This window comes from Musca vetustissima, unplaced genomic scaffold, assembly GCF_032173495.1.
Source record: "Musca vetustissima isolate MV318-11 ecotype Yass unplaced genomic scaffold, APGP_CSIRO_Mvet_v1 utg8425, whole genome shotgun sequence".
In the NCBI taxonomy this organism is placed as follows: domain Eukaryota; kingdom Metazoa; phylum Arthropoda; class Insecta; order Diptera; family Muscidae; genus Musca; species Musca vetustissima.
The window spans coordinates 126,040-198,128 of NW_026876838.1; the positions used below are offsets into that span (position 1 = coordinate 126,040).

The 72,089-nt window shown below is 34.2% G+C and overlaps 2 protein-coding genes across 2 annotated transcripts in view; both read left to right on the forward strand.

Moving 5' to 3' along the window:
* Positions 1-49, forward strand: part of LOC133321376 (integrator complex subunit 2) — a 3,504-nt gene extending 3,455 nt beyond the window's left edge. The window contains exon 3 of the mRNA XM_061530464.1: positions 1-49. This exon is cut by the window's left edge and continues 2,268 nt beyond it. Coding sequence (XP_061386448.1) covers positions 1-49 — 49 coding nt within the window.
* A 20,561-nt stretch (positions 50-20,610) lies between these two features.
* LOC133321383 (rho GTPase-activating protein 190) lies at positions 20,611-47,253 on the forward strand. Its single transcript, XM_061530471.1, has 19 exons — positions 20,611-20,631; positions 24,643-24,799; positions 24,859-25,991; positions 26,056-26,349; positions 26,420-26,811; positions 26,881-27,463; positions 27,529-27,707; positions 27,768-28,007; positions 28,064-28,132; positions 29,014-29,139; positions 29,259-29,303; positions 32,805-32,962; positions 33,033-33,240; positions 33,304-33,528; positions 33,589-33,647; positions 33,706-34,090; positions 34,161-34,292; positions 46,769-46,913; positions 46,983-47,253. Exons 2-19 carry the CDS (start codon positions 24,650-24,652, stop codon positions 47,179-47,181), a joined length of 4,722 nt encoding a protein of 1,573 aa, XP_061386455.1. The 5' UTR covers positions 20,611-20,631; positions 24,643-24,649; the 3' UTR covers positions 47,182-47,253.
* Positions 47,254-72,089: the final 24,836 nt, after the last annotated feature.

The window sequence follows — 72,089 nt, forward strand, 5'->3', positions numbered from 1 at the left end:
CTTTGAGACACTCATTTCGAAGATAATCAATAAAATCGAGCTGTATTAAACGTGTTTGTAATATTGATTTTTTATGTACTATTTGTCTAAATTTTTAAGTATACATACGTATATAAATATATATTTTTAACCTCAGTTTATTGTTGTTTATTATATCGGGATCTTTAATAATTAGTATCACATTTCCATTCAAATTCGTGAATGTACCATTTAAGCGAAGTTCAAAAAATTGGTTTAATAAATGTGGTATTAGCTTCTGCCTTCGTTTTGCCCCATTACCCAATTTCGGCTGCCTCAGTAAATGATTTTGTTTGATATTGTTAAAAACATCCAAATAAAATTGAAAGATTGGATGATCCCCAAATCTTTTCGCTGAATTAATGACGTATTTGCTGACAAAAATACAATGTTTAAATTCACTAGAATAGTAATACCATTGTGCAATTATACAAGATAGCTTATCTTTTTTCAACAAAGAGAAGAGGCAATGGCATAAAAATTAACAAATGCAACAAGTCTTTCTGTTCATTTGAAAACACGAAAAATGAATGGAATGTCAGGGTTTCTTTTCAAAATCGAGTTGTGTATGTGATTTAAATATAGATCTTACATGACATAACAAGCCACAATATGCATTTTCTTCCCATAGCTTTAAACTTGGAGTCCAGCTTCTCTATTTTATGTTGGTACATATATGAAATTAAACTAATACTGATAATAAGCAGTAAGATTTTGCAAACACAGCCATTTTTGGATCAGTTGTTTTTGTTTATTTTGGCGAAAATAGAAATGTTTTCTTGAATCAGGTGTTTATTTGCTGAATCTTACTATATGTTGTCTGTTTACTTTTCTCTGTAGAACTTACTGAGTAAATGGTACTGGAAAAGTAACCAGACACACCTAATAGCTGTGTCTGTTTACTCCAAAGTCCAGTATGAGAGAGCGAAAAGGGAGAGCTAGTTTGAAAGTTCTACGCTGAGAACTTACTGAATGTTACTGGATAAATCTCCTCCAATAAGGTTTATGCAGCACAATTCGATGTAATTTAATCAGCCGATAATTTTATAATTTGAACAAAATCAAGAAACATTTTTTATTTTATGAATTTTATTCTTTAAAAAGTCTAAAAAAACATTTCAAGCATTTTAACTGAAATTACGAGATACATATTTTGCTAAATCTTACTGGATGTTGTCTGTTTACTTTTCTCTGTACTATCCAGAATCTCTAAATCCTATGCTAAATCGAGATAATTTCAAATACAACCCTGCTTTTGTCCCAAAAAATAATATTTTCTCCTTAAAGTATGCTTTAAAATTGTTAATTTTCAATTTAACAGCCAGATAAAAATATGTCAACTGCTGAAAATTTTATCGCATTCATAGTAAATATTACAATAATTTAGAACGACAAAGGTTTTTATGTATCCTAAAAGAGAACAGTTTCTAACAAAATTATTAAAAAATTATTAAACATTGCCGCAGACATCATGGACGCAGTGAAATGTGTATGTCTACGTAAACAAATAACGGCTGACAAATCAGCATTATTTCATTATAATAATAGTCTAAACAGTTATGATTTGATATCCCGATTTACAAATCAAGTCGATTTAGAAGGAATAGTCTAAACTCGCCTTTACTCTCTGAAATAGAACTCACTGAGTAAATGTTACTGGAAAAGTAACCAGACACAGCTAATGTTTGGTGATTTATTAAGCTAGTCTTTGTCACTTTGTAGTTTTCAAATTCATAGCATACTTTTAGGCAGTAATTATAATTGTAACATCTTGTTATCTATAAACAGTTGAAAGCGGTTATACATAACACCCTAATGGGACCCATGGTATATTAATTAAAAGTAACAAGTGTTGGTTGTAAAACAAACACCAAAACAACCACATGGAAATTTCTCAAAATTGGCCGAATTAAAAAATTTATGCTGAACTAAAACGGCATATACATTAGAACTTTTTTACCGGGTTAACCTACATTTATTTGACATATATGCAAAGGAATTGACAATTGAAACCCACTGGGTTAACGAAATCCGGTTAAATGTAAACGTACTATAATGCCGGTCAGGTCAGACATCAGAATAAATGTAAAATACCAGTCGGGAAAACAAACTCATACTTCCGGATGCCCAATAAAGATGTATGAACTTTTAGACTACAAATGTATATGAAACATACAATTTTATTTCGATATTGCAATGTCCGTCCGTCTGAGAGTGTAGGGGGTATAATAAGTTTCATTACTGATTTAATCGGTTAAATGTCTTACTCGGAGGATTTTTTATGTGTACAAATGTTCTTGCTGGTCCGCAGAGTTCCAAATTCAACTATTCCTGGCTACATGTTCTGGATTTATTTCTTTCGAAAAACTACGGATAGTTTGATACATTTTAGAAACTTCTTTCAATCGCATTTGGAAACGAAGGGAAAATGGCGATTTATTAACAGAAGTTCTACACTGTATGAAGTGGTACTATGATGTAGTATCACAACAACAAACCGAATTTGAAAGATTTTCGATTTGCTGTGCAATAATATGCTGAAATTGTCCCAAAGAAACACAGATTGAAATTAGTAAATAATAAAAGGCATAACAATTAGAATGTTTATTAAAATTGTTTCGGTTTCTCAAACAAATTGTTGGAGTATCATCCATTGAACTTAAAATATGAAAAAAAAAACTAATTTTACTTCGTCAGTGCCTACATTCATACCGAAATGTGTCCCTGTTGCATAATTGTTTGCTTATAAGAACACGACATGCAAGCTTCGTTTTCAAAATACCGAAAATCGGTGCAATTCATTCAATAAATTTTACGTAGTCTATTTACTACATATATAAATCCAACATCCTTCAAATAATCGCATAACGTATTTTTATTTTCTATTGCATTATTCGATATACTGTTAAATACTCGTTAGTAACGAGTTTTTTTACTCCCAATTTAGGTTCGGCTCAATTGTGAAGGACCACAGTCGCCATGTTGCGTGGGGAGTTTTGGTTAAACAAACTCCATCATGAACTTCTGTTCATGTTACTCCAGCAGCCACCAACATATAAATGCAGGTGTCTAGGATAAAGGAATTATTTTACCAATCCCAGAGTTGCATTGCAAGCAAGGTGTATTAATAAGGTGTATGCATCAGATACAACAACAAATATTTTACAAAAACAACATTGCTGTTATAGATATTAAATTGTCATGCTGACAATAAGTTTTTGAAAAAAATAAACAAAAACAATTATTAATTTATTTTTGTCAAGAACTATTCGTTGAGGAATAATTAATGATTTTTTGTATTCTTGGGTTATTGGCGTTTTTAGGTCAATGATAAATAAAGTTTAAGACCTGGTCGCGAATAATTTTAAGTTTTCCACATGCAGCCCATGGCTCCTTGTGGTGTTGTTTATATTGTGAATTACAATCTATTTTTTCTATGGAGTGGCTTCAATCTTGCCTTCTTAATGAAAATTTTATGTCCTTCAATTTCAATCGCCGGTCAAGGACTAAATCATGGAAATTGTGTTAACCGTATAAAATCTTTCTATAGGCGTATTTAACCTACGCTGAGGATTGTGACAAGCACCAACGGGCCGATTCCAATATAGGCTAACAAAATATCCTGGATTTCATAAGTAGTTGGGATTTATGGACATTTCCACGCATAACATAAAATATGTGGGCCAATCGGCGAATGGTGCTATGACTGTAGTTTTCTTTAATTTTTATTATTAAAAAATACCATTTTTGAAATCGAAATGTAATACTGAACATGTGTTTGACAATTTACTTTACAAACAATAAAGAAAAAAGTTTGAAACCATATGATTGTCACTTACACCTTATTAAATACGCCTTGATTGCAAGTAGAGGTTTTGTGATTGACGTATGGTAATAGGGCTCGCTAGATAAACAATAAGAAAATCCATGAAGATAGGGAAAACCGGCGTCTCTTGAGAGTTTTTAAAAGGGAAAGAAAAAGAAAAATCAGAGTTTTTTAAGTAGAATAATCCTCGTCAACTTACTGTGGCCGCAAATTGGAAAATAAAATTCAATTCACTTATTTCAAATTTACGATTATTTATTGGTCATTCTTTTTAACTGAGCTAAAAAATTGTGAACACAATTTTAATTTAAAAGAATTATTACTGGCGCTCCAATTAAAGTAATGGAGGACGTCCGGCCAGATTGTATAACGGTGAGATGTATTCTTGTACTGTGCTGTGGATGCCGCCGCCAAATAGTAATAATGGATAAACCGCCAAATAACATCCTGTACTACCATTCAATTTGCAACCTGGAAGTGGAAAATCAATAATTAATAACGAAAACCCAGATAATACGATAGGATTTATTCTTAAAACTCGCCGATAAGTAGGGTTAATTTGTATTCCATTGGCTAAGACCGCTGCGAAATGGGAGTTAAAAGAGCACTATAAAAAGAAATCTGAAAGTAAAGATAAAAGAAAATATCAATTTAGAAATTAATAAGAAAATAAAAATTACATATACGTTCAAAAAAAAAAAAAAAAACAAAAAACTAACCAACAAAAAACTAAGGGAACTGATGAGGATCAGTGGCGTGATCCGAAACTATATTCTTCCCTGCCTTACCCCTCGGCAAACAATGCCATACATTCCCCACTAATAAATAGTTGTTTTTTTATAAAAACAACAAACTGGGATTCAGCCTGACTATTTTGCAAAAACAAAATACAAATGGTATCCCAAATAAACCGCCAACACTACTGAAGTTGTAGACGCAGGCACGGTTAAACTGTTTGGTTTGTTTCTGTATAGCAACACCAACAAAGTCGTTGTGTGCAATTGAGTGGGAAAGGTGTGGTATTGTTTGTAAATGCCTTGTTAACCTCGAAGTGAGGCTAGTTTATGTCGTTGGTCAGCTAAGTACTTCGCCTTGTTACAAGAGACATTTGGGTATGAAAGGTTTTTTGTATAGAAGCAATAGCTTCTGGGGAGAATATCCCAACAAAAAACTAAGGGAACTGATGAGGATCAGTGGCGTGATCCGAAACTATAGTCTTCCCTGCCTTACCCCTCGGCAAACAATGCCATACATTCCCCACTAATAAATAGTTGTTTTTTTATAAAAACAACAAACTGGGATTCAGCCTGACTATTTTGCAAAAACAAAAAAAAAAAAAAAAAGAATAAAGAAAACTATTAATAGATACCAAGATTCATATTCCATTTTATATTAATTTTAATATAAATTTCGTCTAATTTTGTAAAGATTTTTAACCCCTAGTAAAAGAAAGTGAGCCAGGATTACCCATAATGGCGGTGGCAGTTTCTTTTTTGTTACTGTGAAATATCGTTAATTGTCCACGAAACCACGAAACTGAGTAGATACGAAATAAGGTGGAATCTTTGTAATTAACTTAAAATTGGCCATATGAATTATAAATTGGTTTAAATTGCAAAGGAATCAAATAAAATAAATAAACGAACCACTAAATGAGTTCTTTTAGGCAGGGCTGAGTGAGAGAACCTATCACCAAGTTCTCTTGTCATTGATGTGTCTGGTGTTTGTTTATTTGTGATGTATTCGTTTGTTTGAAATATGTCGAGTTCTTCTCATTTCAATTGTTCGTTCCCTTGGACTAGTGGTGGCAAGGTTGGGATCGATCTGAGATTTTGCGCTCCCTTACCACAGTGCCGCACAAGGAAGACCCGTAACAGACAGGAAATCTAGACAAGTTGTAAAATATTAAAAAAAGTCAGGCATATACTTTCGATAGGCATTATGGAGCAAAAATACCATGGGAGAGTGGAGAACTCTCCATTTTGCAGCCAATATTACAAAAGCCATTTCAATTCTTAACCTCACTCCAGATATAATTGGTCTGTTCCAGAACCTGCAAGAATGTACAATTTTTTACTACGATAACAATTTTCCCTTTATGATATCGAAAAAAATAGTAAAAATTAGTAGATTTTTGCCGAACGGGAAGAGACCAAATATTAAACTTTACTATTTCCTCGTTGTTGAGTCTTGAATATAGTTTAATGATGTGGTTGTGGTGATAGGCAGAATATCCATACAATTATTATTGGTCTGTTCCCGTACTGCAAGAATTTTCTAGTTTTTAATATTCAAAGAAAAACAGTGTTATACGGGAACAGACCATATGTTTTCATTTATTATATGGTCTGTTCCAGAACCTGCAAGATTGTACAATTTTTTACTACGATAACAATTTTTTCTTTATGATATCGAAGAAAATAGTAAAAATTGGTAGATTATTGCACTGCGGGAACAGACCAATGGTGTAATACACTGCGTATCATAACTGTAGACGCACCCTTAATTCAATTGGTATGTTAGATGACAAATAAAATGGACCCATTAAGTTATTGTTCACAATAAAACGATCAAAAACACATATTATTCAACAAAAATAATTAATTTATTCTTTATGGTTTCGCCGAATTCTGCACTTTTAAAATTGCTGGTGTTGCATAACTATAGACGCACTTTTACAAAATTAGAAAAATTTATTTTTTAAAACTTAAATAAAATAACATTTATAAATAATGGGTAGGGCTTCCCTTATTTTGAATAAGTTCAAAAATGTTATCCATCACACTGTTGATCAAAATTATTCGCAAGTCTTCATCGATTGAAAGCCATTCATCGATAATCACTTCTTGGAAATAAAATAATGTTTGGTATTGACTGTTTTCTGTATAGACACGACGAGTCAAGATTCCACACATGTTCTCGATCGGATTCTGGTCGGAAATTTTAATATTTTTCGATTTTAACCATACTTGAGTATGGCCACTTTTATGAACTGGTGCGTTGTCCTGCTAAAAAACGAGTCCTTGATTGTTGCTGCTTTCGCAAAATGGCAATAATTTGTCTTCCAAGACTTGAACGTACTCCCTTGAATGCATCCGACAACATGGAAATGTCAAATAAAGCATTCCGTGGCTATACAATGCTCTCAAGGAACCGCCACCGAAATATCGTATTAAGAAATAACGATATTTCGGTAACCGCCACCTTGGGTGCATTTTAAATTTTAATATTTTTCGATTTTAACCATACTTGAGTATGGCCACTTTTATGAACTGGTGCGTTGTCCTGCTAAAAAACGAGTCCTTGATTGTTGCTGCTTTCGCAAAATGGCAATAATTTGTCTTCCAAGACTTGAACGTACTCCCTTGAATGCATCCGACAACATGGAAATGTCAAATAAAGCATTCCGTGGCTATAAAATGCACCCAAGGTGGCGGTTACCGAAATATCGTTATTTCTTAATACGATATTTCGGTGGCGGTTCCTTGAGAACATTATATAGCCACGGAATGCTTTATTTGACATTTCCATGTTGTCGGATGAATTCAATAGAATACGTTCAAGTCTTGGAAGACAAATTATTGCCATTTTGGGAAAGCAGCAACAATCAAGGACTCGTTTTTTAGCAGGACAACGCACCAGTTCATAAAAGTGGCCATACTCAAGTATGGTTAAAATCGAAAAATATTAAAATTTCCAACCAGAATCCGATCGAGAACATGTGTGGAATCTTGACTCGTCGTGTCTATGCAGAAAACAGCCAATACCAAACATTTTATTTCCAAGAAGTGATTATCGATGAATGGCGGTAAATCGATGAAGACTTGCGAATAATTTTGATCAACAGTGTGATGGATAAAATTTTTGAACTTATTCAAAATAAGGGAGGCCCTACCCATTATTTATAAATGTTATTTTATTTTAATTAAGTTTTAAAAAATAAATTTTTCTAATTTTGTAAAAGTGAGTCTATAGTTATGCAACACCAGCAATTATGAATGTGCAGAATTCGGCGAAACCATAAAGAATAAATTAATTATTTTTGTTGAATAATATGTGTTTTTGATCGTTTTATTGTGAACAATAACTTAATGGGTCCATTTTATTTGTCATCTAACATACCAATTGAATTAAGGGTGTGTCTACAGTTATGATACGCAGTGTATAAAGCTAATTCTCTGGTCATATGGGCATTCTGTAGTTCCAAATTTTTTTTATTGTTTAAAAACTTTTTGAATTTTTTATAATATTTGAATTAACGTTTTTGGGTTAAACGTGAGTGTAAATGACTTCTACCTGCGTATAAAGGTGAGTATTTTTGTGCGGAGCGCAATAAATTAGGTATGAGCATTATGTACTTTTATGAGTATACTCAACGAAATGAATGTATGTATATGAAATATGAATCTTAATTTGCCGAAAATTATTTCGGAAAATTGGAGTGTTTGGTTTGACAGCGCACTATGTCACGATCAAAATTTTATTATCTTAAGAGATATTTTGTTTCTTGTCACGATATTACAATAATTTGAATAACGAAGAAAGAAATTCGCAAAAATGGTTGTATCATCAATACTATAAGTAAAAGCTTTAAATTTGTCGTTTAGGATCGAAATATACCCTCACCGCCAAATAAACGAGTTATATTCTCCGTTCAATATAAAACCACTTGACCATGAATGATATAATTTTAATTGAATAGTATCATAATGTCTCTGGATAGAAGATTATAAGAGTTCCTAAAAGAATCTACTAAATTTCCATTTCTGCAACTTTTTAAACAAAAACCGTTCCTTTACCAAAAAAAAAATAAACATTTAAGCAAGTTTAAGAGAACACAATCCAAAATGGCGTTCTCCTTGTAAAGTTTTTATTCGACAAATTTGGCCGAGAAAAATGTGTAAATGTTTCAAATTGCTTTTTTGACATATCTTTGGCAGAAAAAGAACAATAGCGTCAGAGAAAAAAATATTATTTAAATTGCAAAAAGGTGAAGAATTTACAAAAAATATAGACAATTGTGGAAAAATGAATAAGGAATTCTTTCTTTCAACAATCGATGATTCCAGTAGTGATGAAGACTGGTTGCATGGTGACTCAGATGGATTAATAGAAAGTCTGGTGAAATGTATAAAAGGTAAGCACAACATATATGTAATGTTCAAAGCGGAATTACAAATGTATGAAATTTTATTGAATATGCTGGAAGGTTTTCATCGCCCCAGCGAATTTGTAATACCATGTCGTCAATGAGGGGGAAAATATGTCTTAAAAAGTAAGTAATTTTCAATTAAATTTTAATTATAGGATCAGTGTGATTGCATCATATACTGATGAGGAATGATGAACTTCCGTATTTTCCGAAGTTTTTTATGATATTGAGCGAAACGTTTTTAAACAGTGATCAGTATAAACACCTTCAGGCAGACAAAAGGCTCTCCAGCGATGACGATGAAGCATGCAGTTAGCGAAACTTATCAGTTAGAATGTTACCATTTCGACTGAAAGTCGAGTTATTGTAAGAGTAACATATTTTTGTAATTGGTTTAAGCCCGCAGGCCATAAAATGGCCTTCTGCAGAGAAAAAATCATAATCAAGCGAATATTTCCAAAATAAAGTGTGGATTTTCTGGAGCAATAGGTGAGTTCCTATTGTGGTGCATAAACAAAAAGATATAATATTTGTATATTCTCTCCTGTTATATATCCTTTATAGTTATTTATTTTTACATACTATATTTATGTATAGATTACTATATTCTTGGCGACTCTGCATACCCATGCAATAAAAACATTGTAACGCCATATATAGACAACGGACATCTCACAAATACTAAAAAAATTGTTTAACATGAAATTGAGCTCTGGTCGTGTTAAAATTGAACACACGTTTGGAATATCGAAACAAAGATTTATACAGCTTTATTACTGCAAATTGAGAGGCATTGAAAAATTATGCCATTTTATAAGAGCTTGTTGCGTTCTCCACAACCTTGCAGATACAAACGACATGATATTTGAAGATGTCGTTTGTGAAACTGAAGATAACACTGTCGTCGATTATGGTGTTAATTCGAATAATGCAGTAAGAGATATTTTATGCCAACAATTGCAAGAATTGTAAGCTAGTAAGTAATGTAAAATGATAATCCTTTATATTCTGACATGGTATTATAATAGAAGGTAACATCAAGTGTTGTTGTACAAAATACGATACAACAACCACATGGAAATTTTTTGTTGTAAGTTCTACTAGTGTCAACTCTTTTTTACAGAAAAATGTAAACAAACAAACAAATTATCATCAAATTATTTTTATTTTGAAAATGAAATATTTTCGAATCCTCAAAATAAAAATGGAAAAACATGAATGAAAATCTATCAAATTAATATTTTTATCGCTTCCACATCTTTCCTATAATTGAGCCATTGCCATATATATGTGTAACACATATGGAAATGCTGGGAATATCGAGTTATTCCTTGAAAAAAGATTTGCTTCCTCAAACTTTCCCAGCAGGCAGATTGAGTAAATTGAATACGGGAGCACATTTAATAAAGAACAATTTCAAATTGTATGTGTTCCCAATTTTCCTGTTGGGTGATTTTTAAAAACATAATTTGTCAACTTCATATTGACACTAGTATTACGTTGGAATCAAATCAGCTGGGATTTGCTGTTACCTTTTATAATTGTACCATGGTCTTCATTATTTCCAATGTCTCTAATTTCTGTATACTGAAATTCAAAGTCTATATAAGTTCGGACAGTAAGCACAGGTGAGCATAAAGTTTGCTGTCAAATCATATTTTGAAACTTATACATACATACAAAATTCTATTAGACTGCAAAACGAAAATATTAATAATTTGTCAACATTCAATTCAATTTTTATTGCTATTGTGAAGCACTTGGACTATTTCAAGAGTAGATTCTCAAGTAAATTATCCTACAAATTATGAATTGTGTTGTGTTTTGGTTGCGTTTTTTATTTAAAGGCGAAACTATTAGTTTTCGCCTCGGCAAAAAAATTACGTTAAACTTAAATTTTCTCTAAAAGCGAAGTTCTTTTACATCAGTCTAATTTGCGCCCATGCTCCGACCGAAGAAAAAGATGAACAGACCAAAGACATATTTTACGAGCGCCTAGAAACAGCATATGACCGTTGCCCTGGCCATGACAATAAAATTCTGCTAGGAGATTTTAATGCAAAAATCGGAAGGGAAAATATCTTTGGCCCCACCGTCGGAAAATTCAGCCTTCATGAAGAAATATCCGACAACGGCATGAGGTTGATTGACTTCGCGGCAGCAAAAAACATGGTAGTTAGCAGCACCAGATTCAAGCACCTCGATATACACAAGGCCACCTGGATTTCTCCTGATCAAGTAACGAGAAATCAAGTTGATCATGTTGTGATAGACGGAAGGCATTAATCCAGTGTTTTAGACGTCCGATCGATCCGAGGAGCGAATATCGTTTCGGACCATTACCTTGTGGCAGCCAAGGTACGCACCCGTCTTAATGTTGCAGCAAAGGTGCGATCTAATACAACACGGAAACTCGACGTCGAAAAGCTGCAAACACAACAGGTAGCCGAGGCCTACTCCGCTCAACTTACCCATCTGCTTGAAGAAAGCACTTCTTGTCCCGATAATAGTATAGAAGCACAATGGCAAAGAATTGCCCACTCCCTACAAACTGCAGCAAAAAGAACAATTGGGTACCAAAAACCACCACCAAGAAACCCATGGTACGATCAGGAGTGTCGTAATGCTACAGATGTGAAAAACGCAGCGTATAGGGCAACCCTGCAGACAGTAGCAACACGTAACGTGTTGCTACTGTCTGCAGAAAATAGAAGAAAGAACAAGAAAAACGTGAGCGTGAGCAAATCGAGATGTACAGGAGTCAGAATGAAGTCCGGAAATTTTACCAACGAGTAAAACACCAAACCGAAGGCTTTGGTGCAGGCACATCCTCCTGTAGAGATGAAGAAGGACAGATACAGACAGCATGTTGAGGATCTGGAAGGAGCATTTCGAAAAGCTACTAGTATCAAATAGTGGCGATGAAGAAGATACCCCAGAACCAATAAGAGATGATGGGGTCATAAAAGCAATTAATCGGCTCAAGAACAACAAAGCAGCAGGAGCCGATGGGTTACCAGCCGAACTATTCAAGACTGGTGGCCAGATGCTGGTCAGGAGCATGCGCCATCTGATTAACACAATTTGGCTAGATGAATGCATGCCCAATGATTGGAACCTCTGCATCCTTTGTCCCGTGCACAAAAAAGGAGACAAGACGATATGTGCCAACTATAGAGGAATAAGTCTCCTTCCCATCGCATATAAAGTGCTTTCCAGTGTGCTGTGTGAACGATTGAAGACAATGGTCAATGACATCATCGGACCATACCAATGCGGCTTCAGACCTGGCAAATCCACCATTGACCAGATTTTCACTCTGCGCCAAATCCTGGAAAAGACCCACGAAAAACACATCGACACATACCACCTATTTGTCGACTATAAAGCCGCATTCGACAGCCCTATCCGTTCAGAGGTGTTTAAAGCCATGTCTGCGTTCGGCATTCCTGCAAAATTAATACGGCAATGCAGGATAACTTTAAGTGGCACAAGGTCAGCCGTTAAAGTAGGAAAGGACCTATCGGAGCCCTTCAATACCGAACGAGGATTCAGACAAGGTGACAGTTTGTCGTGTGATCTTTTTAACATCCTACTGGAAAAGGTAATACGAGACGCAAAGGTGAACAGAAATGGCACTCGGTACACCAAACAACATCAGTTACTCGCCTACGCCGATGACATCGATATAATGGGTCGAACATTGCGAGCGGTAACAGCCACCTTTGAACAAATTGAAAAGGAGTCTGTCAAAGTGGGTCTGGCAGTAAACGGCGAGAAGACCAAGCTGATGGTATCAACGCGCAAGACGTCCAGTAGACTCGGACCAACTGTGGAACTTGAGAACTACAGCTTCGAGGTAGTTAAAGACTTTATATACCTTGGTACCGCCATAAATAAAACGAATAATATCAGTTTTGAAATTCGGAGAAGGATTGTGATGGCCAACAGATGCTACTATGGTCTAAGCAAGCAGTTTAGAAGCAAGGCCACCTCTCGCCAGACCAAACTCACACTTTACAGGACGCTGATACTACCCTTGCTATTATATGGATCAGAAGCATGGGTACTTGCGTAAGCAGATGAGGCAGCGCTTGGGGTGTTTGAGAGAAAAATTCTCCGAAAGATCTACGGGCAGATCTGCGTCGACGGTGAATATCGGCGTCGAATGAACCACGAGCTCTACAATTTATACGCGGACATCGACATAGTCAGTCGTATTGAGCTGCAGCGACTACGGTGGCTAGGCCATGTTGTACGGATGAATGAAGATGCCCCAGCTCAAAAGGCATATAAAAATGAGCCTACTGATGGTTCCCGTAGAAGGGGAAGGCCACGAATTAGATGGAAAGACCAAGTAGAAAACAACATCTTGGAACGTGGTCTTCCAAATTGGTGGACTTGCGCACAAGACCGATGCTCTTGGAAATCTTTTTTAAGCTCGGCTTATGGAACAACCGTTCTGTAACAAGCCAGCTAAGTAAGTAAGTACAAAATGTACACCCTCATTTTGTTATCTACTTAATGCAATATGCATTTCTTTCCCTTTGGTTCTAATTAGCGTACAAAACAAGATACAAATGTGGAATAAACAAAAATATATATAGCTATGTGTTCTTAATAATAATAATGAAAATAAGTTAAAATTATGGTGTAAAACAAAATATAAAAAACTCTAATGACATGAATTCAGAATAGTGTTTTATGAACGGGTCAATTCATATACGTGATTGTGAGAGCGAACCACGTTGTTAAAATGGGCGTTCCGTTTTTCTTATGGGTCGTACCATGGTACAATAATACAAGGTAGGGCAGCTTGAGGTGAATAACAAAAATTAACTGTGCACGTGTGGCCTCTTCTGCCAAAAATAAAATAAATATACGCAACATTTGACATTTTTTCAACACAAAACTAAAAACGCGAAAAATGAATGAAAGGTTATGATTACTTCCCAAAATCCAGTAGGGAATATCATCAAATGTTTGTTTCATCCATAACAAAGTACAGTATTTTTCGGTTAATTGGCCCTACGGTTAATTGGTTTCCACGCTTAATTGAACCACATGGTGGGGCAAAAAATATTTCATAGGAAAATACATGTAAATTTTCTCGGATTAAACCCTGTTAATTGATTTTCCCGCTTAATAGGTTCAAAATTCATGTCATCAAAAATTAATTTCCTTTTACTTTTCACCGGTTAATTGCATAATAATAATTGAAAAATAATGTCATTTTTTTACATACATATTTAACATGATTTGTGAAAAAGACTATGTGGCATCTCTACTAATTCAAAAGATATGTTTATGGCAAAGGAAAAACTGCGAAAAAGCGTAATTTGTATTTGACATTGGATTTTTTTTTAAATCATTAGTTGTTCCAGTTATACGTGATTACTGTAATTGAAAAACTATTCAATTAAGCGGGTTCGGATAATTGGTTCCTCGGTTAATTGAACAAAAATTTGTGCAAATTTTGATGTGCAATTAACCGAAAAATACTGTAATTACATCCAGACGAACGTGTTAAAAATAAAATTTCATTTCAATTAAATTTGAATATATTTCAATTTATTTTGTATTTATTTGACATTGTATTCAAAACAATACACACATACACAAAATATGTATTTTGATTTGATGGAACAAGCCACCTTGAGAAAAAATTGTAATCAGTTGGTAGCTGTGTCCTACCTTGTAATAATTATACCATGGGTCGTACCATGATGCAATAAGAAGGTGATGTATCACAACAAAAACTTTGTTTTTGTCTCAATTATCTGTTAACATTTTCCATATAATATTTCAAATGGTTGCCAACACTGCACATCGAATTCAAGTAGAAATTACCCACTTTGACAGTTAATCAAGACATCAGCTGCGCTAAATTGACTACCTATTCATTGTGCCATTGTGCCAAATTAAAAAAATTTTGTAAGATTCGTGTGTTTTATAATTTTCGTGTTTCAATATGTAACCAATTGTTTATTTTGTAACAGATCCCTGATGATGATTGTCGATAACAATCGAAATATTGGAAGAATAAAAAACTAAATAAAACATAAACACAAGTTTTTCATTGACCTTTAGGCAAAACATCATCAAAAACGTTTTCATTCATTTTCATTGTTTTCAATTGACACACAAGTAAATAAGGTCCTTGTGCATTTAGGTAATACGGACTTTCAATAAAGATTGCGATGACCGGTTTACTGATTTTTCCAAGATAAAGAATATCTTATTTCCGTAACATTCATACAAATCATATGATCAGCTGATGTCTGTTGGTATACATACACAATTATTAATTTGCGCCAAAAATATTTGTTTGCAATATAAAAATGAAAAGAAAAGTACAACAATGGAAATGATTTTGCAATATTGTGATCGTTTGGAAAGTAAACAAACAATAATTCTATAAATAATTTTTATTTTCCTTTTTGTATTTGTCAACCGTTAAATGTAAAAACAAACAACATAATTATGTCATGAATATGATTATAATAAGAGTTCTTTCCAATACTCCGAAAGATTTTCCTCTGAGTGCTGTAATGTTCAAGGTAGGCCATAGCAACTTATAAATTACAATTTTTTCATACTGTGGCTAGTTGTGCCAAAGCCATATACAAAATTATACAAGGTAGTCTCATGCAGTCATATGTTTCCAAATTTTCATAAATTTGCGTTTGACAGTATCATGATGCAATAATAAGGTGATGTATCAAAACAAAAACCTTTGTTTTTGTCTCGATTATCTGTCAATTTTTTTATGTAATATTTTAAATGGTTGGCAACACTGCACATCGAATTCACATAGAAATTACCCACTTTGACAGTTAATCAAGACATCAGCTGCGCTAAATGGACTACCTATTCATTGTGCCATGGACAGTATACAGCTTTTAAATGAAAATATCTTCCTTCGAAATGTACGAATATCATGTGTTCAGTGGCAAAAATTGCTAAATAATTTAAATTTATAAATTTTTTGAAGTTTCCTGCCTCGAAAACTTATAAATATGAGTTGTTTAGCTTTAGAAAATATATTTTGTTTAATTTATTCAAAATATGATAATCGACCTACGTAAAATTTTATGGAATTTATTTATTCAAATATTATTTCTCTTCCCGTGAACTTGATCATTTTCTGATAAGAACGCGATTGTCGCCGACGATGCTATACCAGAATTTAAGTGACTGTTTCTTTACTTAGGCGATATAAAATGCTTGCAGGGTAATTATGTCATTATACAAAATGTGTAACTGTGTGTGTAATGTTTTGAAAAATATAACAAAATACATTCGAAAATCGATTTGTTTGAAGATGAATTTTATAACATTTGTAAGAAGAAATGTACGATTTGTGAATGAAACAACGTGTAAAACATATCCCAAACTCGATTTTGAAAAGAAAACCTGGCATTCCATTAATTTCTCGCGTTTTTTGTTAAAATGTTACAAATATGCAAAATGAACATAACGACTTCTTGCATTTGTTTTCATTTATTCTGACATTATTGCCTTATACCTTGTATAATTATAGCATGATTACAACCATGGTATAATTATTACAAGGTAGGCCAGAGCTACCAACTGATTACAATTTTTTCTTAAGGTGGCTTGTTCCATCAAATAAAACTACATATTTTGCGTATGTGTGTACTATGTCAAATAAATTGAAATATATTCAAATTTAATGGAAATGAAAATTAGTTTCTAAAGCGTCCGTCTGGAAGTAATTATTTTGTTATGGATGAAACAACTATTTCATGGTATTCCCTACTGGATTTTGGATAGAAATCATAGCCTTTCATTCATTTTTCGCTTTTTGCGTATATTTATTTTATATTTGACAGAAGAAGCCACCACATACATAGTTGCTTTTTTGTTATTCAATTTAAGCTGCCCTACATTGTATTATTGTATTTAAGAGACCACTAAACAAAATGGCTTTCTCTTTGTAAAATTTTTATTTGAGAAATTTAGCCGATTAAAAATGGTAAAAAGGAATGCAAACTTCTGATTGGCTGTTATGTTGATATGGAAATATTGACATCTAATTTGATATATTTACTAGATTTGCGCTCCCGAACTTTTCAAATTATTTTGTACTCTGAGAGAGATTTTGAAATGTTTCCCTCTTCATTCGTTGTTCCCTCTCTCATTCGTTGTTCAACCCGTAATTATGAAGTAATTACTTAGTTCCATGGTATAATTATTACAAGGTAGGGCACAGCTAACATCTAATTCCAATATTTTCCTGAGGTGTCTTTAAGTGTCAAAACAGTTTTGAATATCAATTTGTTTATATTTGACAAGGTTGACAAATAAAGTCATTTAAAAAATAATTTTAAGAGCTATACGAAGAGCTGAACATAGAATTCAGAAAATGTATGTATGACATGAGTCGACAGAATACTCCATATAATTTAAAGCTTGAAGATTATTTCATGCAAATATTTTTTGAATAAAATTCTTTGAGGAGTATTTACGGCTAACAAATCACCCAGGTTTTTGGTATAAAAATAAAAAATGTAAATAAATGACCATTTTGTATGATATTATTTGATTTCATAGGAACCATATGGTATAAACTATCATCAACAAAACGAAATATTAAATAAAATTTCCGAAGCCGTTTCCAAACTCATTATCCCAGGGAAGAAGGGATTGTGTCCGTTTCAGAAAGGCATATTAATGTCAAATGTATATGCTGACAAATCGATTGAATCAAGACATATCGGAGCATTCTTTTGGAACTATAAGAAGTAAAGGGGGACAATACCCGACAAATATATATAATGTAATATGTAACATTAAAAATCTTATATTTATATTATATAAAGGCGAAATTATACATGTAATGTATTTATTGTAAATCAAATTAGAAATAAACAAATAAAATGTCAAACAAATGAAAATTTGTATTTTTTTGTGATTTAGAGGTTACTAGCCACCAGCTACGAAGTTGATTTTTTAATTCCATGAACCTGCCCTACATTGTATTTATTGTACCATGCTTAGTTCCCCATACAACATTTTCTGAGCGAACACCGACTTTTGTACAATGTTCAATTCGAATCACTCTCTGAATAACCAAGAATTTTGTCCCATCCCTAACAATTGAGAGTATTTATCGAAAATAAATTAATTTTGACAGTTTGAAAATATTTATGAAATTTTCAAACTTTTTCAGTAAAATTGAAAATCATGAATGAAAAGTAAAAAATTGTAGAGTTTTTATACATGCAGCAGGATGTATATTTTGTTTTCTACATAATGCAATATGCATTTCTTTTCCCTTGGTTCTAATTAGCGTACAAAACAAGAAACAAATGTGAGGCAACTCAAAGAAAATATTCTCCAAATTTTTATATGTGACAGTATGTGACATTTGAATTGAGAAAATATAAAAATGTATTGAAAACAACAACATTTTCAGAAAAAATGGAAAACATGAATGAAAAGTAAATAGATATGGGTTCATACTATAGTCAGGAGAAAGAGAATTATTTTTTCTATTTAGATCCCTATGTAATTCACTAAAATATGTTACATTTTTGGTGTAAAACAAGAAACAAAAAGTTTGAAATAAAAAAATCTGATGACATGAATTATGAATAGTGTTGTATGAACGGGTTAATTCATGTACGTAATTCTGAGAGCGAACTACGTTGTTCGAATGCCCGTCAGAACATGGCATAACAATTGAGAGAAAATAATATGTATACAATTTTCAAACTTTTTTAGTAAAATTGAAAATGATAAATGAAAAGTAAAAAAAAATTCTAGTTTTTATATATGCAGAAGGATGTAAATATTGTTATGTACATAATGCGATATGAATTTCTTTCCCTTTGGTTGAAATTAGCGTACAAAACAAGAAACAAATGTGGGGAAACCCAAACAAAAATACATATATTTAAAACAACAATATTTAAAAAAAAAAAAAAATGGAAAACATGAATTAAAAGTCATTAGATATGGGTTCATACTATAGTCGTGAGAAACAGAATTATTTTTTTTCTATTTAGATCCATATGTGATTCACACAAATATGTTAGAATTTTGGTGTAAAACAAAAAACAAAATGTTTGAGATAAAGAACTCTGATGACATGAATTAAGAGTAGTGTTGTATGAACGGGTTAATTCATGTACGTAATTCTGAGATGTTATGACAATTACACAAAAGAACAAATTGTAATCGCAGATACAATGTTGTCATTCCTGTTTAGCATTTTCACTCGGACAAATTTTTCGATTAAAAAGTTTACAAGGAGAACGCCATTTTCTTTTGAGTTCTCTTAAATTTGGTTCAATGTGTTGCCAGTTCTGTGGGTTCAGGAACGGGGTTCAAATAAAAAGTTGCAACGGAAGATGCTGCGACGGAAGATGTATTTTACAATATTGAGAATCAGAAATTTATGATTTGTGAATAAATCAATATCTAAATCATATTTTAACGCTATTTTGAATAGAAAACCTGACATTCAGCATGACTTGTTGCATTTGATTTTAATATTTTCAGACATTATAGCCCACAACGTTGGTGTGTATTTTTTCTTTCTTGACAAAATATAGCCTACCTTGTATAATTGTACCATGATTTTCCTGTACATACATACAGATATACGAATTGAGTTATATTGTTATTGTGCAATGGACATTTTGTTATTGTACGAACATATTGTTATTGTACCATGAAACATACAAGCGCCTTCCTTTAATTATTTTTATTTTATTTATGTATCTTTCGATTTTTGTTTTCTTTTTTAAATAAATTTGAACATACAAAAATTTTAACAGTGTATTTAGCTCGATAAATCTAAAATCGACACGAATGAGGTACAAAACAGAACACAAACATGCGAACAAGGCCCAACACGACCCTGTAATTGTTATCGATTCGCTTTTCTCATCTTAGATCCCTACACAATTAGCTCGTTTGTGTATTGTATTTGTTTTCTTTTGGGCGGTAGTGATAGAGTGATGTCGAGCTCAATTATAAATTAACAAGTATTTTACTATTTAAAATAGTTAGAAAAAAAATCAAAATAAACATTTCAGTGCAGTTAAGAGCCTAGTAAGTGACTTACTTAAGGGAAAATGTGTCAATTTCATGAAATGATGAATTGTGAAAAGAGTTATTTGTAATTCGTGTGTTCGTCTAATCGTGGTGGTTTCAGAGCTGAGCCGAGTCGGGAGTAAAGTGGTTTTGTGAATATGTAGTTTGTCTGGTTAGTTAGATGCTGTCGGCGCTGCCGCCTCTGCTGCTACTTTTCCAAGTAATGTTCATACACAGCAGCACATACCAACAAAACAAATGAAATTAATGAAAGTGTTTGAAATTTTGGATTAATCATTTGTTGTTAAATTCCAAATTAATGGCTTAATTATTCGCCGAGGAGATAGATGACTTTGTACTGTATTTTCAGTTTGTCAATTTGTATCCAATCCAGACAGAAATAAAGAAAAACAACGAACCTTCAAAGTGTGTGCTTCATTGTATTAGTGCGCAAGCACAGGAGAAATGCGACTAGTATTTCAATGCAACTACGCCATTATCCATCCATCCATACGTCCATCCCGGATGGAGAAATGTTACAAGATCTGCATTTGTTTCAATGAGTAATGTAAGATATTTGTGATTATGTGTGTTTGTTGAGGAGTACCACCAGAACATAAATGGAATCCAGATAAATATAAAATTAAATTTTGTATTGAATAATCATTTTTCTATTTCATATTTTTTACCCCCATGCAAGATGAACAAATCTTTTATTTCGTTGAAGATACACATCTCCGAACGAGGGAACAAAACGTCCGCTCTCATTTTTGTTGTATTTGTCTCTTACTTCCGAAAGTCAAACAAAATGAAAATAACTACTACAGGTTTTTCGATAAAAGAAAACAAAATTATTTTTTTACGAATTGTGTTAAGCGGCTTGTAATAGAAGTATAATAATATACTTACATATGTATGTACGTACGTGAGTGTATTATATTGCATAGGTGGCCGACAATTTCTTCATATAACGAACGTAGTATTTGTCCAGCATGAAAAACATTTTGAATGTGTACCTAAACAAATTCATATGTAGGAGTTGGGTATATTGGTTAAAATTGTGAAATTCCGAGTGGTCAAATTTAAAAATCGAAATTATTATGTTTCTGCGTTCTGAAGAAAAAATTTTGCCTTAATTTGAGTTTAGAGTTTTATCCCACGAACATATATGACATTCATTGGGGAAGTCCGTACCGAGATATGGACCTCTGAAGCTCCGGAATATTGGAGAAAGTCTTTCATTCTCGGCCAAAGGCTGGCTATCTAAGAACAATGGAACTTTTAATCACGTAGCCAAATTATCCACCTGCCCATAGGAGGAAATTTCTCCAGATACTGTCCAGGTATAAGAGGGAAAATTTTAATTTAAAAAAAATGTTGATGCATTAGCCGAATTTTCCGCCTGTCCATTGAAAAAAGTTTTAAATCACCGGCCGAAGGCCGTCTATTTTGCATAACTTCGTCCCCGGCCGAAGGCAAGCTATATAAGACAAATTTTTACATAAAGGAATTTTTTAATCGCGTAGCCAAATTTTCCACCTATCCATAGGTGAAAGTCTAAAATTCCCGGGCAAAAGCCGGCTATTGAGAAAAAAATTTGTTTAATTTTTTTTCATATATTTTCGTAATCCAAGAGACTGTTAAACTTAAAAAAAAAAATTGAGATGAGCCCCTACCTAAACACAACTTGTTCCACGAATTTGATCAATAATATAAAATAATCGGAACAGTTCCGAAAGGGAACATTTGAAACCATATTACCAGTCCATACGTGAAGAAATATATTTCCAATACTTTGTAAATGTCCTAGATTTTACTAATGGGTGTCATATGAAATGTACCTAAAATCTTTTCATATGATATTCGTACAATAAGACTTCAACCTGTGTGTAGATTTCGGTATAGACTATATTTACGTCTTTTGATGACTGGACTTCGTCGGACATTTAAAGGCCACCACATAATTTCATTATAAAAATTAATGTTATTGTGCGTCAGCGGTGTTCGTATTACTTTCGACATTACCGAAAGTATGTATTTTGCCTGTTTTACAACAGTTGAATATGAACCCCTTGCTTTGCATTGATCCTTAGAAAAAACATGATTTCAATGGATTTCTAATTTCGCTGTTGCCTCTACACCACCATTACATGACTCTGAACTAAAATAAAAATTGGTTTCTGTCTCATTAAAACTTCGAAATACTGGAAAAAAATGCCAGGGTTAGAAAGAGAAGTCAAGAGGGTACAAATGTCGCGAAATAGAATCTGATCCTGATCATAACTTGTTATAAAAAAAATTGTAAAGTATTATTTTTCCTATAGTGTTTAGTATAACATTATTTTCAAATTATTATTTTCAAAAAAGCTCTTTTAGTTAACATTAGATTCACGGACTGAGTCAAATTGACAAGTAGGTATATACTTATATTTAAAACATTAATATTAATTTTTAAAAACTCACATTGGAGTTTAGTTATACCCTGAAATATATATAAAGGTGCATGCATTTGCATTATTATTGAGAGCCAATTTGACTTTTAGATTTTTTTAACCCTGCTACTATTTCAAATTTAAATATGTCTTTTTTAAAACGTTTTTCTAAGGCTTGTGATTATTTCAATATTGCAAAAATGCATGCAATGAGTAGTTAGGACGTTTAATATATTCCAACAGAACGAAATACTGTGACCATAAAACGTTATGACTGCATTTCCAGATGTGTTCCGGATTTAGCTTTCTTCATAAAAAAATCCTTACATTTTCTGATATGAGTCAAGTTGGCTTAACTTTAGTAGAAGTAGGTATAAACTCGACGTCCGTAATTCTAGTATTATTATTAATAAAAAAAAAATCATTTCCAATTAAAAACGAAATTCAACAATTCCCTGCGATAAATAATATTTCTGTATTATTCTTTATTCGTAAATGTTAATCGGTAAAAACTCTCTAGAATACACAAAGGAATTATATTAATGGGAATAAGGACACATTTGTCTATTGTTTTATATTTGAAATATTACATTTGAAACATGTGGCGGGACGGACAAACGAAAATTGTCCGATGTGTCAATAGTTTGTAATGACCGGTATTCCCTATCCTACACAACACGTTAATTTAGTTTGTAGGAATACACACTCTGTGCAACACATGCTCGACCTCAATGGGTTTCGAAAAATTACACAAAAGGAAAACAATAGCAATAACAAAAGTAGTCGGGATGAACGCAATATTGGAGTCAAGGCATATTGTGATAGACATCAAGAGAGAAAATCAGTGATGTTGTGTTGGTGTCATATTGTTACTTTTTCGTAGCTCAATCTGTTGTTCAGACAAGGTCCGTCGTTGAATATTGCTGCTTTACAATTTCCTTTTACCAACAAACATCATGTTACAACGACGTTGTGTCTATCTAAACTGTTTGTCTAACGTAACTTCTTCCTAGTGCAAATGGCTGTGTGCGTGTGTGCGCGACGTACAACATAATAAGTGAATTGGCATAGCATTTAACAACCAATTTCCTCGCGTATCCTTTTTCCTTTTTTACATTATCTGACATGTCACACATAAACAACTCGATACCCATCCGTTCTCATAACCCATCGTTCTCTTTTGCTCTCTTTGTCCGAATTTGAGATTCTGCTCTCTCGTCACCGAGCTGTGCTCTTTCATCCAACAACCGACAACAACTTACTGCTGCTGTCAGTCATGCTCAAAGGAAGTATTTTTTGTCGTTGCAAGTGGACTGTTCGAGGACAGAATAAGGCAAGGAACATCTTTTTCTGTATGTGTATAATTTTTTTTTATCAGAAATGATGTTTCATTCGATTTCTACAATGAAATTTATTCAGAACTGTTGAATGTTTTTTTTATTATTTTGTTGTTTTTGGAAAATTCCCAAAACTGAACAATTGCAAATAATAATCTCAATATTAATAATACTAATAACAGCGAAGTAAGTTTAATATGGCTTCAGTGCTGCATTCATTTTATTGTGTGTCGTGTGTGGTATGTGAAGAAATTGTTCGTTTTGTGAGTGTTCTTTACTACATCAAGGGTGCAAACTCGTCTGGATGGCTGGATACAAATGTCACATTCACATTTTGCCTGCAAAACTGTTTTTTTCTTCGGTTAATTTATCCCACACAGTTTTGTGTGGTACATACATATTTTAGTAGAGCCTTACGACATTACTTGGAAATAATTAAAACAAAAAACAATTGCTTATTTGACTGCAGTGGTTTGTTCAACCATCGACGTTAGAAAAAATCTTTTAGTGTTTTATTAACACACCCGCACCCGTGTATTTTATGATTTGAACTATGAATGTATCGGTTGAGTATTTTCCGAACACATATACATACAACAAACCGGCCGTCGGTCTTCCGTGAAAAAAAAACGTAATGTTATTAAATGAATATTGTACACAATTTGTCGTTTAGGGTCAGTTGAAAAACTTTGTCCACTTGCCCACTTGCCACTAAGTAGTACCCATCTCGACCGCGATAATTGCAGCGTAATTATGTCAATGTAAATTAATTATGTGTGTTTGTTTTGTTTTTGCAATGCTTGCTTGCAGATAAAAGATGAAAACGTTCAATATATCGGTCATCGGTCTCTCGGGGACTGAGAAGGACCGAGGACAAGTTGGTGTTGGCAAATCGTGTTTATGTAACAGATTTATTAGGCCCATGGCCGACGATTATTTCATTGATCACATATCAGTTTTGAGTCAGGTATGTATGGAGAAGATGTTGTTTAATTTAGGGTGTGATTGATGTGTTCTTTATTTTAGAGCGATTTCAGCGGGAGAGTTGTTAACAATGATCACTTTCTTTATTGGGGAGATGTGCTCAAGACGACCGATGAAGGCTCCGAATACTCCTTTCATATTGTCGAACAGACGGAATTTATGGACGACTCCACATTCCAGCCCTTCAAGGTGGGTAAAATGGAGACCTACTTGAAGAGGTGCACCAGCACAAAAGTATTTTCGGCCGAAAAACTTATGTACATCTGCAAAAATCAATTGGGAATAGAAAAGGAATATGAGCAGAAAATAATGCCTGATGGTAGGCTGGCAATCGATGGTTTTGTTGTGGTGTTTGATGTGAGCCCTGTGCCAAATAGAAATATCGAAAAACAGGTTGAATTTGTACAAAATGCAATTACTTTAATACTGAAAAACAAAAAGCCGTTGGTGCTCGTGACCACCAAAAATGATGATTCCTGTGATCTGTATGTGCGGGAGGCGGAAAAAATTTGCCAACGCAAGGAGTACAAGGGCATGATACAAATGGTGGAGACATCGGCCCACGAATCAATAAATACAGATTTGCCATTCCTTCTGCTGGCCCAAATGATCGACAAAGTGAAAAATCGCATAAAAATCATACCATATCAAGAAGCTGCAAGATCGCGCAAGGAACTTTTGGAAAGTCGTTCTGAAGCAGTTACTCGTCTCATACGCAATCAAATAACGGATTATCATGTGTTATGGACACATGGCTCAAAAATGCTTGCTCAATTCCGCGAATGGACAGAATTCTTGAATATTTTTGGTCATGATGCCGGGCAGAAACTATTCCGGAGACACATGAAAAAGTTGCGTGATGACTACATGAACCAGCGCCTACATCAGTATTTGGATAAGTTTGCCCGCACTCTTGAGTACATGTTGCCGGACATTAATGCCCTTTCCACGAGCGACGATGATATTTGGGAATGTGCCAAGAGCTATATGAGAAATCATGTGGAATTTGATCAGTACTTTTTTGAGTGCCCGCAGGCTTCGTGGCAGGAATTGGTAGACATGGATGAAACCGAAGATGAAGTTCGCATACCTTTCGATATTTTAGAAACATCAGAGGCCGAGACAGTATTTCGTAATTTTCTAAACTCTGTTCAACAGGACAAGAAGAAAATTGGGTATGTATTATAGTTCGTCGTTATAATGTAGTATTTTATTCAATGACTTCAAACCGTTTTTTAGATGGAAACAACAGTTTAAAATGCTATTGGAAGAATCTGGATTCGTTACTCCGGGCAAACAACTATCTGAAGTTCGTGTTCTCTTTATGGGGCGCGAATGTTTTGAAGCCTTGTCTGAACACGACTGTCAGCAAATTTATGATATACACCAGGACGAAATCATTGAAAAGAGCAAGCAAAATTTCATTGAACTTCTTCTGGAACATGCCCAGTTTTTTCAACAATTCAAAAACGTTGATATTATAACACAAGAGGATGTCCGGCAAATTACTGATATCCTACAGGATGACTCCAGGTATTGCATTGAGAAAATTTTCAGAAACCTCTAAATCTCATTGTTATTTCTCTGTCTAATATTAAATCAGGTATAAAATAATGGATCGGCTAGATCAGGAGAGGCGAGTTATTCTATTCCAGCATTTAGGATTTATGCACTGTCCCATACGTGATCATTGCCCATTTTATCACAGTTGCGTTGACAACTTCATTGAAGAGATTTTGGCCGACAAGTCCGGTGGTAGCCATAAAACACTTGGCAGTGGTGGAAGTGGCAGTTGGAAATCTCAGGGATCTGATAAAACACTGAATTTGTTAATTGTGGGATCCGAGCACTTGGCTAGCGATTTACTCAACGACATACGCATGTGCACCGGTTCCAAAGGGGAATATATCTACGAAAATCAAACATATTATCTAAATTATCGCATAGCGAATGGTGATATGGAAGCATTTAAGGCCATTGATGTTTATTCCAGTGGTAAATAATTGTGAACTGTTTGAAGAAGAAGTGAAACTTATATCCTTATAAATGTTAATATTTTTGTAGGTTTGATCTGTGTATACTCAAATCTGCAGTCTTTTGAAACTCTTAAAGACAACCTAGAGCGCACTCTACTCTGCAATTTGGAACTGGAAGACAAATTTGAAAATCTTCCTATTGTGTTGGTGTACCAGCCACACGACTTGAAAGAAAACGAAGTTGAGTACTTACGCAACGAAGGTTTGCGTTTGGCTGAAATGCTTCACTGTGATTTTATTGACCACCAACAAAGCCATCAGAAATATGTCTATGAAATTTTGAATATTGTCATCGATTCCCTACGAGTAGCCGAAATGAAAACACTTGAGACATTTCCACCGAATCAAACAGATCTTCGTATATTGGTGTGCATGTTTTGTGGCGATCAGTATGATATTGAAAACATCATCAATCCATTGATTGATGAATCAACATTCTGCAAGGCACTTGAACATTCCGTGGTGGTGGACGTTTTCATTGGAGACTCCAAGAAAAGGGTTGAATTTATACTATCATCATACCATGGAATAAATCAATATCGCGATGAATTGATACATGGATTCATATTTGTATATTCCACAAAGAGACGTTCATCATTGGCTAATCTAAGGTAAGCGTTTCATGAACATTGAAGTTTAGGCGAATAATTTCATAATTGTTGTTGTACTTTTTCAGCGTTCTGGTTTCGCAAAATGCAAATATACCGTTGCAAATTATAGCTATAACGGAAAGCGGTGGTGCAAATGCATTTTTCAGCAGTGAACTATGTCAATTTCTCATCACAGAAGGGAACGCTTTGGCTGATCGTTATAAGGCCAGTTTTATGACATTTTCTGCCGATCAGTATGTAAAATGTATGTATTTAACACAATATTTGTAGATCATTTTTTTATTCGTGCTTTTTCTGTCTGCAGTTGCTTTTTATAGTCCATTTTTGAAGAATGCTTGGGATAACAAGTATGACGTAGAAAATCTACACGTTGAAGAGTCAATTACTTTGGATTCAGGTGAGGGAACACTTGAAAATTCCGTCAAGTTGCCACGACCCCCACCGCGTCACGAAAGCTATATGCTATCAAGTACCCTAGGTACTGATGGTTCCGGCAGTGAAAATTACGAAATGCTTCCTACACGTTCTCTAAACTCATTAAATGGTATGTCCTTGTCTACAAAAGTATGATTTTTGTTACATAGGTCGTTGTCATTTCAGAAGAAAGAGACATATCTTTAGATGAAATCTATGAAGAAAGCAACGAAAAACCAAAAATGATCCATCAGAGTAAGTGCATGAATACTAACCATTTCATAAGAATTCAGATCTTTATAGTATTTCCTTCATAATAATGATTTGTTTAAGATTTATCTCAGATCTAAACTTGTTGCCATTTATTAGACTATTACTATTTATTGTAATATAATTTTGTCCTAACATACATATAAAGAATTACCATGATTTGTGTATACCGTATACACATATTAAGAGCACTAATTTTTTTGGGGTTAATTTAACTATATGTTCACAACGTCTCTCATATCTTGATATTGTTACTTCAAAATATATGTCTATCAAAAGATAAATAAACTCTTATGAAATTAAGGACATTTAAATTGTGTAAAAGAGACATTAATATGTATTTTTAATACAACATGAGGACTATTATAGCGAACAATCAGCAGCAAATGAACGAATTTGTACTGCAAGAAAACAAAAACTGCGAAGACCTGTACAAATATTAACATAAAGTAATTTTATGTATCATGGGAGGTATTGTGAATATATATTTATAGAATTAGATTCAAGAAGCATAAACGAATCGGTCGGTAATTAACAAATTTTGAATTTTTTGAATATTACATTTATTGTATTCTTATGAAATGGTTATATATACATACTTCGTATTTATACAAATAGTTTATGTAAGTATTTTTTAATACTCCAAAAAGTATGAGATTTTTTTTATTCGCAAACCCTTCATCCAGAATGTTGGGTCTTTGACTTATTCTACTGTGTATTTCCTTACTTTATTTTTTACTATAAATATAATTATTAGTTTATACACGCACACTATCTCATATATAGCTAGTCCAAAAACAATAATATATGATATGATATTCAGGCAGTTTATATATTCATTTTACTAATGTATGATTATCATAAAGGATTCCAGATATTTCCACCTCCAACAACTCCTCCAGAGCCAGCTCCTCCAGATCATCAGCTCATTACATGCTCATATAAGAGTCAATTTGTGTCAGCTTCCGAGTCTAGTTTGGAAGAAATAACATGTAATAACTCGTTATCATTCAATCAAATTGATTTTTAGCAAAATTTGTCACATTATTTAATTTGTTCATTTCTTTGTTCATTTCTATTTTTCAAACTGAATAATTTTTTTCATAAGCAGCGGATGTAAGCGGGTCAAAGGATTCATTGGCAACCCACGATGCAGGTTACTAATTGTGATTTTTAGAATATTTTCAATGCCATTATAACCCTTAATTTTGTTTGTGTTTACATTCTCTTGAGTTGAGTCCCACCTATCGCACGTTTCATAAACTACCCATATCCCCAATGAAAAAGTTTTTTTTCTTTTTCTTTTGTTTATTTATTATAATTTTATGTAATGCACCTTATTTCAAATAGCACTAGATCCTCAAAATTTTGCAAAAGTATTGCTTTAAATAATCGAACCGACATTCGAAAGAATATAGATTTTTTAAGTAGCGGCGCTGAATATTATTTGCTATATTTTAACTAAAATCAACCCATAAATCAATTATTTAGAATGCAACAGTATAAATAAATTATATAAAGAATCCTCGTATTTTAATTCCTGCTTCAACTAATGTAAAAAAAAAACAAAATATTCATGTAGTAAGAATTTGATACTTTTTATTTAAATTGCATATTAATATGTTCCGGTTTGTGTTTAACTCTATTGAAAAAATGATAATTTTCTATAAAAGCAGTTAAATATTTAGCTGTTGTTTTACTTAGAGGCCATTGGTTCGATATAGAAGGGAAGGAAGCGATGGGGACAAAGAATGAATTAAGTGTTAGAGCTTATTATAATGATAAATTTTTGGCAAAGCTACGAAGCATTTGCCATCTACATTGCATAGTAGATGTTCGAATGTTTCCAACACTTCTTTATCCTCACATGAGCGCAAAAGTTCACTCCATTCACATTCCATGTAGAGGTGAGATGCCAGAGACCTGATCCATATCGCAAGTTTGATCTATTTTTTCGCTAGTGATAACACTCTGGTAGATCTTCGTCAGATAGATTGACCTTTGTACTAGATGTAGAAATTCTTTCAATTAAAAATACTCTAATTTTTTTACCCGGATAGTTTCTGGTGAACTACGGAAGGAACATGATTTTTAGGTATGTTAGGTTAGGTTTACACTACCCCTGTAAGTTGCCTGTTGTGCGCTTTAGAGAAGGAAGAGATTTAAGAGAAGTCATCATTGGATTTGATTGTTCTGAACTTTTAGGAATCCTGTTTTTTTTTGTTTTACTACTTTGATAAGAAAAGAAGATCGCCAGAATTTATAACAAGAAAGCGAAACTAAATGAGGAATGAGGACCTTAGATTTATAATCACATAGGCCATTGCAGAATCATGTGTATTTTATCAATATGGGAATGAAACGAGGTGGAATACTATGCAAGGATGAAGATGTGTCGGAAACGACTCTGTTGATTCCGCATGCTTCAAAACAGATGCCACCAAAGGTTTGACCCCTGGTTAGGTTAGAGGATGCGCGTCTGCTGAAAGCAGAACGCTTTACTCGGAGAATATTTGTCCATCGTATTCATCCTAAAAAGAGAAGTTAAGAAAGAGTGAAAGTAAGGAGTTAAAAATAAGTTTAATCACTAACCCAAGACAATTTCTTGGCAAAATTAAAAAAAAAATGGTAACAGCGTCTATATCGGAGAAGTAGGTCAGTGAGGGGTAGAAGTAGATGAAGGGTAGTCCATGTAAAGAAGATATTGGAATCGCTCATGGATTTTTGGCTAGGTTCTCGTTTATGAAATAAATTGAATTGAAGATTTATGATAGCATTCAAGGCTGACTGTGTGCTTCTAGAGGCGCAAAAAATTAGGACAGCTGCGGATCTTTGTACACTTTTTAATTTGAACAGATAGGTTGTTTTTCCATGTGCCTGACACCAGGCAAGACAGTTATTGGTAAGTATGTGGAGAAACATTATATATAGAGTTCTTGCAGGAGAAGTGTGCATTCCTTTTCCACGTTAATTGGTAGTCAAGTATAGTTCCAAGAGAGAGAGAACTACAGAGCTACACGATGCAGTACTGACAGCAAGAATTCTTGAATCTTCCGCTTCTTCGTGACCAGAACTAATTCTACCTTCGCAGGGTTAACTCCAAGGTCATTTTCTCGTACCCACTTTGAATGTAATTTTAGTCTAACTTGCATGATATCAGATATCGTGAACAAACATTTGCCACTTACCAGCACAACAACGTCATCAGCATAGGCCACAACCCTTACTCGAAGTCGGTTAAATTCCACAAGAATTCCATTTACCACCAGGAGCCAAAACCTGCGGTGGGGTACACCTCACCTTCCGTATGGAACCTTCCCCAATGCTTGCATTGATTATTCTGCTTTTCAGCATTTCATCAATCATGCTTAAAGGAAATTCATGTCTTGTCTAGAGCAAAGCGGATTTATTCCAATTTGACGTAGTTAAAAGAAAATCTTACGCTAGTAGCAGCTTCTTAATTTCCACTCTATATAAACAACCATGTCGTGTAGGGCAGTATCGACCGATTTGCCCTTGACGTATGTATGTTGTGATGCGCTAAATGTTGTCAAGTCTAGTGAGTTCCTAATGTCTAAGTCTAGTAACCTTTACATTGCCTTCAATAGGAAGGAAAATAGGCTAATCGTCCTATAGTCAGTAAGCATAGTGTGAGTTGGCTTTCCCGCTTTTGGAATAAAAACCTTTGGAATAAAAACCATACATCTCCGAATGGAGCGACTGTTTAATGGCAGTCGGACATCCTCTAACTTTACCCAATTTTGATTCATTAATTTATAATAGAAACCAGCTTAACCTTGTAGTTTGAAAGGATTTGTTTTGGACGTAATGGAAAGGTGCATTTTTATAATTAGCACATAAATTTGAAGGTATATATTTGGTTTATGAATGTTTTGTAACCTCGTATCCCTTTATCATATAACTATAAATTCGTCGTTGTAAATTGTTAGCTAGCAAGATCTACAAAAAAGTGTGTCCACCATGCAAGAATAAAATTGATTCAATTCTGTAGTTTATTGATTAAATGATTTCCACCACCTCTCTCACTATTTTTGCGTTCGACATACAATCAATTGTTTAATACAAACTTTTCTTTTAGATCTAAAAAAACACCCATAAAATGTACTGAACTCAATAGAAATTATGAAAAATATTTCACAAGTAATTTTAAAATCAAAATGCCAGAGTTGTAAAAATAAAATATGAGATTTATTTAAAACAGTGCTGAATTTAATATAATGTCAAGTTGCATTACATCGCTCATATATTCATTTAATTTGCTAACTAATTTTCAAATATCCCTTAATAGACATTTTTATTATTTTGGATATGTATACTTTTTGCAATATTTATTTGTAAAAAATTTTGCTAAAAATTTCAAAAAAAAAAAAAAAAAAAAATAGATTAGACGAGCGAGAGTTGTGCATGCAGTGTGTAATAGCATCAGTGAATCTTCAAATCCAAGCATTTGTTCTTTATTATTTCTTAAAAAAATTAAAATATAATTATTTTTTGTTTGTACATAAATTGTTCGTTCTGGATGTAGGGTAGTTTTACATTGGAATGACAACTATAATTGTTTTTATACCTCTTTATGTGTCCATGTGTCTGGTAATAAGAATTCTATTAAATATTGTGTTTTTTTTTTTGATTTTAGAATGGTTGGATGAAAAATCAGATGCGCGGCGCAATGCCAATAAAAATTCAATTTGGAATAATTTTGGTGGCTCAACCCACGCATACACAACTGGTCGTAGACACATAGATTCTAATTTGAATAAAATTCGTCCAAAAGGTCCAAGTCAGACCCTAAAGGTAGTACCTAAAATTCATACTAATTATGATTGTTGTGATGTAACAGGATAACATTTTTTTATATTTTCAGCAACCAGGAAAATTAAATATGAAAAATTTTCAATTAGTTAGTGATGCAGTAGCTAAAATGAATTTTGGAGGAAACACTTATTTGCCAATTTGTGAGAGTGGAGATAAGGACGGTAAACGTTATACCCAATTTGATTATTCCCACTTGGATGGTGACGAAGAAGACTCCGAAGAATTGGCTGAGTATGAACAAATTTATGAAAATGAAGGTAGGGATAGTCGAGAAGTTTATAGAATATACATATAATAATTGACTTTTTCACTATTTATAGACTGTACTGAATCTGATAGTTGTGCTAGTTCTATAGAACGAAAAAATCGGCAACAAAATGCCTACTATAAACAAATAAACAAGAAACCACCCGTCAATAAAAAGACAAAAAAGAAGAAAGTTGCTATACCGGTACAAACTCCGCGCGTACCCACAATGTTTGGCTCATACGTAAGCCCACCAGAAATACCATTACATTACCAGAGAATGGTTACTGCCGAGAAAAGTAAGCCACAAGAGCGAATGTCAAGTTCTAAAAAATATAATAAAATGTGTATTCTTTCAGAAAAAAATAGCGACCCTTCTTTAGTTAATGATATGATAAAAACCGATAAATCTCCTGAGGTAAGTGTTTCGTATTATGGCATTGAAAATTCATATAAAATTAAAAATTATTTTACAGTACACAATGGTGCCAGATAATCCTGGCCTTTTCGGTGCTCCAGAAAATCTTAATGAATACAATATGAATGCTAAATGTTTAAAGGAATTTGAAAAGTCCGAAAAACGTCGACTTAAAGAGGAAAGTACAAGACTGCGAAAATTGCAGGAGAAGGAAAAGGAACAAGAGAAGAAACTTAAACGTAAATTAAAACAAAACTCCAAGGGTTTCCCCGACACAGAATCTCAATTTGAAAAACTTATGATCTCGGACAAGGTGGAAATTCCTATATTTTTAATCAAGTGTATAGAATATATAGAAAAAGAAGGTTTGGATTCAGAGGGCATATATCGAGTACCCGGAAGTCGTGCTCATGTGGATTTATTGTTCCAGAAGTTTGAAGAAGGTATGATAAGTGAACGTCTCAAAGTGATAGTAATTTAAAATATTATTTATTTTATTTGTGTTTTACACAGACTCAAATACTGTTATCGAACTTTTGGATATTCCCGTCAATGCTGTTGCAACAGCTCTCAAGGACTTTTTCTCAAAAAGATTACCGCCACTGTTTAGCAAGGACATAATCAAGGAATTGGAAGAAGTGGCAGGTATGTGTTTGAATTTGAAAACGGTTATAATAAAAAAACCTATGTAAGACATTAAAAGCAAAGTAGTGCATATTATAGACATGCAAAATTATTCAGAATTGAAAAAAAAAACATCATTTCTATAACATATTATTGCGCATCACTACATTGGATATCTAGAATCGAAATATCAGCATAATTTTACGGTATATTCAGATCAAATTTCGGGCCATTTTATTCAAAACAACTACTAATATATTTAAATGAAGTTCGAAGTATATGGGTACAATTTTTGCAAATTCTACAATTAAGCATCAAATTTTTGAAAACTACAATTAATTGATCTAATCAATGCAGGGCCAAACTTAATAAAAGTACAGATCAGTGATCTGTAACAAGCCGCAAAGTAAGCCACTTGGGTAATTAATTATAATCGGATAATAAAGAGGCTATTCATCTGAATAACATGGTTCCTTTTTTTTTTCGTGTCATAAAAAAAGTACTTGAGTGTCTATGATTACGAGTGCTCTGTTTATTAGTGACAATACAATACCAAAATAAAAGCGTATTCCATACATGACAATAGCCATGGTATAATTATACAAGGTTGAACATCTTTTGTCGAGTTGAGAATATTATTTAGATATTGATTCACCTACAAATCATACATTTCTTCTTACCAATGCTGTAAAATTCATCTTTAAACAAATGGATTTTAAAATAAAAAAACTCAACCAAAATATCACATTTTGTATATGACTTTGCATAACAACCCCGCTAACAATTTGTTCCGAGTTTTTTTTTTCTGAATTCGTAATGAAGTTCTGCACAAGTTTCCGATTCTGATGCCGAATTTGTACCGAAATCGGAACAAAATTGTTTGAAGGTGTCCACGAATTCGGAATGTTTTGTCGAAAAAGAAATCGGAGGGAACATTCGAGTTTTCTTACAAATTCTAAACGAATTCGTAGACTTCGGGAGAAAAAGGGAAATTTTCGATTGTCTGCACAATTCTGGACAAAACTCTAAAGAAGCCTTTCAAAATGGCTTGGATATACGAATATCGAATATCTTTAAAAATTCTGGCGATTTTTAAGAAATCCTGATATTAACCGAATTGAATTGAATCGAAACTTTGAAAAAAAAACCAACATATTTTCCACCACATATAAACATATACAGCCTTATTCTGGATATTTGCTAGGAAGATATCTCGCATGTAAAAAATTTTCGTTTTCACATTCTCGCCTTATTCTGAATGAATAGGGAGATGCAAAAAATGCGAGATGCGGATTCGAGTTTTCGAAAATGGTGGTTGAGAAAAAGATTCGTGTTGCCATATCGTAAATGAAGTTGCAATGTGTGTGGCCATATTGTAATTTAAGTTGCAATGTGTGTTGCCCCATTGTAATTTAATTGTGTAACATTTTTCAATATATTATTTATTGATTTTTGTTATTAAAAATTGTTACTTTTTATTGTTATTTAAACTATATAGCAATACAAACGTGAAATATCAAGAATTGTAATTAAAAGAAAATAAATTAAAGTTTGATAATATGGCAACCTACAATATGGCATGTGAAACAGCTGTTCATTGTTTTGATGCAATTTGTTGCATCAACTACAATAGATTACAAATAAAAGAACATTTTTTTATGATGGCAAAAACACAACGAATAATAGGAAGAAATCTGCGATTTAATTAATTAATTCACAGTTTATTATTTCACTACATAATTGTGTGCCTTTTTATTTAATTCCGATGTTTTATCTAAAGTGGCCTGTTATGTTATGATTTGCTTTTGAAAAAAAAAATTTTTTGTTCTTTCATAATTTTTAAAATTTTTTTCTTGAGAGACAGATCCTCGCCCAAAATGTCTGTATTTCGCCTCCAAAAATCGAACTCGACTTAAATATTCCTTATTACCTTCATACATTTCTTTGCAATACTTGTTTCAGCATGCATCGTTATCAATTGGATTTCCAATGGCATTTTATTGGTTGTTTTCCAGTTAAAAATTTGCTTACTATCATTTATAATATTCTAAATCGTCATAGAATAAGTATTGTGTAAATATTTTTCATAAAAATAGTTATTACTTATGTTTCACAGGAAAATGTTGTTCAGAATAAGGCGAAGGGGAAGAGCGAGTAAATTCACGTGGAATTGACATACAGAATAAGGCTGATAATTTTTACATAATTTATTAATTTATTTTCTATAAATATACATAAACATTTATTTTAATATATTTATACATATATAAATCATCCCATTAGCGACATTTGGACAATACAGATGGGGACTTCCATTTCATTTTCACCATTGACAAACCGAATTAATTTGCTTCCATAAATTGCTTTTTCAATTTATTCATTCTCATTGTAGTACCACGTAACATTCACATATTTTTAATTTATTTTTTATTTCTTGCAACAAATAAACAGAAGCCAAAAAAATCAAAGCAGTATAAATAGGTATACACACATTTATTTCGTTTTTCCCAAAAATTTCCTTTTAGAGAATGTGCAGATTATTCGGCAAGTAATCGGAAAAAGGGTAGAGAATGTCGAAAATAATGAGTTAACCTGCTGTTGAAATTTCTTTTTTTTTGTTTTTGTTTTTGTAAACAAAGTTTTTGTAAGCAAAGGAAAGAAATCTGATATCCGAGTTCTCGGCAAAAATTGATAACTGGGAAGCACAATATGAAAAAAATTTAATTTATATGATGCTATAGCCTACCTTGAATTATTGTACTATGGCAACAACAGCTGATTAATAATATTTTTATTATAACAGCCCTACCTAAAATTCAACTAGCTCGTTCCATGGTATAATTATTACAAGAGGTAGGGCACAGCTACCAATTGATTACAATTTTTTCTCAAGAGCCTTACCTAAAATTCAACTAGCTCGTTGAAATAATACGAAATACGTCGAATGTACAAATTTTCAAGTTGAAAAATTTCAACTTTGACAGAACGTATTTTTCATTTTTTTGTTTTCTTGAAAATAAAAACAAAACATTCAGGAAATTTGAAATTTCGAATGGAAACTAAAAATATGTGGATTAATTTAATAAATTTTCAATTTTGTTTTGCGGTTTGTATGATTTGTTTAAAGATATGGATTCGACGTATTTGGGTAATACGGCCGTACACAACATTTTGCCATAGTGGGGAAGTTGAATATTTTTGTACGCCCCGTCGGATTTTATGTAACGTTGCAAGGTGGCTTGTTCCATCAAATTAAAATACATATTTTGTGTATGTGTGTGTATTGTTTTGAATACAATGTCAAATAAATTCAAAATAAATTGGAATATATTCAAATTTGATACATCAAGGTAGATATATAAGGAAGCCGCATCGGCGAATCGAGAACATGATATGTCAAAATTTTTATCAAGGCGAATAAAAATGAATTCGCCTTCTATTTTTCAACCAATCAGAACATAACATTTGTGAAGTTTTATAAAATATTTATTTACTTTTTTAAATTTGTTTGATTTTTTGCAAATCGAAAGTTTATGAATTAAATATATCATAAAAGATAAAAATGATTCATTAATGTTAAGGAACTGATGACAACGAATACATTTTTGGAGAAAGGAAGACGTGGACTCATTTTGAATATGTTTTCTGTGGTAGTAATACCTCAGCATACCAAACTCAACAAATATGTGGAAATCTAAGGTTCGAAATTACAACCAAATTATTCATTCAAAAAGAAAACAAAATGCCAAATTGAAGAAACTGAATTCTAACAATGTTTAACAATAAAATTCGAGAATGCAGTTCTGGTTTCCTTGATCAATATCCTTATCAGATGTGTTTTCTATTTTGAAGGTCTCAATCGAAGATTAAGGCTTCGCCTTTTGATTATTGATAACGTTTATTATACGGTATATAAAGAGGAGATTTTTACGTGAAATACGCCATCAAATCGTTATAGAAAGTCCCATGATAATAGATTCTTATACAAATCTTCCTAAAGAAGTTCATGTGAAGGTATCCTATTCATGACCTATATGTTTTGTTTCTTCAGAAATTGTCTTATTCAATTTTCATTTTTAATTTTATTTATTTTTTTCGGCGAATTCAAGAAAAACAAATTGTTGTGACATATAATATTACCACCAGCTGGCCTGATACGGTTACCTTATTAATATACCTTTCCGTATATACATCATGCCGTACAGCATTTATCATAGTATGTGTTATTTTTTGAAAGTTTGTTTATGTATGTGTGACACACACAATGCATGAAGAAAATCAAAATAGTTTTGATTTTGAAAATGAAACCTTATCAATCTGGTTAATGCCATGTTCTGACGGGCATTCGAACAACGTAGTTCGCTCTCAGAATTACGTACATGAATTAACCCGTTCATACAACACTATTCTTAATTCATGTCATCAGAGTATTTTTTTTCAAACTTTTTGTTTCTAGTTTTTCACCAAAATTGTAACATATTTGCGTGAATCATATATGGATCTAAATAGAAAAAATAATTCTCTTTCTCCTGACTATAGTATGAACCGATATCTATTTACTTTTAATTCATGTTTTCCATTTTTTCTGAAAGTATTGTTGTTTTGAGTATATTTTCATTTTTTCTCAATTCAAATGTCACATAAAAAAATTGGAGAATTTTTTGTTTGGTTTTCCCCACATTGGTTTCTCGTTTTGCTCGCTAATTAGAACCAAAGGGAAAGAAATACATATTGCATTATGTAGATTACAAAATTTACTTCCTTCTGCATATATAAAAACTAGAATTTTTTTTACTTTTCATTCATCATTTTCAATTTTACTGAAAAAGTTTGAAAATTTTACAAATATTTTCATGCTGTTTAAATTAATTTATTTTCGATAAATTCTCTCAATTGTTAGGGATGGGACAAATTTCTTGGTTATTCGGAGAGAGATTCAAATTGAACAACGTACAAAAGTCGGTGTTCGCTCAGACAATTTTGTATGGGGAACTAAGTAATTAATTCATAATTAAGGGTCGAACAACGAATGAGGGAGCGAACGACGCCCGTCTGTACATGGCATAAGGTAGATATATAAGGTAGCCGCATCGGCGAATTGGGAACATGATATGTCAAAATTGTAATCTAGGCGAATAAAAATGAATTCGCCTTCAAATTGTCCACCAATCAGAAGAAAGCATTTTTGAAGTTCTATAAAATATTTATTTACCTTTTTTAAATTTGTTTTTTTTATTTGTGTGCTTTTTTGCAAATTGTAAATTTATGAATTAAAAAGATAAAAATGATTCTGGCTTGATACGGTTACCTTATTAATATACCTTGAATCTGGTGAATAATATTCATTTTAAAAGTTGTCAGTAAATAATTTTGTGTACAAAAATAATAAAATTGTGACGGAATAAAAAAAACAACTGAATTTACGACTCAAAATGCAATTTTGGGACAAAAATCGATTTTTTGGAATAGTGATTGAAGAGTTTGCCATACACTAGTCAATCTCACATATACAATCGGCATCATCGGCATGACGGAATGATTTATGCACTCTGAACAGATAGACATCAGGAATAAAAATTTTAAAACATTTGACAAGGTTAAACTGTTGTTAAAAAAAAAAATATAGATGGGACAAAAATCGATTTTTTGGAATAGTGATTGAAGAGTTTGCCATACACTAGTCAATCTCACATATACAATCGGCATCATCGGCATGACGGAATGATTTATAGTGTATGGGGCCCTTAATTGAAATGAAAATAAAGTTTTTAACACGTTCGTGTGGAAGTAATTACTTTGTTATGGATGAATCAAACATTTTATTGTATTCCCTACTGGATTTTTTGAAGAAATCATAACCTTTCATTAATTTTTCGCGTTTTTAGTTTTGTGTTGAAAAAATGTCAAATAAACACAAACACTTGTTGCGTATATTTATTTTATTTTTGGCAGAAGAGGCCACACGTGCATAGTTGCTTTTTTGTTATTCGCCTCAAGCTGCCTGCCCTACCTTGTGTTATTGTACCATGGCTCGTTCGTTTTTCGTTTTTCACCACAAAAGTAGAACATATGCATTTATATGAATGTTACCGAAATACGTCGACGTACGAATTTTCAAAGTTGAAAAAATTCAACTATGACAGAACGTATTTTTATTTTTTTCATTTGTTTGAAAAAAAGAAAGAAAACATAAAGGAAACATTAATTTTCCAATAAGAATGTGAAATGATTGGACACATTTTATAATTTTTTAAGTTTATTTCTCGATTTTGTTTAGCTCAGTATGGACTCGACGTATTTGGGAATAATACGGCCGTACAAAACATTTCGGCATAGTGGGGAAGTTGAATATTTTTGTACGCCTCGTTTAGGTAACGTAACAACTTAAGCAAGACCTCAACCAAAAGTCTCTTTTCTTAGTAGAAACAAATTATCATGGATAGGGTGGTATGTTGACCAGTATAAGACAATAGAACACAGAAAACACAAAAATTGAATTATAAAAAATCATTTATAATACAATTTTTAAAATTTATCGAAACAATTTGAATTATTATAATCGGATACAATTACATCGCATCTATCATTAGTGTCTCAAAGCGAAATCATGGAACAGGATGTAGATGGACAATATACTGTCGTTAGAAATAAGAAATGTAAAAGGGATGCTGGAGGAAAAATCCTGGGAAGTGAAATCGCTGATAAAATTGGTAATAAATATGTGAGTGACAACAGATTTTCGATTTTGGGAGAATTAGACTTTGAGCCTGATAATGTCATTGGAAAAAAAATAACTTCTGTTGAGAATTCTGATAGAAATGACAGGCAAAATAACGCTAAAAAAAAACATGGAACCTACGAGAAGTGATAGGAACAAAAAACTCAATGAGTCTACCAAGAAGTCATTTTGTCCGCCAATTTTTTTGCGTAACGTAAACATTGATACACTTGTGAAGAAACTTAAATCTAAAAATGTCATATTTAATATAAAGAATCAATCGGGTGGTAGAAGTAAGTTGTATCTGAGAGATCCAGCAACACACACCGAAATGATGGACATTTTGAGGTTAAAGGGTGTTGACTCATACTCGTACACTCCTAAAGAATTAAAAAAAAAAACAAAGTGCCATTTGTAGAGGTCTATATCATATGACAGACGTTGCTGACATAAAAGATTGCTTTGACGAAATTTCTCCAAACATTGTAGATACGGTCTCAAAATTTTCTACCGATTACTCCAGAAAGAAATGTTTTGATACAGGCCTTTTTTTAAAACTTTAAGGTCTAACTAATTTTACTTGTATTAGTGAATTATTAGGACAAACGGTAACGTATGAAACACCTAAGGTAAACATGAAAATTCCACAATGTTGGAGATGTCAAGGTTGGGGACATTTTTCAAAAAATTGTAATAGACCAGTTGCGTGTGTTAAATGTGATGAATCGCATCCATCGGGCAAATGTGCATTTATCTCAACTAATGAATCTCTGCCTTATTGCGTTAACTGTAAGGAACGAGGCCATCCTGCAAATTTTAGAGGTTGCAAAGCGTTTGCTAACTACTGCGCCACACGCAGTAAGTTTGTTTCTGAGCAAAAAAATCGTAAGGAGTTAGGTACCAAGATTGTGGATTCATCTTGTCAAAAAGTTTTGAATCAATCATATGCCAGTTTTCTTCGAACACCGGATATAAGTTCATTGCAACCAAAACCAAAGAAACCTACTTCGGTTACACATTTTTTAAAAATTGCAAAAATGCTCCTTGAACCTGAAGTGCCATCGTTACATGAACGAATTATGAAATTCTTGAAGAATTATAAATCAATATCAAAAGATCAAGCTAAAGCCGAGCCGTTGATGTTTAAATTTACAGATGTTATTTACATTTAATGTGAGATCCTTATTGGATCGTGCTAGAAAAATCGAGTTTTATAGTTTATTGTCTCAGTTCAAGATAGATATTGCATTTTTACAAGAATTGCATTTACGTAATAATATGCAAATTTTTTAGACAATTTCTCGGTGCTTTATGACAAAAGTGCCTTAGGTGTGGCTATAGCTTTTTAAAAATCTATTTCCTTTAAACGAATTTTTATCCCGGGTCATAATTTCTTGAGTGTTTTTGAGGAGATTCATATAAGACATAATGGTATTAATAAAAATATCGTGTTGGGATCAATTTAGTTTCCTAGTAACTACAATAGGTTGGAAATTGTAAATGGATTGACTTTGATTTTGAGATATTCAGAAAAAAAGAAGACATGCAAAGAACATTTCCTGGGAGGATGCGAGTAATAATTATAATGGTGCTGTCCTTGCAAATTGGTTACACGATGAAGCGTGTTCTGTTATGAGAATATGTCATGTACTTCCATCCTTCCCCTCAGGTTCATCTCATTTGGACCATTTCATAATAAGTAATAATGTAGTTGATAATTTAAATAAAAATTTCAGAACTTCTACTTTACCTACGTTCTCCGATCATATGCCTGTAAATATTAACATTTCTTTGTCTAATTTTGATTTTATATATGCAGTTCCAAAAACAACAACATCTTTCAAAAACACTAACTGGGCTTTATTTAAAAAGTACATTTGCAGCGCCTTATCAAGTTACATTCCACCGAAAAATCGTAATTTGTCTAATCAAGAAATTTATTTTTATGTTGATAAAGTGCAAAATGTTGTAAATGAGGTTTCATTGATGCACTCTGAACAGATAGACATCAGGAATAAAAATTTTAAAACATTTGACAAGGTTAAACTGTTGTTAAAAAAAAAATATAGATGGCAGAAAGAGTTAAAAATTTTATATTCTCGTACATTGAATCGTAGACATCCAGACTACACTGCGTATCATAACTATAGACGCACCCTTAATTCAAATTTTATGTTAGTTGACAAATAAAATGGACCCATTAAGTTATTGTTCACAATAAAACGATCAAAAACACATATTATTCAACAAAAATAATTAATTTATTCTTTATGGTTTCGCCGAATTCTGCACTTTCAAAATTGTTGGTGTTGCATAACTATAGACGCACTTTTACAAAATTAGAAAAATTTATTTTTTAAAACTTAAATAAAATAAAATAACTTTTATAAATAATGGGTAGGGCCTCCCTTATTTTGAATAAGTTCAAAAATTTTATCCATCACACTGTTGATCAAAATTATTCGCAAGTCTTCATCGATTGACCGCCATTCATCGAAAATCTCTTCTTGGAGGTAAAATACAGTTTGGTATTGGAAGTTTTCTGCATAGACACGATGAGTCAAGATTCCACACATGTTCTCGATCGGATTCTGGTCGGAAATTTTAATATTTTTCGATTTTAACCATACTTGAGTATGGCGACTTTTATGAACTGGTGCGTTGTCCTGCTAAAAAACGAGTCCTTGATTGTTGCTGCTTTCCCAAAATTGCAATATTTTGTTTTCCAAGACTTGAACGTACTCCATTGAATTCATCCGACAACATGGAAATGTCAAATAAAGCATTCCGTGGCTATAAAATGCTCCCAAGGTGGCGGTTACCGAAATATCGTTATTTCTTAATACAATATTTCGGTGGCGGTTCCTTAATGGCCTTGGGAGCATTTTATAGCCATTATTTGACATTTCCATGTTGTCGGATGAATTAAATGGAGTACGTTCAAGTCTTGAAAGACAAATTATTGACATTTTGGGAAAGTAGCAACAATCAAAGACTCGTTTTTTAGCAGGACAACGCACCAGTTCATAAAAGTGGCCATACTCAAGTATGGTTAAAATCGAAAAATATTAAAATTTCCGACCAGAATCCGATCGAGAACATGTGTGGAATCTTGACTCGTCGTGTCTATGCAGAAAACCGCCAATACCAAACATTATTTTATTTCCAAGAAGTGATTATCGATGAATGGCGGTCAATCGATGAAGACTTGCGAATAATTTTGATCAACAGTGTGATGGATAAAATTTTTGAACTTATTCAAAATAAGGGAGGCCCTACCCATTATTTATAAAAGTTATTTTATTTTATTTAAGTTTTAAAAAATAAATTTTTCTAATTTTGTAAAAGTGCGTCTATAGTTATGCAACACCAGCAATTTTGAAAGTGCAGAATTCGGCGAAACCATAAAGAATAAATTAATTATTTTTGTTGAATAATATGTGTTTTTGATCGTTTTATTGTGAACAATAACTTAATGGGTCCATTTTATTTGTCAACTAACATACCAATTGAATTAAGGGTGCGTCTATAGTTATGATACGCAGTGTATTTGCTCATTTCAAAGCAAGTAGAACTTATCTCAATAATAATTAAAGAACAGATTAATATCGACCAAGCGAAGTCTTTTAATGATTGTCTTAGCAAAATAAAACCAGGTCCGACTACTTACAAAGATATTTTTAAACTTATTGGTAGATCCAATTGTGGATACATTTCTTTAAATGGGCAGGATCTCGTAGGAACGGACTTTCAACTTGAACACCTTAAAGATCATTTTCAATCTGTTTACAATTCCCCCAGTCCAATTAACTATATTGATGACGTTGTTGGAACAATTGATAGAACTATATGCTCTCTTCCTGCTTCTGAAACCACATTCAATGGTGATTGTGACATTTTAAGTGATCTTAATTGTTATTTTTTTACTTCAAAAAATGAAATTATAAATATTGTAAAATCTTTGAATAATAAGAAATCTTCTGGTATTGACAATATATCCAACTATTTAATAAATAAGTTTCCTGAAGAAGCATATGAATACTTGACTTTCCAAATGATTGGAAAATTGCAAAAATTCTTCCTACTCAAAAACAGAAGGGAAATAATGATCTGAATGCTCTTAGACCTATTTCCCTTCTTCCAAGTTTAGGCTAATTATTCGAAAAAATTGTAAAATTAAAATTGGACGAATTTGGTTTCAAACGAGGAAATTCTACTGTTCATGCACTATTAAAATTATCTAATGACGTTCAAAATTTAAGGGAGCGAAAATGTACTGTAGCTGTGTCGCTTGATGTGGAAAATTCATTCGATAGAACAGATCATAAAGGCATATTATATAAAATGATTGCGATAGGGGTTCCTCCTGCTTTGATTAAATAATATAAAATTTTGTGTTACGCATAGAAATAAATTATCTTCTTTAGAAAATGTTAACTGTGGGGTGCCGCAGGGGTTAATTTTGTCGCCAAACCTATTTAATTTGTTTATTTATGATTTTCCTCATCAATATAACGACTCGAAAGGCATTCTGTGTGCCGATGATTCGCTGCTTTACGCTCATAGCGAGTCTCCGTTAGAAGCTCTACGTCTAGTGTGGAACATGTAAATAATTTTTATGAGTCTTGGGGCATTACGATAAATACCTCAAAAAGTAAAGCAATCTGCTTGCGTAACGCGTCCGGAAAATGTAAGCGTTTTGTAGTACCGCAAAGAAAAGATTTAAAACTTTTCCTTCGTGGTAATGAGATAAAATTTGAAGATAATATTAAACATCTTGGAATTTATTTTAACAAATTATTAAAGTTTAATTCTCATGCCCGGAATAATTTGAAGAAAGCAAATAAGATGAAAGGAGCTTTTTCAACATTATTTAACAACAAGTATCTAGGTATTAAAACGAAATTACTTCTGTTTAAAGTATGTATTCGGCCTATCCTACTTTATGCATTTCCGATTTGGTTTACCATATCTACATCCGTAATGAAAGAATTGGAAATTTTGGAAAGGGGTGTAATTCGGAAATGCATATGTAGGAACTATCAACATCAAAATAAAAGGTATTCGAATGAATTCATTTATCCCTCTTAGGTTTAGAAAAATTTGTTAAAAATCTCCCAACATTTCAATGGAGGTGTGATGCGCGATATTTTAAATTCAAAGTCGCATTTTAGTTGGTCAAATACAAATTATTTATCTCCTATTGGCATTTTAAAGGAACGAAATTATTTGTCTGGTAGTCTTTATACATCGTCATCTCCCGGCATACACAGGGGTTAGTATGCTCTGTTTTGGTCCTTAGTTTTTATGTTAGTTTGTAAGTTTAAAATTTGTATAGTAGTTTTAAGAACCCTTGTGTAGATCCTCTACAAAACATTTGGATATGCCGGGAGTAAGCAAATACATTATTTTGTCATTATCATGTTTGCAATTTGTTAATATACTCAAAACATTAAAATTAAAATAATGCAATAAACTTAACTTAAGTAACATATTATAATCGAGATATGTAGTGGAGCATACGTTTTACAAACAAATTCGCAATTAAATGTCAGAACTGCAAATATGACCTGTAGCAGCACTTGTCTCGTAGATACATGTACCCATTATAGACATTTGAGATTACAATTGTTATTGAATGATATTGGTTACCCTACTTTTTATTGTGTTTCTATGTTTGGTTAAGCGATGATTTTTGTATACTGTAAAATAAATACTTGTTTTATTATTTCGAACACTTAGACAAGATTTATGCTAATAAGTTTTTCTTTTCTTTTAGGTTCTCGCACTGTGTGTGGTTCAAAAGTAAACGTTGAAGTTAAAACCGATAGAAGTTGTCGATTAATGGCTTTAAAAACGTTGCTGGAAAAATTGCCGCCTGTAAACTTTGAAATTTTGAAATACATCTTTCAACATTTTGTGCAGTATGTGTTGAAAAGTGTTCTATAATTTCCCTACAAAACTGACTATTTCTTTTTTTACTATTTTTACAGTGTTTCCGATAATTCCAAACTTAACAGTATGGATAGTAAGAATTTAGCCATATGTTGGTGGCCAACATTGATTCCTATTGATTTTACGGATATGGGCCACTTTGAGCAGTTGCGTCCCTACTTAGAAGATATTGTACAAACGATGATAGATCAATATCCATATCTATTTTGTGGTGAAGATGCATTTGTCATGGTATAAACCACCAGTATTTCGTTTCTATTTATTTATTTTTTCGGTTAATATATATGTACGTGTGTTTATGTGTTATTAAGTTGTAAAACAACAACAAAGGAATGAAAAATGGAATAGTAACGAGAAAATACTTTTTATATAGTATAAATAATTTGAATCTAAGAAAACAGCCGCAAATAATGCTCATCTTAAAAAAAGGCATGAACGAACATGTGTATTGCGTTTTTGAGTACGTGTAAATCATTGTTTTAGTTGATAGTTGATTTTATTTTTAAATTATTATAAAATATATATTTCATTAGTTAATTGTATGTATATTAATGTATCCGTGTGTATGTGAGTGCAAATTTAGTTATAGTAAACAGAAGTGAGATTAAAAACAACATTCGCAGCCTAAAAAACCATAAATAAAAAAAAATACAAACCCATTAAAAGAAAAGGATGCCTATCACCTTCATTGGCTAACCGTAACAAGAAGAAAAAAAAAAAAACAATATAATAACAGAACGAAAACATAGATAGAAACAAACGAAGCCAATATAAACCGATATTTAACAAAGCCAATCAATTTTTATCAAATGTGTGTTAATTACCAACTGCCTATGTTTTAATTAGCTATGTGCCAGCCTCTGAGAAGCACTTAAAATAGTAAATCCAATGTATGTGCTTATTTACGAAATAGCTTGTTATATAACATTGTCAATTTGTATACCTATGTTTGTCTCCATGTAGAGAACTTATTTCGAGATATTTTCCAACCAAATACTCGTTTTCAGATATTTGTATAAATTCCAACTACATATACCGAAAGTTCTTTTTTCTCGAATATAAAACATAATCTTACATATCTTCCTATAAAAATGCACATAATCCATAATACCAATCAAAAACGAAAATAATTCACCAAAAAGTTGAACTATTTATTATTCCAATCTACAGTTGTCGAATTTAGTTTTGGATATATTTGTGATGAAGTTATTATTTATTCTTACAATACTCCTATCTTTACTATTCTATCTCTCTTACTCTTTCACAACATTTCTATTTCCATTTCTAACTCACCCTCCCAATTTAATAAAAATGGAAATTAGAAAATACTTTTTGAATGTGATGACGTTTTTTTTTTTGCATAATTTATTACATTTACAACAGTTATTATGATTTTTTTATCTTACAACCTTTCTGTTAATAAAAATGTCAGATATTGGCAATTATGAACTGCTCATTATGACAGTATTATTGTACGATGTTACCATTTGCATTTATAGAGACAGTTTACTGCAAGTATCTCTTTAAAAAATATTCAAAATATAAAAACTCACTCACAAAGTTTTATAGCAATAATTATCCGGCTATTTTTCACATGATTTAATAATAAACAAAAAACGCCATGAATTCAAAAAGTGTTTTTCACTTTCTTTCTAAAATGTGTTATATTTTTATGTAGTTTCAAAAAATAAAAAAAAAATGCGTTTTACAAATTGCTATAGTTTTAAGCGTGTAATAAATATAAAACGAGAGATGATGATTATGAAGTAATAAAAATAGGAAACAAGCATATTATTGTAATAGATGTTATTACTAACAAGCTAAAAACAAAAAACAACAAACAAACAAAAATAACAGAAATATAAATGTATTAACAACTGATTGCATTATTTATATAAACTTCTCTATATATGTGTAATGTGTCTAAAACGCACCGTAATCTTCCTGATTTGAATAATAATAATTATATTAATTAATAATGCTAGTAAGTAATGAAACAAATTTAAAACAAGTGAAATAGGTATTAACAACTAATGACATATTTTATAAAACGATGAAACCAACAAAAACAATTTAGTGTAATTTGTATGTATAATGTCTGTGTCTATGTGTCTATTGCATAAACAACCAATTATTAAATAACTAATATTAATTAAAATATTATATATATATATTTACTACTGATTAACGTGATGTGGTGTATTAATATTTTTAAAACCGAACCCGAAAAAAAACAACAAAAAAAGAAAACAAAATAAAATATGAAGAAAAACAAACAAATTGATATTAACGGTCATTTCAGCTATATAAATATACGAGCACATTCGCTTGCAAGCGTACTTATATATATATGTGTATATACATACGTACATATGTTTGCAGTGGTTTATGTGTTTGTATGCAAAAGACGAAAGAGGCCGTCATAATTAATGAGAAAATCAAGTAAAAAAAATAATGAATAAATAATTTTGAAATAACTGTGCAAAAGAGAGTCTTTTAGTCCTAACCAAAAACGGGGAACATTGCGTGTATAATTTTAGTTAATTCTTGTATATGCTACAGAAAATAAACCGCTTTTGATGGAATAATCGAAAAAAAAAATAATTTCACTTATTTACTCTATAAATTCGGTAGTGATGGCGGGTTATTTGGGATACAATTGGTATTTTGTTTAGATAGTCTGGCGAAGGACAGAGAAGACAATAGTTTTGTATCTCGCCACTGATTCTCATCAGTTCCCTTATGTTTTTTTTAAGTCGACATTTTATCTTTGAGGAAGTCGCAAAGTTTTTTATCTCTAAGCTTGCATGGGTTTTGGAAAAGGGGAAAAATGGGAAAGAAACTTTGTCTTTGTGTCATCTGATTTTATTTCTAATTTTGTAAGTCGATTTCAGCTTCGATAAATTATGACCTTGATGGTAGGGTCAGTGAAAGTCATTCGCCCATGTGACATGTTCCGAGAGTTTTTGAATTCCTATACTTTTTTAAATTCCCATGTTGTGCAAAATAGTGTGCTCAATTTCGAGCGAAAGTGCGGCTTGAAAGCATAGCTGTGTTCAATATGTTACGAAATGTGTTCAATAAAAAACATATGTTTCATTGGAATTTGCAATTTGTTTAACAACAAAATTAAGAAAAAAATATGCCTGCTGGCTTGTTAATTGCCCTGGTTTCTACCAGAAAAAGTCTAATGATACTGGAACGTGTTAAAATAAGCATTTATGGATATTTTGAGAGAAGTTGGTCCTTTCATATACAAGGGTACCATTCCCGAAAGCCTGCAGTTAGCAGCTACCTTCAGATTCCTGGCTGTTGGTGGATTTCAGAGGGTAGCGGCAAATGATTTTAAAATAAGTGTTGATCGCACAACAATGTGTAAAATATTGTGGAGAGTAATGAAAGTCCTGGAAGACAAAGTGTGTGCAAGCTGTGGACAGGAGGAGGAGGAGCCCTTTTTTATTTTCTTTAATTTTACTACAAAAACTAATGTAAATACTGTATTTTTTAAATAAATAGTGTACGTGCTCAGAAAAACACGTGCGATCTCATTTCGTTTTCAATCTACAAGGCTATATGTGCTCGAATTATATTACCAATATTTTTTTGGGAATTCGGAATGAAGCACACCAAATTTGGGAAAATGTTTCACATTCGAGCAAACTCGAAATGCAGCACATGGGCGATTATTACTCTACCGTTCCCGTGAAGGAGATCCCTATGAGGTATGGTAGCCTTTGCATGGTTCCCTTCTCTCTTGGAACTAGATACGATGCAGAGGATTGTCGATATACAGAACGCCGGTCTTCATATGGGTAGTTGGCGGAATATAATCACCTTTAAGAAGAACGGCGGTCTGGTGGTCAAATAAGCCACGGACAAAGCGGAAGAGAAGTTTTCGAGAGGTAGAAGTAGCGTTGAGGGTTATGGAAAGAAGCAAGCAGTTGCCTCTGTCTTCTTACCCTACGAGGAGCCGGATCCAGCGGGCGAAATACTGAGTAACCATTTTCATTGGGGAAGCATCAACACTAATGCCAAAGGTGAGTCTGTTTTCAATTTTATACTTGATAACAATTTAACAACAGAGGAGATACTCTTACTTTTGTAAATAAAATAAGGGGGGCAGTCATAGACATCACGCAATATAATATGGATCTTGAAACAAAACAGAATTTTGAAACAAAACAGAAGCCTTATAAGAACCCTAGAAAGACAAAACAGCACAGGGAATCCGTGAGGATTTCGACATACTGAGGACCAGTAGTGTTGAATATTCTGTGAATGATGTAACCAAAACTCGTCTAAGATGCCGTGAGTCTTCTAGTCCAACCACCTAACCAGAGCAGCAATCACAGCCGGTTTGGTGTACAAAGGACCTTACGTCTCTACGAAGAGACACGAGGAAATTATATAACAACGCAAATAAATCTAAATTTAGCACATAGTGGGACACCTATAGGGAGTTTTTCAATACGTACAAAAGTGAGAACAAGAAAGGTAAGTGAATATCTTGGATATGCATTAGCGAGTCGATAAAGGGAGTTAATAAAGCTGTAAGAAAAAAATGATGTTACGTGGACTAATTCTGATATAGAGACTCTGGACTTTCTAACGGATTCGCATTCCCAGGGGGCAGGGACTTGGGTTCGGATTAGCAATTGCTGCATCATATTAAACCTCAGTCCATGGCAAATTAAGCACTGATAGAAGACCTAACAAGCTATCCAAAACTGGTATGGACGATTAACCCTTTTTTTCAGGGCCGGTCTATGATATTTGTGGACGGGAAAACTCAGTCACACTTTACCGAAAGACGACATACCTATTCGTCTTTCTTCCTTTCTCTTGAAAGAAAAAATTGTATCGCACTCTGTTATTCGTTTTCGTACCTTCTTTCGCATCTACGCAAATGTGGCATCACCGCACTCTGTCATACGAACACGTATGTCAAACTCGTTCGTTAAACGCAAATATCTTCCGTTAACAAAATAGCAAAAGCAAAGGAAACGAAACAAGTAAGTAAGCAGAATTAAAGGTTTTGTTTGTATCTAAATTGTTAATCATTTTAGGGAAAGCCAAAAAAGTTACAGACTCAGGGACGTCAGTTCCAAGCTTTGGTAGATTTTATGGTTCAACACAGCGATTTGGCAGAGTTCAAATGCGAAACAACGCGCCAACAATTTGTGAACAAAACTGGTTTAGGTCATCAAGTGGACCCCCTGTAAGAGTATAGTATAGGTGTTCGTTCCTGACCGGTCGAATCATTTGTATATGGGTACCATCAACTGCTCCAATCGCCCCAGGAATACCACACGTATGGAAAAATCCTGTTTTTATTTCAATTTCTTTGGGATTTATTTGGGACGAAGTCGTTTTAAATAGCATTCCACAAATACATAAACGTATCTTTATTGAAACGAAAATTTTGTATAAATCAATAAAAATTAAATATACTGAGTAAGAATACGCTGCTGTCCAAAATAAGTAGTGTGCAAAGATCGGTGGCAATCCTTATATCAGGAGCTCCTGGAATCACTCTTCAGGTTGCTCTGAATGAAATAATAAATTTTCAAACACTTAATTTATTATTCGTTTTCAGGCAACCAGAAGCGCATTTAAGATGAAGGTCAATGTTCTGAACTTAATAGGAGATTATGAACTCTGTCACAATAGAAATTCCAGCCACACATTAATTATAAGGAATTTAAAATAATGTTACGAATATAACTTTAGATTTAAGTTAATTTAGATGAATTCCGTTAATTTAAGAATTTGAATTGTAACGTAAATTTCTACTACGCAGTTTATTTGAATAACTTCACAACAACAACTACTGTATAGATTTTTCTACATCCTTCCATTTCCTCTTTCATTTTCTATTTTTGTTATTGTCGTACAATTCTTGTTAAACGTCATTCCTCTTTCTTTGTTATTCCCTCGCCTGTATATGTGTTGTTGTTATTCCTCTTTCTTTGTTATTCTCTCGCCTGTATATGTGTTGTTGTTATTGTTTACTCAATGTAAGTTTTGTATGTGTGTTTGTTGCATTGGTAGATTGTTCGTGATCTAGGTGTTACCAGATCGTCTAGAAACTTCTGTAGCGACAAGCAAGGCTCATATAAATAGGGGAAATGGAAAGGCAGTGAGTCAGTTGTGAATCAGATCGCGAATTGAAACCGTCGAGTAAAGTAAAGGGCAAAGTAAAGTTGTGTGAATAAAATCATTGTAATAATCGTAATCAGAAAGAACCCGCGTTTTATTTGGTACGAATTGTATCGGGAAATAAAACAACGACTACACGGGATTAACTAAAATCCAAGAACGTAACAATTGGTGTCGGAAGTGAGATTACGATAATACTACGATGAAGTTTAAGGATCTACGAGTGGAAGACTTGAAGAAGGAGCTCAATAAATTGGAATTGTCCTCTACTGGCAACAAGGCTGAACTACAAAAACGTCTGTTGGATGAGTTCGAGCGCCGTGGTATGAACATCGATACATACGAGTTTGACAGTAAGGATGAAGTGGATTTATCGGAAATGGGCGAATCCAATGGTGGAGAAGACTCGTCAGTAGCTACCAGGGGTGACGATTTCAGAGAAATGCTGGCTAAAATGTTTGCGGAAAATTCCAGAATGTTAGTAGAAAACACGAGACGAATGTTCGAACAGAATTCCAGGAAGTTAGATGAACTCAAGTCAGAGAATTGTAGAATGAACGATAAACTCGAGAACATTACAGAAGTTATTGGAAGGAGAGTGGAAACCGTGGAGGTCCAAATTAAAGAGTTGGATAAGAAAGTGCAGTCGGTTGACGAGAAGATTCTGTCTGTGGATGAGAAATTTCTGGTCCACGACCACAGGGTTACGAATCTGGAGAAGAAAATGTCGGAACTGGAAATTAAAGGTGGTCCGGTGCGAGTTCCCGATAACACACTAAAAATCAAACCTCCTGTATTCGACGGCTCTACGTCATTCAATGTTTTCAAGTTACAGTTCGAGACAGTGGCTTCTAGAAATTCGTGGAACGACAGCGACAAAGCGGTTGCACTACTTCTGGCATTGAAGGGCAGTGCTGCTGATGTTATACAGAGTATTCCTGTCGCTTCTAGGTACAACTATGAAGATGTTATTGCTGCACTGGAACGTAAGTACGGTGGCGAACACAAACAAAACATCTACCTTATGGAATTAAGGGGAAGAGTGCAGAGGGCAAACGAGACGTTGCAAGACTTTGCAGCTGAGGTGGAACGTTTGGTGCTAATGGCGTATCCAGGAGAGAATCACCCATTGGTGGACCGTATTAAAATCGAAACCTTTGTGAATGGCATACGAGACCCTGAGATTAAATGTGCAACATATGCGTCACCAAAAGCGTCATTTGCCGAAACCGTGTCGTTTGCCCTTGCCCAAGAGACGGCAAGAATAATTGTTAAGCCCCAGACCCACAAGATTCGCCAACTGGAGACCGAAGGTTGCGATCCCAAATTTCTCGTTAACTCGATCGAAGACGCTATGAGGCGGGTAATAGAAGAAACAAAGTTAGTTGGAATGACTAAGCCCAGGGTTAGGTGCTACAACTGCGATAAAACAGGTCATATTGCGCGCGAATGCAGAGCTAAGCGCAAACGATCCAGGTCATCGTCGCCACCTCCAACGAAAGATGGTAGAAGAATGGCTCAACAGTCCACCAATGAGTCACCGTTAAACTAAATCGAGCCAGTCCAGCGGGGCATGAACTGGCTCCCATTGACGATGGCCCCACAATCTCCATAGCAATAGTACAGCAGAAAAGTCACAACCTAACAACAACTGGGTACATCAATGGTGACAAGCGAGTTCTGACGTTAGATACTGGCGCATCAAAGTCCATCATAAGATCAGATCTGGTAAAGGGAAAAATAACGCAACTTAATGGAGTCAGACTGCGCACAGCAACGGGGGAGCCCGCTGCAGTACACGACAAGATTACCCTGAGACTAACTATTGCAGATAAATCGGTGAATTACGAGTTTATAGTTGCCGATATCGTAGACGAAGTGATAATAGGCGCAGATTTTATGATTGCCTTCGGTATCAATCTGGATATGAAAGAACGTGTGATGACCTGGTCTAACGTCGAAATTCCGTTAAACGTGGGCTACGATGAAAGTACACCCATTAGACGTCTGACTACGAACCATCCAGAGATAATACCGCCCTGTGCCGAAGCTATAATATGTGTACCAATGAATGGAGATTGTGGAGCCGAGAAGTTGTGGGTGGTGGAACCAGCAGAAAACATAAACAGTAACATCCTAATAGCGAATGCCCTGGTGAAAAGCAACAAGGACGGATTAATTCCTGTTAGAGTTTTGAACCTGTCAAACAAGCAAGAGCAAATTTGCCAATTTTCCGATGTTGGACAATGTACACCAGCTGAAGCTGTAGTTAATTTGGAAACTAGCACCGAAAAGCCAGCAGCCATGGAGAAGAAGCACCTCGACGGCTACATAAAAGAGTGGACACACCAATTATCACCTTCCGAGAGGAACAAGGCTAAGCAGCTATTATGGAAATATGCCTCTACATTTGCGTTGACAAAAGAGCACCAAGTGGTATTGGTCAAGAAGAAAGACGGAAGCACCCGATTTTGTGTGGACTACCGAAAGCTGAATGATGTCACCAAGAAAGACAGCTATCCGCTCCCAAGAATCGACGACACACTGGACACATTAGCCGGGACGTCATGGTTCTCCACCCTCGACCTGGAGAGTGGGTACTGGCAAGTAGAGATCGCCGAGAAAGATAAAGAGAAAACAGCGTTTGGCGTTAATGGGGGTCTCTGGCAGTTCAATGTCATGCCATTCGGACTCTGCAACGCCCCGGCTACATTTGAAAGGCTGATAGAGCGTGTGTTAAAAGGGCTGCAGTGGAAGTCGTGCCTCATATACTTGGATGACATCATAGTCATGGGACGCAACTTCGACGAACACATCAAGAATTTAAAGGATGTTCTACAGCAGCTTTCGTCTTCAGGCCTCAAGCTGAACCCAAAGAAGTGCAGTCTCTTCCAACGAGAGGTGAAGTTCCTGGGGCACCACGTGACGCCGGAGGGCATATCGACGGATAAGGAGAAGATTCAAGCCGTCAGAGATTGGCCGCAGCCCCGAAATCTCCATGAGCTGCGAAGCTTTCTGGGTCTCTGCACCTACTACCGTCGATTTGTCCCAAATTTTGCCAACATCGCCGCCTGTCTACACCGCTTGACGCAAAAAGGCCAGAGGTTTCAGTGGGGCAACGACCAAGAAGAGGCATTCAGTAAACTCAAAGACATGCTATGCAGAGCCCCCATTTTGGCATACCCTATACCTGGCGGCAAGTTTGTTCTGGACACAGACGCAAGTGCGTGCGGCATCGGTGGCGTCCTTTCCCAGGAAATCGACGGACAGGAAAAAGTCATCGGGTACTACAGCCGGACATTGTCGAAACCTGAGAGGAATTACTGTGTGACGAGGAGAGAGCTGCTTGCTGTCCTTGAGTGCGTTAAACACTTCCACAAATACCTATATGGCCAGCATTTCCTGCTGAGGACCGACCACGCTGCTCTCCAATGGTTGCTGCAGTTTAAGAATCCGGAAGGTCAACTAGCCCGTTGGATTGAGAGGCTCCAGAGTTATGACTTCAGAATCGAGCACAGAAAAGGCGGAAAACACGGTAATGCTGATGCCTTGTCTCGTCGGCCATGCAAGGTAGAATGCAGGCATTGCTCAAAGGCTGAGTGTATGGAGAATATCGTTGATGTCCGACTATTGCAGTTCGAGTCGGGTGAAGATTGGTCGACGGAACAACGAAAAGATCCCATTCTGGGCAAAATAATTTCGGCCATAGAAACAGGGAAGCGACCTAGTCGCAAAGAAATTACATCCGAAAGCCCTCTTTTAAAATCCTATTGGGCCCAGTGGGACAGCCTACTTATAAAAGATGGTTGCCTATATCGCAAATGGGAAAGTGAGGACGGTAAATCTCACCGGAACTTGGTCGTCGTCCCAGACTCCAAAATAAGAGATGTCTTGTCGGAGTTTCACGATGGGCCAAGTGGAGGACATCTTGGCATAGCAAAAACCGCTGAAAAGGTAAAGCAGAGATTCTACTGGGTCGGCTGTCAAAAATCCATTGCCGACTGGATCGCCAATTGTGAAAGGTGCATAAGAGCTAAAGGTCCAACACGGAAGAGTCGAGGCTACATGCAGCAGTATAATTCAGGAGCCCCTTTTGAAAGAATAGCAATGGATGTAGCTGGACCGTTCCCAACAAGCGACTCTGGGAACCGGTATGTCTTAGTGGTCATGAATTACTTCAGTAAATGGCCAGAGGTTTATGCTATCCCAAATCAAGAAGCCAGGACAATTGTGGATGTGTTCAGCAAAAATTGGATTTGTCGCTATGGTGTTCCATCTGAGGTTCATTCCGATCAAGGTAGGAATTTTGAATCAGCGATCTTCAAGGAAATGTGTGACTCCTACGGAATCAAGAAAACCAGAACGACGCCCCTACATCCACAATCAGATGGCATGGTGGAAAGATTCAATCGCACCCTGGAAGAACATCTACGGAAAGTGGTGGACAGTGGCCAACGAGACTGGGATGAGCATATTCCCAAGTTTTTACTGGCTTACAGATCGGCCATTCATGATTCCACATCCCGGACCCCAGCCAAAGTTCTGTTCGGAAATGAATTAAAGCTACCTGGCGACTTGATATTCGGTGCTACCCCAAACGATGTGAACCAAGATGAAGACAGTCAAAACTCTTTTAGTAAAGTCCACGATGCAGTCCGACATCGAATAAAAATGGTTAGCAACCGCATGAAGGCAAGGTACGATCGAGCGGCAAATACCGATGGGTTTCAAGAAGGGCAACTGGTACTATTGTTCAACCCACAACGAAAGAAAGGACTATGCCCCAAATTGCAAACGCACTGGGAAGGACCCTACAAGATTGTCACGAAAATAAATGACGTCGTTTATCGCATCCAGAGGAGCGACAGTCCCAGGTCGAAGATGAAAGTTGTACATTTGGAGCGGCTGACCCCCTACGGAACGGGAACTGTGCCTATTCGGGACGAACAGGCTTAAGCGGGGGGCAATGTTACGAATATAACTTTAGATTTAAGTTAATTTAGATGAATTCCGTTAATTTAAGAATTTGAATTGTAACGTAAATTTCTACTACGCAGTTTATTTGAATAACTTCACAACAACAACTACTGTATAGATTTTTCTACATCCTTCCATTTCCTCTTTCATTTTCTATTTTTGTTATTGTCGTACAATTCTTGTTAAACGTCATTCCTCTTTCTTTGTTATTCCCTCGCCTGTATATGTGTTGTTGTTATTCCTCTTTCTTTGTTATTCCCTCGCCTGTATATGTGTTGTTGTTATTGTTTACTCAATGTAAGTTTTGTATGTGTGTTTGTTGCATTGGTAGATTGTTCGTGATCTAGGTGTTACCAGATCGTCTAGAAACTTCTGTAGCGACAAGCAAGGCTCATATAAATAGGGGAAATGGAAAGGCAGTGAGTCAGTTGTGAATCAGATCGCGAATTGAAACCGTCGAGTAAAGTAAAGTGCAAAGTAAAGTTGTGTGAATAAAATCATTGTAATAATCGTAATCAGAAAGAACCCGCGTTTTATTTGGTACGAATTGTATCGGGAAATAAAACAACGACTACACGGGATTAACTAAAATCCAAGAACGTAACAATAATAATACCAAATATGCCAAAATTGGATGACAATACTTCAAAATCTACATAACAGCCAATCAGAAGTTGGCATTCCTGTTTACCATTTTTACTCGGACCAAGGCCTATATAAGGTCGGCCAGTAAGCACAGGTGAGTATACAGCCTTATTCTGGATATTCGCTGGGAGACCCAAAAAATGCGAAATGCGGATTCGAGTTTTCGAAAATGGTGGTTGAAAAAAAAGATTCGTGTTGCCATATTGTAATTTAAGTTGCAATGTGTGTTGCCCATTGTATTTTAATTGTGTAATATTTTTCAATATTTTATTTATTGATTATTTTATTAAAATTTGTTACTTGCTATTGTTGTTTAAACTTTATAACAATAGAAATGTAAAATATCAAGAATTCGCTTAAAAGAAAATTAATTAAAGTTTGAAAATATGGCAACCTACAATATGACATGTGAAACAGCTTTTCATTGTTTTGATGCAATTTGGTACAACAACTACAATAGATTACAAATAAAAAATCATTTTTTTATGATGGCAGAAACACAGGCACATAATTGTGTGCCTTTTAATTTAATTTCGATATTTTATCTCTCCAAATTCTTAAAGTGGCCTACTCCTTTATTTCTTCCTTCAAATAATGCAAACGATAATTTTGAAAAACAAAAATATATTTTTTGTAGTTTTTTGTGTTGTTTCATAATTTTTATTTAATTTTTCACTGTTAAGCGGCTCATTAGGCAAATTTATCGTGGGCTTGTTTAATTAATTCATGGGTTAATGACTCGGGGACCCATAATTTCCATTGGAACTCTTGGGTTTCCGGATCATACGACGCAAGACTCTTGTCTATGATTTTTAGATCGGGGAGCCTTTCTTGATTCTTCGCCACTACATCTCTAAGCTCATTGTATGAATCGGAATCAAATTCAGAAGTTTCGAATTCAAAAACCTGATTCATATCAATTTCATCGGCAGTAGGTAGACGTGATAGCATGTCGGCAACTACATTTTCTTTGCCCTTGCGATGAATGATTTTGAAATTATACCCTTGGAGTTGTAGTGACCATCTGGCTAACCTTCCACTGAGGTCTTTCAAGGTCATCAGCCACTGCAAACTCGAATGGTCGGTGATCACGGTGAACTCCATGAGTTCAACATAGGGTCTGAATTTTTTATTGCCATCACCGCGGCTAGACACTCCTTCTCCGTTACGCTGTAATTTCTCTGGCATTTGTTTAATTTTTGGGAATAAAAGGCAATCGGGTGCTCGTCTCCTTCACTATTCATTTGAAACAGTACGGCCCCGATTCCATTCCCGGATGAAAAACGGTTTCGAGAAATCAGCGTGTCGTAACACGGGCGCGGATGTCAGAGCCTTCTTTAAGCTTTCAAAAGCGTCTTTTGCCTTCTCATTCAAACTTAGCCGATTTCTTGAGGGTGTCTGTGAGTGGGCCGATATTGAAGCGAAGTCCTTTATGAATCTTCGGTACCACCGAGCCGTACCTAGAAAACCCCCATGACCTCTCTAGCATTTTTCGGGACCTTTATTTTATTTATCGCCTCTATCTTTTCGGGATCGGTTCGCAATACCCCTCCTCCAATTATAAATCCTAAGTACTTCAGCTGTTGGAAACAAAACTTGGACTTGCTCAACCCTATAGTCAGATTCGCTTTACTCAAACATTCGGCTACATCGGCTAATAAACGAAGATGCTCGTCGAAGTCGCTTGATATGATCAACAGGTCGTCCAAATACACAAAAACATTCTCCTTCAACCGTTGGGAATGACTTTATCCATCAGACGGCATAATCTCTGTGCGGCATTGCACAAGCCAAACGGCATCACACGGAACTGGTATAGTGGACGACCTGGGACCGTAAAAGCTGTGTACGACTTGCTTTCTTCGTCTAGTTCGATCTGCCAGAAGGCATACTTAAGATCTACACTACTGATAAAATGCGTTTCATCAATTCGGCTGAGTATTCCTGCTATGTTTTGTAGAGGGTATGCGTCCTTCACCATAAATTTATTTAACTTCCTAGCGTCAAGACAAAAAGCGATTTTTCCCTGGCTTTCTCACAATCGTCGTACGATTACTCCTCGGCCTTTCGCTCTCTTCAATGACTTTAAGAGCTAACATATTGTCCACTTCTTGGTATGTGATAGCTTGTACTGCTGAAGACATCGGATAGTGTCGGTCTTTAACCGGTTCAGCACCATCAATTAATTTTATCGAATGTTTCTCCAGATTAGTACTGCCTAGTCCATCTTTTTCAAAAGTTTTAAATTTACTTATGACTTCTTTCAATCGGCTCTCATCATCCGGTGATAAAATATGTGGGTTTAGCTTATAATCAGAAGCAGTGGCTGTCATATCTGCAAAGACCTTTTCCAAATTGATTTCTGATACTACTATCACATCTGGGGCCAATTCGAAAAGTCGCCAGAAATCGATACCTAGCTGAGGACATATATTCTCTCCTTCACCTTTTCGTAATTTTTGTAATTTAAAATTGTCTTTGCCTTAATGGGATATAATGCCTCTGTGCGGCCGTAAATTGGTTTACATCAATCTTAACACTATCCTTAGCTCTATGTTACTAATTAATATTTAGACTACCTTGGTATCTAATTTTGGTGATTCACAGGGTTCTCTAAAGGGCGTGTCTCCCCTGCTTTCTCCACACCCCTTTTCGAGTTTCCCTGCTGACAAACAGGACATTTTGGGGTGACAGTATCTGCCTTACCACACCTATAGCAGAACAACTTCCTGAACTCCGCCGGACAATCCATAAATACATGTCCATTTTCGCGACAATTCCAACATATAATTGGCATTCGAAGGGCAGACACGTTTTCTTCCTTATTTTCATCTAAGTCCCCATTTGGGACATCATAACCACTGTCGTATATTTCATTTATTTGCCTAATTGGCCGTTGTGGAACAGGCATTGGTCTAATTTCACGTCGTGGGAAGTTACGTTCGGCTTCTATACATTCAATACGCAGTTGCTCAACTGACGATATAGTCATTTGATACACATGTCGTTTGATGTCTTCACGAATATTGCCTCTCAAGATCTTAATCATTTCATATTCATAAATTGGTTGCAATAATCTTGATCGTAAAATTCCCATTTCGTGGAAATAGCTATTAATACTTTCATCTTGCCTTTGTTTTCTCTCTAATAAGTCCCTGAGAATATCAAATTTTGACAGTGGGGTCTGATAATGGCTTATAAGGTTTTTTTTCAATCTGGTCCAATCGGTATACATATTACTTTGCCGATGGAGCCAATACCATTCTCGTGCTTGACCCGAAACGAGAAAGGAAAAGTCTCTCAGCACTTCGGCCCAAGGTATATTATATTGTGCTTGCATGATTTCCAACCTTTTAATAAAATCATTGACCCGTAGGTCTCTAGGATCGCCGCTGAAGTTTAATCCTAACTCATGAACACGTATTTTCAATGGTTCGGTACTGGAATTCACAAGGGGGCCATTATACTGACTGGTCGATGGGGTTTCTATAGAATTGGGAAACTGCACCATTGGTTGGATATTTCGACTTGATAAAGCATTCATATTGTTGCGTGCCGATTGTTCATTCACGACACTATTGGCGTTGGAATTAGAAGTTGTATTTTGACCTATGGGTGCGACAACCTGCGTTCGAACTACTTCTGACAACTCCTTCATTTCTTGTTGCAAAGTATCTATCATTTTTTAACGTCCGCTATTTCGGTTTCTACCATTTTTCAACCTTATCTTCCAAAGACTTTTGTACCGATGCGGCTTCATCTTGCACTAGCCCGTGAAGGTCAGAATTTATTGCGCCACCGGCGTCGTTATTTGTCAAATTACCTCCGGATGCCGACACTTGGCTAGTATTATGGTCCACCCTCATTATTGAATCTGCCAAATCTATAAATTGAAAGGCGTTCATATTTGTGTTACTTTCAGCCATTTCGTCGCGACCTACTCTTCTTTGTTTACTCCAACCAGGAAAATAAGTCGAACGGTTGATATCGAACTATTCGGGTCTACCGCTTTTATTCTTTCTACTGCTGCGTGTATTGTAACTCATGACCTATCCAGTCCGCGCTGTCTTTATAAAATCACTACTTAGAATACGGTGAATTATTTAATTATTTTAACAAAAAAACTAATTACTACATACACAAATTTATCACAAATACAAACAAGTACAAACATTGATTTATGGGGGCATGGCTCTTTTCAGAAGCAGTGTGTTTGTGGCGTTTTATTAATAATATATATAAAGTGTTCCCTGACGAGATGTGTGAATATTTCCCAAATCGATTTTTTTTTCTATTTTTTGATGTATACTCTTATCTTCCAGGACCATGACATCGCTATCAATTTTCTTGATTGGATGCTCATGGCTTACTCTACAATACTCTGATTTTGACATACATAAAATCTCCATAAACGCTATTGTTACCATCTCGAAGTTTCTAGGTAGAATATAATCATGTGGGTATAAAAAAAATCAAATAAAAAGTATTTTAGGTTTATCGATACTATCTTTATATTCCAGTTAGGAATTACGAGTTATTGATATAATCCTAAATGTGTAATTGGAGAAAATAGTCATTCTAACATCTAATGTAAAATTTTACACTTCGTAACTCATCATTTTGAAGTCCGGATGCTATAAAATATTACAGATTGTTCAAAATTATAACTATTTTCTTATGTCTATTGTAAAAGCTGATACCGTTCTATGGCTATGTGCGTCGGTGTTTTTGCACAGAATTACTACCCTAATATCACAGATTTCCAAAACAACTATTAACTATGGCCATTTTTCTACTGAATATCAGGTACATTTGGGCTTTATTTTCCGATTGGGCGCCATCTCTCAATTTACTATCATTCACTGGACTACTAGGTTATCAATCACGACTCAGTAACGATTTTTGCAAATTGATACAGATTATTGGGATATAATATAGCTTGAAAAAATATCTTGATGAAATGAAAGAAGAATCGTTTTGTATGAGCTGGTTTATCCATGTGGGTAATTTTGAAACGTCGATTTAAGCATAATAGATTTTGGCATGTTAGAAGATTATTTTATATTATCGTTTGAGGTCTTTCGCATGACATACCCCCATCGGTTTTCCTTTCAAATCCTCCAGTGAATACATGTTGTTCCCAACTGGACTAACTATACGACATTTTATGAATTTTCTGGCGAATTTCGCATTAAAGTTTTTTCCAAAGTCACTAAGGACATAATTTCTTTTATAGACTTCCTGACCGGGAGTGAATGTGACTTGACGGGCTCTTGCGTTATATCTTTTTGCGCTCTGCTCATACGCCTGATGCATATTCTGCCTGATTTTATTTCGGATTAGCTCCATTTTATCGCCATGCTTTAACTGCAAAATCTCATGGTCTGCCATAGTGTGTAGTTTTCTTGCCAATTTATAGTCTGACCCATGGGTGTACATACTGTACCCAAATAAAGCGAAAATAGGAGACACACCTGTAGCACTATGAACTGCGTACGTAGGGCACATTCTATATCAGTGAGATATAAGTCCCAATCTCTATGGTCATTTTCCAAATAGGCCCGAATTGCAGCCAGTACTGATTGGTTGACCCGTTCGGATGCATTTGACTGCGGGGCATATGGAGCAGTTTGGATGTGATTTATACCATATGTTTCGATCATGTCCTTGAATGTTTTTGAAATAAACTGAGCCCCATTGTCACTATGCACCGTCTCGGGTACACCAAACTTGCGGAAAATATCCTCAATCATAAATTTGACCACATTAGAGGCGGTTGCTTCTCGCATCGCTTTCAAAAAGGTGAATTTGGTGGAGTGGTCCACCACTATAAATATAAAAGAATTGCCACATTTCGAGCGAGGATATTTTCCCAAAAAATCAATATAAAGTTTTTGGAATGGTCGTTGTGTTACGACTTCATTTCCAATAGTAGGCTGTGTGCTCTGATTTATGGGTTTAGTTTCTTTACATATGGAACATTTGGAAACGTATTGCCTGATCTGCGTAGCCATCTGAGGCCAATAGTATTTTTCCCGTAGGCGATATAGGAATCAAGCGCGGATGAAAAGACAAGGTATAAGATAATCTATTTGTTCTGTGGAGGTAATGAGCCATTAGAGTGATAGAGTCGGGTATTATCATCTTGATTCATTTAAATTTATATATGTTGTATAGGTTAAGGAAAATTATAGAGTATAATAGAATTATTCATATAATAAAAAAAATCTTAATATGTTGAATGCGAAATCATAAATATGTGTTACTAATTTTGTGTGATTTTATGGGGCATTGGCAATTAAGTAAGTGTGGTTATTTGTGTGGTGTGCGGGGGTTCAGGAAAAAAATGGATGACGGAAGTATTGGACCCAGGAAGGGAGGGCTAGTGTGAGGTCCACCAGCAAAGACCTCTGTGTGAATTTTTCCCCTTAGTTTGTGTATGTTTTGTTTGCAGAGTCGAGCAACTATAGGATTCACACTCTTTCGATGTTAGTGTGTTGGAGTTCGATTGGCGGGTTGAGTTCCCATGCCGCAAAGAGAGTCCAATAAAGAGTCGGGTGGCCTAATCGAGCACCAAGTGATACACATAACAAATTTGGTTTTTCTATAATTTTTTTCTTGAGAGACAGATCCTCACCCGAAATATCTGTTTTTCGCCTCCCAAATGCACTCGACTTAAATATTCATTATTACCTTTATACATTCCTTGGCAATATTTGGTTCAGCATGCATCATTATCAATAGGATTTCCAAAGGCATTTTATTTGCTGTTTTCCAGATAAATATTTGCTTATTATCATTTATAATATTCTAAATCGTCATAGAATAAGTATTGTGTTAATATTTTTCATAAAAATATTTATAACTTATGTTTTTGTAGTCAACTCACTTTGAATTTATTAGCGAAAAATTTCGCACAAAATTTCATCTCATTCTCCTACTCCCTGTAATCCAGAATACCAAAATTTTCCCCAAAGCGGATTTTTCCGCTTTCGAACTTCATTCAGAAAAAGGCGAAAGCGAGAATGCGAAAAATTCACACAAAAATGTTGTTCAGAATAAGACGAAGGGGAAGAGCGAGTAAATTCACGTGGAATTGACATCCAGAATAAGGCTGATAAAGTTTGCTGTCAAATCATATTTTGAAACCTAAACACACATACAAAATTATGTTAGACGTCAAAACGAAAATATTAAAATTTTGTTAACACTCCATTAAATTTCAATTTATATCGTCTTTGTGAAGCACATTTGGACTATTTCAAGAGTTTAAAGAAGATTTTCAAGTAAATTATCCTACAAATTATAAATTGTGTTGTGTTTTGGCTGTGTTTTTTATTTATAGGCGAAACAATTAGTTTTCGCCTCGACAAAAAATGACGTTAAATTTAAGTTTTCTCTATGAATTCGCTTACTGGCCGACCTTATATAGGGCTTGACTCGGACAATTTTTTCGAGTAAAAAGTTTACAAAGAGAACGGTTTTCGAGTAAAAACTTGCAAAACTTGTAAAATTAGTAGATTCTTTTAGGTTCTGGAACGGAACTAATTTTATGTTTTATTTCAGTGGCGTTGCCAGTTGAAATCGCAACTGGAGTTTGGTGGCTTTCCATAATCGACCCATAAATATACCTTTATAGGGTTTGATGAACGTCCGTATTACCCAAATACACAAGGACCTTATTTACTTGTGTATGAATTGAAAACGGCGAAAATGGATGAAAAATATATTCAGTTCCGAAATTGACAGTTTTTGTGTTCTTATTGACAATACTAAAGCTGCTTCTCCTTTTCTTTAATGAGCCTTACCTTTTTTTAAAGGTTGCCAGTGTTAGGATACAAAATTACATTTTGTGCGGATGTTCATCGTTAAGTATTATGTATATTCGTAACAAGTTCGTTATAACCGAATGAAAATAAATGAAAACTGAAAGTTGGGACCAAATAAATAGTTTGTTATAAAGAAAATTCGTTATATCCGTAGTTCGCTATAAGAGTTAAGATTTGTATGAAAAATCTGTCTTAAACCTTCGGGACCAAGAAATGTGTTCGCTACAACCGTTGTTTGTTATAAGCGTACTCGACTGTATTTGATTTCGTCGTTGAATAATAATACATTAGAACTTTTTACCGGGTTAACCTACTTTATAAGGATTTATTTGACATATATGCAAAGGAATTGACAATTGAAATCCCCTGGGTTAACGAAATCCGGTTAAATGTAAACGTACCATAACAGTTTGTTGTGTTTTCTAGTTGACAAAAAATGTTTGACATTAAACTTAATCAGCCTTATTCTACACCTAAATTCCCAGTGTATTTGTTCGCTCTTCTCTTCAATGATATTCTGAACACCAACTCGCAGTGATTTCTTGTTTCGAAATTTTCTTTAATAAAATAAAAGGACCTCACAATAAAAATATAAGTATGTATTATACGTCGGAAATGTCGTCACTGTTTCTTTCCCAGCAGGCATAAAATCTAAGGGCCCTTATACACTATACATCATGCCGTACAGCATTTACCATGACACACACAATGCATGAAGAAAATCAAAATAGTTTTGATTTTGAAAGTGAACCCCTGTCAATCTGGTGAATAATATTCATTTTGAAAGTTGTCAGTAAATAATTTTGTGTACAAAAATAATAAAATTGTGACCGAATAAAAACAACAATTGAATTTACGACTTAAAATGAAATTTTTGGGACAAAAATCGATTTTTTGAAATAGTGATTGAAGAGTTTGCCATACACTAGTCAATCTCACATATACAAAAAGGGGTTCATCGGCATGACGGCATGATTGATAGTGTATGGGGCCCTTAAAGCAGGATTGCCCACACTAATACATTCAAGGTAGATGTATAAGGTAGCCGCATCGGTGAATTGGGAACATGATATGTCAAAACGGCAAACAAAGCGAATTTAAATTAATTCGCTTTGACATATCAATTTTGAAGCAAATTATTTTCTACCAATTAGAACACAGAATTTTGAAGTTTTAAAAAAATATTATTTTACTTTTAATTCATTTTTTGAAATTCTTCCAAAACTTAATTTTATGACGTATATTTTTAATCGGGAAAGATATAGTTCGAATATCTTGGCAACATATGAAAGAAGATATTTTTCATCTAAATTAATATCTAATATGTGGATGTATTTGGTCTTATATATATATATATATATCATTTAAAATGTTTGCTTATTCCAAATACTCGAATTTTGCTGTGGTTGTTAATCAAATATCAGATAATTGTCGCGGGATTTTTGCACAATCAGGGTTAAGCTCCATAGAAAATTAAAGACCAGTGGACCGGCCGAATATAAAGCATTGCTCACAAGTTGTTAAATATTTCATAAAATTGATTTCAAAATAATTTTATTAAATTTTTGTTTTGCATTTTGTATTTTCCTACGGCGAATCCAAAATTATATTTGACATATAATGTTACCATCAGCTGCCTTGATACGGTTACCTTATTAATATACGTTGAATGCATTCAAATTTTGTGATTGCATTTGTTTCAAATACAAAATTTTCAATAGTTCTGTTTCCATGTCATATACTGTGAGAAAATTTGTAAAAAAATTATTTTCAAATTTCAAAGAAGGAACAAATTTTATATTCAATGCAAATATGCAGCCTTATTCTGGATATTCGCTGGGAGATATCTCGCATGTAAAAAAATTTCGCTTTCACATTCTCGCCTTATTCTGAATGAGACGCAAAAAATGAGAGATGCGGATTCGAGTTTTCGAAAATGGTCGTTGCAAGGTAGATATACAAGGTAGCCGCATCGGCGAATTTCTACAACAAACATCGGTTGTTGTATTTTGATATGTCAAAAATATTTTGCCAAAACAAACAGATTGGCAAGATTTTTTTACACAAATTCTTGTAGAAAATGTTAATAAAAGTTGCCAAAAAAGCTCTTCGAAATTCGGAGATTTTCATTCATAATTTTATTTTTTAATTTTTTGGTTCAACATTACAACAACATTTTTAACATTTATTTGTCCAACAGCTGGGCCGATGCGGCTACCTTATTAAATATACCTTGGGTCGTTGAAAAAAAGATTCGTGTTGCCATATTGTAATTGAAGTTGTAATGTGTGTTGCCATATAGTAATTTAAGTTGCAATGTGTGTTGCCCCATTGTAATTTAATTGTGTAATATTTTTCAATATGTTTACTTTTTATTGTTATTTAAACTTTATAACAATACAAATGTGAAATATCAATAATCCGCTGTATAAATGCTTTGTAATTAAAAGAAAATAAATTAAAGTTTGAAAATATGGCAACCTACAATATGGCATGTGAAACAGCTGTTCATTGTTTTGATGCAAAAACTGCAATAGAATACAAATAAAATAACATTTTTTATGATGGCAAAACCATAACGAATAATGGTTTTATTATTTCACTACATAATTGTGTGCCTCTTGATTTAATTTCTATATTTTATTTCCCCAAATTCTTAAAGTGGCCAGTTATGATTTGATCCTACTCCTTTATTTCTTCCTTCAAATCATGCACATGATAATTTTGAAAGAACAAAAAATATATTTTTTGGAAGTTTATTTTTGTTCTTTCATAATTATACCCTCCACCATAGTATGGAGGGTATATTAATTTTGTCATTCCGTTTGTAACTCATCGAAATATTTATTTTCGACCCTATAAAGTACATATATTCTTGATCCGGGTAAAATTCTAAGACGATCTAGCCATGTCCGTCCGTCTGTTGTAATCACGCTATCTTCTGAAATTTTGCATACGGTTGTCTTTTGTCTGCAGGCAGGTCAAGTTCGAAGATGGGATATATCGGTCCACGTTTAGGCATAGCTCCCATATAAGGGTACCCCCCAATTTTCGGTATTTTGGGGTTCTTGACCGAGTTTTTCAACTGAAATTATGAGCATAGGTCCACTTTTTCTGGTAGCCCCCATATAACGGCACCTTCTAATTCTCGGTATTTTGGGGGTTTTGATAGTATTTTTCCACCGAATAGGCTGTAATTTAGTATTTTTCGGTATTTTGGAGTTTTTCAACTGAAATTATGAGCATAGGTCCACTTTTTCTGGTAGACCGAGTTTTTCAACTGAAATTATGAGCATAGGTCCACTTTTTCTGGTAGCCCCCATATAACGGCACCTTCTAATTCTCAGTATTTTGGGTGTTTTGATCGTATTTTTCCACCGAATAGGCTGTAATTTAGTATTTTGAGTTCTTAATAGGTACCCAATTTCTCCACAAAAAATTATGAATATAGGTCCATTTTTTCGGGTAGCCCTCATATAAGGGTACCCCCAATATTCGGTATTTTGGGGTTCTTGAGCGCGTTTTTCAACCGAATTCGCTGCAATTTGGTATTTTGTAGTCGTATATGGTAACAAATCTCCTTACCAAAAATTATTTATATTCGCCCTCTTTTTAAGGTAGTCCCCATATAACACCCTTTCTATACCCTCCACCATAGTATGGAGGGTATATTAATTTTGTCATTCCGTTTGTAACTCATCGAAATATTCATTTCCGACCCAATAAATTATATATATATATATATATTCTTGATGAGGGTAAACTTCTAAGACGATCTAAACATGTCCGTCCGTCGGTCCGTCCATCCGTCCGTCTGTTGTAATAACGCTATCTTCTGAAGGAATTGAGATAGGGTGCTGAAATTTTGCATAGAGTTATCTTTTGTCTGCAGGCAGGTCAAGTTCGAAGATGGGATATATCGGTCCACGTTTAGGCATAGCTCCCATATAAGGGTACCCCCCAATTTTCGGTATTTTGGGGTTCTTGACCGAGTTTTTCAACCGAATTCTCTGAAATTTGGTACGTTGGGTTCTTATTGGGTACTAAATGTCTCCACAAAAAATTATGAGTATAGGTCCACTTTTTCTGGTAGCCACCATATAACGGCACCTTCTAATTTTCAGTATTTTAGGGGTTTTGATCTTATTTTTCCACCGAATAGGCTGTAATTTAGTATTTTGAGTTCTTAATAGGTACCAAATTTCTCCAGAAAAAATTATGAATATAGGTCCATTTTTTCGGGTAGCCCCCATATAAGGGTACCCCCAATATTCGGTATTTTGGGGTTCTTGAGCGCGTTTTTCAATCGAGTTCGCTGCAATTTGGTATTTTGTAGTCGTATATGGTAACAAATCTCCCTACCAAAAATTATTTATATTCGACCCCTTTTTGGGGTAGTCCCTATATAATCCCTTTTTTATATTAAAATAGTTTTATATTAATTTGTTCCGCGTTTTGGGTGTGGTTCTAAGAGTAATCATTTAACCTGCGGAGGATTTCGAGATAAAGTTAGAACGTAAGGTTCGATAATGAACTATACATGAACTATAATCCGCATTTAGGCCTAGCACCTGTGTGGGAGGTATCAGAGGGAGTGGACCGATAGTCCACATTTTCGAACCTGAACTAAGTTTGGAAGAATAATAAGATAGGCACAGGTTGGATGAAATCAACATTTTCTGGAACATGGTTCACATTATGGTTTTGGTATTTTCCCTACATTTTCATTTCAACTACCTTTTAGTATATCTATGGTGGAGGGTATCCAAAATTCGGCCCGGCCGAACTTAACGCTTTTTCACTTGTTTTTATTTAAGTTTTTCACTATTATGCGGCTTATCAGCAAATTTGGTTTTTCCATAGATTTTACAATTTTTTTCTTGAGAGACCAAGAGATCCTCACCCATGATGTCTGTATTTTGCATCCAAAATGTATCAAACTCGACTTAAATATTCTTTATTACCTTTATACATTCCTTGGCAATATTTGGTTCAGCATGCATCGTTATCAATAGGAGTTCCAATTGCATTTTATTTGTTGTTTTCCAGTTAAAAATTTGCTTACTATCATTTATAATATTTTAAATCGTCATAGAATAGGTATTGTGTAAATATTTTTCATAAAAATATTTAATACGTATGTTTTTGTAGTCAGTTCGCTTTGAATTTATTAGCGAAATATTTCGCACAAAATTTCATTTCATTCTCCTACTCCCTGCAATCCAGAATACCTAATTTTTCCCCAAAGCAGATTTTTTCGCTTTCGAACTTCGTTCAGAATAAGGCAAAAGCGAGAATGCGAAAAAATTCACAGGAAAATGTTGTTCAGAATAATTTTGTAAATTCTAACGATAATTTTATAATTATTTTTTAATATTTTATTATTCGCAACATAAAATATATGTATGAAAAACTCTGTAATTTCATTAATTTGTTGATTGATTTAAGGGGAACATTTGGTAACCCTATCTTCGTCGGCCTTACTTCAAATCAGCTGTTTCTGTCAAGCAAAAAATTCAGTTGAAGAAAATTCAA

Excerpts from the sequence above, each read along its gene's own strand:
- LOC133321383 (XM_061530471.1), top strand. The coding sequence starts at position 24,650 with ATGAAAACGTTCAATATATCGGTCATCGGTCTCTCGGGGACTGAGAAG. Across the intron at positions 27,464-27,528 it reads TCATCATTGGCTAATCTAAG|CGTTCTGGTTTCGCAAAATG; the intron begins GTAAGCGTTTCA and ends GTACTTTTTCAG. Across the intron at positions 46,914-46,982 it reads ATCTTTCAACATTTTGTGCA|TGTTTCCGATAATTCCAAAC; the intron begins GTATGTGTTGAA and ends CTATTTTTACAG.